Source organism: Callospermophilus lateralis, chromosome 5, assembly GCF_048772815.1.
Source record: "Callospermophilus lateralis isolate mCalLat2 chromosome 5, mCalLat2.hap1, whole genome shotgun sequence".
NCBI classification, from domain to species: Eukaryota; Metazoa; Chordata; class Mammalia; order Rodentia; family Sciuridae; genus Callospermophilus; species Callospermophilus lateralis.
Window position 1 is genome coordinate 3,523,153 of NC_135309.1, and position 68,359 is coordinate 3,591,511.

Below are 68,359 nucleotides of genomic sequence, written 5' to 3' on the forward strand. Positions count from 1 at the left end.
GAACTGGAGGGAACAAGGGCCCAGCCCAGTCCACCAGCTAGGCTCTGAGCAGGGCCATGTCTCCCAGACCCCCAGGCCCCAAGGCAGAGGCATGTCCCCCACATCCCAGGTCCCCAGGGCAGGGCTGTGTTCCTCAGATCCCAGGGCAGGGTTATGTTCCTCAGGTCCCAGGGCAGGGCTGTGTCCTTTGGGTCCCAGGGAAGAGCTGACTCTCAGACTCCCTGGTCATGTGGAAGGTCAGTACTTGTCTGACACTTGCTCCTCGCTCCACTTGGGCAGTTCAAGGAGGGTAAGGACTGTGGGTGGGAGGGCAGGGGCTGTAGCCAGGGCCCTGAACAGAAGGTGGACCATCGACCAACTGAGCGCCACTTGGCTGACTGGAGGCCTGGGGACCCCACTCGATGATGCCTGGCTCTGAGCTTGGGCTGCAGTGTGGCCATGACTATTATCTCAGGTGAAACGCTCTTGAAGGGGAAAAGGCATGTGCATTGTCAGGTTAGGCTCCGGAAGTCTCCAGGGAAGCAAGGAGCGAGGCCAGTTGCTGGATCCCAGTGGCTGGGCCACCCTTGTCAGGACTGAGTTGACCAGACAACCTCTCGGCTATATAGACTGGTAAACTGAGATGATGAGGTGATGAGAAGGCTGGTACAGAGGTTAGGGGGTATCTGTACAGAAACCTGGGGCTGGTGTTACCACAAAACACCCCGTCCTCAGAGGGGCTGTCCCCGGGGCTGTCACACCCCCAGCTCTCTTCCTTCTGGGGCACCCCCGCTCCTCCCAGTCCTAGCAATAGGCTTCTGGATGATTGCCTCTTCCAGGATGCCTGGGGACTTTCCCTAGTTCTTTCCTGTGCCTCCTGTCCCCAGGCATCTCCTGGAGACTGTGAAAACCCCCTTGCAGCCTTAGGTGTAGGGCTCCCTATGTCTTACCCTAGACTTCTCAGCCCACAGGGTCACCCTGCTGGTCATGGCCTCCAGGTGTGTGTAGGTGGCTGGTCCTTGGCACCTTGTGCCAGGCATGGAGATCCAAGTTTTGCTGGCACCTGCTGCCCTGGGGTCCAAGCCCAGCTGGCTTCGAGTGTTCTGGGTGGGGGGCTTGGCCAGGATAGCAGCCTTTAGGCTTGTCCCCAAAGGAAGGAAACTGAGGCCCTAGGACCTCCCACCTCCCAGAAAGTGGGAGTCCAGGGGAGGGTTGGCAGGGGGTGGGCCCCAGGTGGGGCCGGCCACACCCCCTGCAGGACTTCAAAGCCCCTGAGTGTGAGATCTGCAGGGGCTGTGGCAGGGGCCCCTGGTGGGGTGGGGCCCCACAGCCTTTTATATGGTTATTCGTGGGCTGTCTCAACGACCTGTGAACAGGCCCACCAAGCTCATTTCCTCCCTGCCAGGGCGGGGAGGGGGCTATAAACTCCCCAGAGAGGCAGCTTCTGACGCCCCGCCTGGCTCTGAGTGGGGCCAGGGGGCTGGGGCTCCTGGGGGGCATGCTGAACTCTTGGCAGGTGAGGGACTCCAGAGTGGCCTCTGATGGCAGCTGGGCCAGCAACACCGTGGGGGAGAATCCTGCAGGCCACTTTCTCTTCCATGAAAGGGAAACTGAGGCCCTGAGCAGAGCTTGCTCAAGGATTTCTCATTACAACCCCCACATGGGCATTAACTGGGATCTGTCCTGTGGCCCTGTGGGCTGCAGATGCCCAATTCCTTGGCACTCTTCTGGGATCTGCCCCTGTCTACCCCAGGGCCATGGCATTGGGGATGGGAACAGCTGGCCAGGCGTCTCCCTTCTAAAGAGCTGAGACCATCTTCCCAGTGATCTCCCGTGCCCAGCCGGGTCAGGATGCTGCTCAGGGACCTACATCTGAGCATGTGGGCTCTGCTCCTCTGAAAGCTATGTGGGATTCTAGGCATCTCAGTCCCCTGGGAATCTCTGGGCATGTCACCCCTGCATGACTCCAACTTCTCAGGTATCTGTGGCCTGGTGGCCATGCCCACACTTTGCCACCTCCTCTGCCCGCCTGCCCAGCCGCCTCCCGGTTGAGTCTGTCTCTTTCATCTGGGATGCCCCTGGCACTGGGCCCCTGGCAGGTGCCAATTAAGGTGGCTCCTGCTCAGGGCCCCAACTCAGAGAAGCTGCACACCTGACAGACTGGCCTAGACCAAGGCTCCCATCACTGCCCCAGGGACTGACCGTCTTATGGCTATCACCCAGGATGGCTTGACAGGATGAGTGGGCCTGGGATCCCCTGTCCCTCCCATTGATGACTCATTTCCCAGAGGGGAGAATGGTTGCCTGTCCTGCTTTGGCTGGGCTCCGCACCCTTAGTCACAGGCTCTCTTTACAGAGCATCTGCTTGCCACCTGTCTGGCCCTGGTTGACCCCTGCTCTACCTGGGAATTCCTCAGTAGCCCTATCTGGTGGTAGGTCAGGACTACTGCACCCCTGCAGCTCCAGAGAGTGGGCTACCTCCTGGAATGTGCCTGGTGAGGGTGCAGCGAGTCCCAAGGCCTGAGGGAAGGAGTCCATGGGTTGGAGAGTGACATGGGAGCACCTGCTCAGAGGGCGCACAGGGCTGAAGCGGGGACTCAAAAGGCAATAGAAGGGATACTGGTGGTCCAGAGTCTGGGCCTGGGCCCTGCTTCCCCATGGGCATGCCAGGCTCTGGCCAGTCAGCCCTTCAGGGACTGCAAGGCACCAGCACATAATTGTTCCCAAGACCATTCAGCAGCCGTGCCCCCAGCCATCCTCCCCTAAGGTCTGAGAGCTCTAAGGACACTGTGAGGGGACAGTGTGCCTGAGGGTCTGCGTGGCTCTGCGACCTGGCCAGAGTGGGTATGTGTCTGTGCAGGATGTCTCTTGTAGGATCAGAATAAGACCCCAAGACCTTCACCAGTATCCATGCTCAGCAAGTGGTCACCATTCTGTCTTCACCTTGGCTCCCACACATGCCCCTTTTCCCACCCTGACCATGGTACCCACCTTGACTCCCACACATGTCCCATCCTGCCCACACTGTCCCACGATGCCCATCTCTGATCCCACACATGCTTGCCTGTCCCCACCCTGTGTGACGTTGGTGTCCTTGACAAGATGATGTGACCAAGGAGGCCTTGCACATTTAATGTGGTGGGCAGAACTGGCAGAAGTCAGCCGGCCCTGGGATGTTTTGCACATTGGATCTGTACAAGGACTGCACTGGGGGTCAGAGCAATGCGAGGCATAGCCCCCAGGCCATTGGACAAGGGGTAGATGTTGAGGTGAGTGTGTGTGTGGGCGGGGGGCACTGGCCCTGTGTCACTGCATCTCAGGTCACCTTCTTTCCCCTAACCCCTCAGACTCCACAGTGCACTCCTTGGAGGGCCTATGGGCCATATTGGCAGGGTCTGGGCCTTCCTCTGTCCGCTCAAGGGACACTCAGGGGCCTCCTGGGCAGCCCTGCCACAAAGCCAGTAAATGGGTCCTTTGACTCAGAAATGGTACCATAGTACCAGCCTCACAGTGTAGGTGTCATGCTGCCAGCTCCGTGGGGCTCTCTGGAGCAGGTGCATGTGGCAGGTCAACAGCAGCCTTGTCCTCTCTCCTCCAGCCTTCACAGCTTCAGTGCCCAGGGGTCAGCCTCCTCCTGGGGTTACATGTGGTTGGCAGATTGAGAAGTTGTGTTGGAGATGAGCGGGCCTGGTAGGGCCCTGCCCATGACCCAGGCAGCCCCAATTCCCCATGTTGGCCTGAGGACTGTGTTCCTCCTCCCCCAGGCCAGGCAGCCCACCTCTGCTGAGGGTGGGTGTGTGCTGTGCCCACCCTTCTCCAGGGCTGCCTCGGTCCTCCTACCTCCTTACTCCACATAGCTGTGCTCTCCTTTCTCCCTTGCCCTTGTAGGACAGGTGGGTTTCCCAATTCCAGAGCTCATGGGTGAATTACAGCAATCGGACATCAGGCTGAGAAGGACTGCCAAGGCCTTCTCTAGACCCCTGGCCCTGTCTTACCATCAGCTTGCAAATGGCCTGTAGGAATGGCTGTGTTGGACATGAGCTTTTGAGAGTGTGGGACCAGACCTGCTTCCTTCAGCTGCTCCACCTTCTCAGCTTCCCCTGGAAGACCTCAGCAGGACATCAGGGCAGGACCAGAGGTAGGGACAGTGAGAGGGGGCAGACATGAAAGGGCAGAGAGGAGAGCAGAGACCCAGGCAGGGCTTGGACAGGCAGGAGTGTGGTCTTGAGAGGGGCCTCCAGCTTGTTTCTAAGATGCACTTTTATTCTGAGAGAGGTGGGCATGAGCCTGCTCAGCAAGCAGTGGGATGCCTTGCTTGTTCTGGGGACTCTCCCTGCTTGGCTTGGCAGAGGCCCTGGGCTGACTAGAAAGCAGTACAATTCTGGTCCATAGATTCCCACAGATGGGGTCTGAGACATTCCCGGTTGCCAGCCCCACTCTGGGGTCCTGTGAGTCCTGCAGGATCCAACTGACTCCACTCAGAAGCCAACAGCAGACAGGCTGCTATCTCCAAACCTAGAAGACTTGGAACATGCAGGGTGATGCTGGGATGCTGGACACGTGAACGTGGACATATGTGGAGGTGACCTGATCCCTGTCTCCTCTGCAACACTGACTTGCATGAAGTTTGGCCCAAATCCCTTCTCAATGTCTGTTCATCAATGGCTGCCTGGTGCCCTGCTCCCACACAAGGCCTCCTACCACTCCCATCGTCACCCCACTACCCAAGGACTCTGGTCCACACTGATCTAGACTGTGGCACAGCTGCTGGGTCCTCCTCTGCTTGGCTGAGCTGCCTCTGCTCCTTCCTCCTGGAATGCTGGCCCTGGGCCCCCTGAAGAGGCGTGCTGCTGACAGCCTCCTTGTGGCTGGCCATGTGTCCCCTGTCCCAGATCCCTCTCCTGAGCAGCATCTTCCCTTTCCCAGCATGGGCCCAGTCCACCACAAACGGTAAGGGCAGGAGACTGCACGTGTCAAAATATCACCCTGAGTCTCACGTATGTGCAATTAGTAGATGCTCATCCAAAATAACAAGATCAAAGGGAAAAAAACCCAGCACAAGCCACAAAAAAGCATCCTTATTTATTTTATTTTCCCCATTATTTGAAACTTACACACTATCACTAAAATAATTTCTTTCATAGAAAGAAAAGAAAAAAAGGTAACACATCTGTTTGTCAAACTCCAGTGATAGCAGCATCGGAAATGAAATTAAGACCCAGAATGAACAATTCCAGGCCGAGGACGTTCCTGGCACATGGCCTCTTCTAGCCTTCAACTCCCCTTCCTGGCTGTGTTCCCTCCCCTACCTGGAGGGTGGGGACATTTCACAGTGGCAGAAACAAAGGAGAGTTCTCTGTGGACAGCCCCTGGGCACCAGCTGGATGGGTCCAGTGTCCTCTCACTCCCAGCCCAGGCAGAGACTTCAAAAGCTCCTGGATGTTGGCTGGTGGCAGGCAGGTTTGGACACCTTGGCCTCAACAGCAGGGTGGAGGGTTCAGTGCTGGCCATGTGGGGATGGGAGGGAGACTGCCGTGGCTGTGGGTCCTCTGTCTAAGGCAGGGTCTGCACTGATGCCCCCACAGTTTTCACAGAACTCATCTCTGAGTGGCCTTGGGGGCTGGGCACAGCCCAGACCAGAACAGGAACTTCAGTGGCCTGGGAACAGTGGCACATTTCCTGGAAGAGGCCTGGGATTGGAGGCCAGACCAGAGGCAGGCCTCAGTGGGAAGAGGCCCAGGGATTCAGATCCCCCTCCCCAGCCACCCTCTACCAAGTCAGTTCTCCCAGGTCTGAGCTGGGTTCTCAGGGTTGGAGGGCAAGGGGACGCGGGAGACTTTCCTCCAGAGGGGTCCCAGTGGGGAGAGTGGGAGTCCCTAGGTGGAGAGAGAGGTGCACAGGGTTGGAGAAAAGCTCCCAGATTCCAGAAGCATGGAAACGGGGATCCAGTACCGCCCGCGGGTTCTCTGCAGCTCACTTCATCAGGGGATGCGCTTTGCTCAGCCGGCAGGAGAGGAGGGTAGTGGGCCCTCAGGAGCCCCGCCCCACAGGAAAAGCCCCACCCTCAGAGAGGAGCCCCGCCCCATCCAAAGTCCCACCCACGGGAGGCCCCCTCCAGTCAGGAACTCCACTTAAACAGGAAAAAGCCCCTTCTCCAGGGGCCCAGTTCCCGCAGGTCCCTCCCTTCAAGCCGGGCCTGGGACAGCAGCTCCACTCCAGGGAGAAACCGGTTCCGAAGTTCCGCCCCTTTCAGAGCCTGGCTCTACTGGAAGGGGCTCCACCCAGTCAAGCAACCTCTGCTCATTCACCAGCCTCACCTGTCCAAGGAGTAACTCCACCTGCCCCTGTCTAAGCCCTGCCCTGTCAGAGAGGAGCCCACCTCCAGGTGGGGGTCGGGCCCCAGTGGAAGCCCTGTCCCGCGGTCTCTGGAGAGCCGCCTATTTGCAGGTGTGCACGTCGTAGACACGCGCACACTCCTGGCAGCTGACATAGCAGCACCAGTGGAACACGCAATGGCATTTTTCCCTCCGCCGCTCGGTGCGCGCATTGTGGCCACGGCCGCAGCATAGCAGGTCGCAGCCGTCAATGCCATGCGAGCTCACGTTGCATGTGCGGTCGCGCGTGCCAAAGGAGCCGGTCTCCGGGTTGGGCTCACAGAAATTGGGCGAGGCCTCGTAGTAGACCAGGTCACGCTCCGTGGGCACCTTGAAGTAGGTGTAGCGCGGCCGCAGGGTCTCCACCCAGCCTCGCGACTCGCGGTGCTTCTCCACCACCATCTCAGAGGCGCTGTCATACTTGTCCTTGAGAAAGTCACCAATGGTTCGGAAGTCGGGCTGCGACCACCAGCAGGTCTTCACCTCGCAGCTGCCCGACAAACCGTGACACTTGCACTTGAGGTGCATATGACTGGCAATGGCCTGCAGAAGTGCCCATGTGAGTCAGGGTCTGCTCAACCTCCTGCTGCTTCTCTCCCTGCTCTTTGCCTGCAGCCCACCTGCTCCATAAAGCCCCCGGGGCCCTTCGTGCTCCCCCAGTTCCACCACCTTCCCTATAGCATCTAGTGCTCCAGCCCAGAGGTCTGTCCTGCCAGGTCCAAGGCCTCCAAGTCACAGGACCTGAGAGGCTTCCTTTCTGTGTATGTCCTGTGGGTGTGATGGGGGACATTAAAATCATATGTGTCATGGTCTGTGGATGCCAGAAGGAAGGCCTTCATCCAAAGAGGGAGAATTGGAGGGCTGCCCAGAATAGGTGCTTGAGGGCTGGGAGTTCTGAGTAGGAACCCTGGGAGTGATCCCTTATGAACTCAGGGAGGCCTTGGGGGCCTGAGGACATTGGACAGGGCCTGGATGAGGAGTGTGTTTGGTAATAGAAAATGCTTCCCTTCTCTGGGGAAAGGGGGGAGAGGTGGGACTTCAGGAGGACAGTGGGAACACAGCCTCCCTCTCCTTCTTTGGGGAAAGGGGTGTAGGTGAAGGCAAAGGGGCAGCTGGCATTCAGAACTGTCTATGGTGACACTGTTGACTGCGGTAGGACCTGGTCACTCATGACCCTCAAGCTATGGCTAATCTTAATGGAGAAGTGTTGCATGTGCAAACCCAATGCTGGATTCCCAGGACTTAATGAAGAGAAGGATGAAGAGGATCACTTTCATGATTTGGGTATTGACTGCATTCATTCCTAACCTGACATATCGGCTGGGTGGGGCTGCCATGGTTTGGATGTGGTGTTTCCCCCAAGGTTCATGTGCTGGGAGCTCGGTCCTCAGGGTGGTCCCCAGGGTGGTGATGTGGAGAGATAGTAAGACCTTTAAAAGGTGAGGCCTAAGTTGGACAAGAGAAATGACTTCTAATGTGACATGGTGAAGTGGGGGTAACTACGGTGTTGACCACAAAATGACCAGTGGAGAGGATTCTGAACATTCCCAGGACAAAGAAATGATCAACGTTTGAAGTGAGAGAAATGTCAGTGACCTCGATCTGATCTTTACACACTGTATACATATGTATAATGTCACATTGTATCCCAAAATATGTGCAATTATTATATGTCAATTAAAAATAAAAAATACACTTAAATAGAAAGAGGCAAGAAGTTATTAGCTCACTGGGGACACAGCCCCTGTTGTGTCTCTACTAAGGGGCCTGCTCTTTCCCTGCAGCTCACCGGCAGGAATCCCAGGCAGAACAGAGGCCCTCTCCATGTGCCCCAAGAGCCATCACGTTCCTATGGAAGGATGGTACTCCTGTCAGACTCAAGGCTCCCAAAGCAGCAGCCTGTGATGTCCCTCCTTATGGACCCCCTTGGCTGATTCTGCTTCTATAATGTCTTGATGAAGGAAGAAATTGAGAAAGTCCTTGTGGGCCCTGGTTAGTTCTTGTCAGAGGGTTTATAGAAAATCAAGCCTGGCCCTCCCTGCTCCCTGTCTCTCCATGAGATCTCTCCCTCTCACTTGTACTCCCACCATGGTGCCATCTACCATGAGTAACTCAGCCAAGGGGGCTTCTCACCATGAGATGGAAATTTGGTTCTCTGTCTCATCACCCAACCACACTTCTCAACACTCCTCCTCCCCAATCTAATAACTATAGCAGAATTTCAGTAAGATCAACATTTCTGCTGATGGTATTAGCCCCATGTTAAATGTCATACTCCATGAAGCCATGTGGTATATTATTTCTTTTCCCACATGACTTTTTCTCTTTGCTGTTATTAATGTATCTGTCATTGATTCATCCTCCAATTCTTCCTTAATTATCTAAATGCCTTCTTCAGGATGCTCATGCATCTATCAATTCTATAAATTTCATCTTCTTGGAGATATTTTTTTTTGCCAGAAGATGACTTCTGGTAAATTTTGTAAAATATGTATGTCTGAAAACAAATATTTTCTACTGCATATGCTGTTTAATGTATAGTTTAGCTGGGTCTGAAACTCTTGGTTTAAACCATTTTGTCCCTCAGAGTTCTGAAGGTATTACCCTATTTTATTCTAACCTTCATTGTTGTTCTGAGAAGTCTGATCCAATTTTGATTCCTGATCTTTTGCATAAACCCAAACATTCTTCCTGAAAGTTAGTGGGCTTCATTATGTTGTAGGCTCTGAACTTCACATCAGTGCATCTTGTGGGTCTTTCCTCCTTGCTGTTCAGCCACTGACAGTTCTGGGGAAACTTCCTGATTTTTTTTTTTTTTTGGTGTGTGTTTGTCTGTGTGTATGTATGTATGTGTGTGTGTGTGTGTGTGTGTGTGTGTATGTGTGTGTATTTCTTTTTTTTTTTTTTGGCTAAATTGCTCCTCTTTGTATTCATCTTTGTGTCTGTTGGAAAGACCTGCCACATTTTCTGTTCTTGCTTATTTTTCATCTCTTTGGCTATTTTTGGCTCTTTCTGTCTTATGGGAAAGTGTCTTAACTATCTTCCAAAATTTATAGATAGATAGATAGATAGATAGTACCAGGGATTGAACTCAGGGGCACTTGACCACTGAGCCACATCCCAGCCCAATTTTGTATTTTATTTAGAGGCAGGGTCTCACTGGGTTGCTTAGTACCTCACTTTTTGCTGAGGCTGGCTTTGAACTTGCAATCTTCCTGTCTCCACCTCCCAAGTCACTGGGATTACAGACATGTGCTACCATGCCCAGCTAAGATATTTTGAATTTTTAAAATTCACATTTTATATTACAAATAGCTCTTTTTTTCCCTCTGACTTTTATTTAAATTTACATCCTATTCCAATGTCATGGATATGGTGTTTTGTTTCTCTGTAGATACTGACAGTTTTTTGAAGTTCTCTTCTCTCTTACAATACTCTTTCCCTTAAGTTCTGTTCTTGTTCGTGTATTTTACTCTTTACTATTGTTGGTAGCAGAGGCTTTCTTCAGGTGTCTGGTGATCCCTGGCTGTCTGCACACACTGAAAGTGGTACACTGAGTAGCTTGCTGGAAATCCTCATGTGTGTGTGTGGCGGGGATACATCAACTTTGATGCTCACTGAAGTATGATCTGGCTGCCTTATTTTGTTAGGGACTCCCCCCATGAGTATCTTAAGCCTTTTCTTCTGGGTGGGTTGGATTACCCAGAGAGACTCTTCCATCCTCCTGCCTAAAGCTAATGAAAGTCTGCTCCTGTAACTGGGGTTTCAGGAGAGAGATGAAGGTCTGAACTTCACATGTGGACACTATTTTCATGTTGGCAACTCTCCCTCAGTTGTGCTTAGTGTCCCTCAGGCAGAGACCCCTGCTCACCCTTTTTGAAATACACCCCACACTCCTGCCACATAAAGAGGTTGCTCCTGGCTACAAGAAGCTAGGTAGAGGGCTGGGGTTGTGGCTCAGCAGTAGAGCGCTCACCTAGCATGTGTGAGGCCCTGGGTTCAATCCTCAGAACCACATAAAAATAAATAAATAAAGGTATTGGGTCCAGTTACAACTAAAAAACAAATATGTATAAAAAAAGAAGCTGGACAATGGGAGCCAATGGGTATAAAATACTTTTAAAATAGACTTTCATTCCTGGGTCTACCAGACATGGAGTGTTCATGGTCTGGAAGTTTACTCTCTGAAGAGGGCGAGCAGTGAAAATAGCCCTCTGCACAAGAAAATTCAGGCGTCTGTCTTTCTTCCTGAAACCCTGATGCAAACAGCAAGACCCTATTACCTCCAGGCAAAAGGTGGAAGCTTTCAACGTTTTGTTCCTGTCCTTTTCTCTTTTGTTTTTCACATTCTCATGAATATCTGCTTGCCCTTATCCATCCACCACCTGTCCTCCCAACTGTCTTTGTTTCCCTCCCCTTGGTGTCTGGTCGCCTCCTGTGCATGTCCTGGTTGCAGACTCCCCTGCCTGGCTCTCTTTCTCTCTAGATGGCACAGGGGATCATGTAGGCCTCCCTCCTCCCAGTGACCCCACACACAGGTGGCCTCGCCATCCCATAGGCATGCACGGGATGTTTGGAGTGCAGGTGGACAGTGCTGTTCTTCAGGCATTGCTGGACAGGACGTGACAGACCTCCAGTCTGAGCACCACAGGCAGTCCTCCCCCCGCCCGCCGTGCTGCCCGCCAGGCGCTTCGCCCTGCTGAGGAAGCCCCCATTGCCCCAGGACCCTTGATCCCAGGGACGTACCTGGCGACCGGCCTCGTTGTTGTGGCGGTTCATGGCGGAGCGGGCATCCGGCCGGTTCTCCCGGGCATCAGCGAACTCTCGAGACACCATCCCGCCAAACTCGATGTCCTCGCTGCAGCCGCCCCACTTCCAGCCCTCGCCGGGCGCGCCCTGGTGGCGGCTGCTGCAGCCGCAGATGGCTGCAGAGCCCTCTGCACACGAGCGCGTCACCGCGAAGGCCACGCCGGCGGAAGCAATGGCGTGGACGAAAGCCGACTCCCGTGTGGCTGCGGAGAGAGGAGGGACGGGGTCGGCGGGGATGGCAGGAGGCTGGGGGAGGGCGCGCCGCCACCAGCCTGGGAGAGCGGGAGGAGCGCGGGGTTCCGGCGGCCTGGGTGGGACGTCGTGCCCAGACCAGGTCGGGGAAGCGTTTCCCGTTTTCTTCCAGTGGTTTGACATTTCAGGTCTCAGGTTTATCTTTGGTGTGGTTTAGTCTCCTTCCTCTGCAGGTGATCTCTAGTCCCCCAGCACCATCTATTGGAACGACTGTCCTCTCCCCAGTATGCGTTCTTGGCGCCTTGTTGAAAAATCAGTCGGCTGACAATATGTGGGTTTATCCCTCGGGTCTCTGCTCTGCTGCATTGTGTGGGTTTGTTTTCATGCCAATACCATGCTGTCTGGGTTATTATTGCTCTGTAGTATGCGCAGTGAAAGACTGTTCAGTCCTTAAAAAGAGCGAATCCTGTCAATGGCCACATGGATGGAACTGGAGATCATCATGCTAAGCGGCACAGAAAGGCAAGTAGCACATGTTGTCACTCATACGTGGAAGCTGAAACATCTGTTCTCATAGAAGTGGACCAGAGGCTGGGATGCGAGGAAGAAGGGCATTAGGAAGGGGCTGGTCAAAATTGCAGTAAGACAGCAGGAATGGCTGTGTATAATATATTGTTACAACTGCTATATTTCAGTGCGGAGAGGGCTCGGGAGCCGCCACCAGAACCATCCTGCTGTCTTATTGCGCACGCACACACACACCCCACACCAAAAAAAAAAAAAAAAAAAAAGGAAAGATAGGAAGAAAAGAAGGAAGAAAGAACTCATCAGTTTAAACAACACAGTGGTCTGAGTAGTGTGAGCCTGCTTGGTCCTGCGAGGGTGTGAGTCATCCCTTCCTCCAGTGAAACCACCGTGTACACATTACCCATCTATTAGTTACTCAGTAGCTACCGTGGTTATCAGATTGACAGTTGCAATATCACAATGCTGTGTTCAAGTTACCCTTGTTTACCTAATAATGGCCCCAAAGTGCAAGAGCAGTGAAGCTGGCAATTTGGATATGCCAAAGAGAAGGTATTTATTAAGTGCCTCTTGGATGTGAAAAGGAGCAAGTTCTCAATCTGAAGAAAAGGAAAGGAAAGAAAGAGTATGCTGAGGTTACTAAGAAGAAGAAAAAAGAAACACATGGTAACTTTCCTGTAATATCTCAGACTGCAGAAAAACATGAGGTCCACAGCTCATAAAGGAAAACTTACCAATATGTTGAGAGAGACCACATTTGCTTAACTTCTGTATAGTATACTGTTAAAAACTGCTTTATTTCAGCATTAGTTGTTAATATCTTACTGTACCTTATTGAAACATGAAATGTCATCACAGGTTTATAAGTTTATACAGGGAAAAAAAAAGCATGGTTTAGAGAGGGCATGGTACCATCCATGGTTTCAGCATCCACTGGGGGTCTTGCAGTGTATCCCTGTGCATAAGTAGTAACTAATGTAACAGGACCTCAAAATAATCATGGGACTGCAAGAAGGCAGCAAAACAGAAGTTACTTGGGCCTGGGCCTGTGACCCATTTGGACACCAATACCCCGCCTCCCAGTGCAACTCTTGTTCTGCCTATGGCAACCTGCTCTCACTGTCCCCTCTGCCACCCCTCACTCCAGGAACCTGCAAGGCCCAGGTGTAGGGCTGCCTCTTCTGGAACTGTCTCAAGGCCAGTGGCCTGCAGTGCACACTCTGCCTGTGCCAGTTTCACTGCCCCCAGCCTGGGCCCATGGCCATTGAGAGCTACAGGGAACATACGCTGGCCGATATTGGCTCATGGGTAATTTTGGAGCTGCCTAGTGTTCCATGATTCTTCCTACAAACAGGGAAACTGAGGCTGAGGAGGAAAGTGGTGGTATTTTTGTGGAAGGGCAGTTGGGGAGGGCTGGAGTTTGTGAGAAGGTTGTTGGTGTGGGGGGCTGGGATTCAAGGGAGGCAGACAGCCTTCAGACAACCTGGGCTTGGAGATGCAGGAATGAGTGGTACCTCTGTTCCTGAGTGCATGCAGCCTCTGCTGCCAGGTATCCAGTCACTGCCTGCTGGGTGGGGGGGATGTGGGCCCTGTGGTCCATGGAGGTCACTCTCTTTTCCACCTGCCATCTGACATAGGTGTGCTAAGCGCCTGCTGTATGTTAAGCATGGCATTCTGAGTGGGAGAAAGTGCCAGAGCAAGATGAATGAAAATCTGACCTACTGATTAGCAGGGATTATATGAACCTAGCTAAAAAATGCTCTGGGCTTCCAGTGCCACAGGCCTAGGTCTCTGGGGGCTCACGCACCCTTGCGAGGTTTCTTAGTGTCTCTGCTGTGGTCCTGCAGGGACCTTTTCTTATCTATCTCTCCTTGATGCCCTGGGCTGTCAGGAGGAAGAAGAGAGCAGGAGACCTCCCTCAGTGGGACAGGAAGGGGTGTGGAGGGTCTCTTGGGCAGGCTCCTCCTGGGCAGACGTTCCCTCAGGCCCCTTGGGGTTGGAAGGCTGTGGCCTCCTTAATTCCATCAGGATACCCAGGAGCTCTGTCCCAGGGTAGGCAGGCAGGTTGCAGGGCTGCTTCCACACCTTCTGCAGCTCAGTCCTGGGAGGGAAGCCCCGCAGCTTCGTGTGCCCCAAAGCCCAGGCAGGCAGGGCACGGGAGCAGTAAGCAGGCACCCACATACTGCAAGGCTCAGCACATGTTCACGTGTCCATCACCTGAAGCATGCTTTCCCCTAATCTGAGGATTCACAAACCAGAAAGTGTTTTGGGTGGTGGCTTCCTGCCACCTTTCCCCTGGCTGACTGGTCACAGCCTCCCTGGGTCCCTCTGGGTGACCTGGTGACCCTTTCCATGGATTTGCACACACTCCCTGGATGACCCTTTACAGGCCCCAGCTGCTCTTTTACCCTTCCTAGGGCTCTATCAAGAGCCTGGACAGCCCCTGCATCCAGCCAGGAGCCCAGAAAGGAACTCTCTACTCTCCCAAGTGGGCCCTGGGGTCTCCCAGCCTCTTCCACCCTTCTAGGCCCTTCTCTGTGAGTCTGTCTCCCACCTGGACCCCAAAGAGTTTCCTAATTGGGCTTGGCATCCCCAGTTCCATATAACTCCTCTGACACACACACATGTATGTGTACACACACACACACACACACACACCTGCCACACAAGCCAAATTCTTTGTATAAAGCCAAATGACAATGTGGCACTTTCCAAGATCTGCAAGGCTACTCCTTGCGTGACCTTGCTTTTCCATTGATTGCTGCTCCCCATTCTTCCCTGGCTTAGGCTGTGCTTGCCACAGTCCTATCTATTCTATGGGGTAGTAGCCAGGGTCTTGGATGTTGTCTGTAGCTGGTATGGCCCCTGACAGCCTCCAGGTCTCCCAGTTGGGGGGTCCCCCCTACACCAGCCTCCACTGCTCCTCAGCTGGACCTGCACTGCTCCTGTGATGTGTCCCCAGCCTGGACACTTCCTAGGGCAGGGATTGTGTCTTGCTCACCTTTCATTTCCAGTTTGGAGAACAAGGCTACTCAAAGTTTGTGGGGCCAGAGGAAAGGGTAGGAGCCCTGGGGTAGGCAGCGAGCCTACCTTCAGCAGGCCAGCCCCTGCTGCTCTAAGGCACCCAGGCTAATGGCACTGGGTGAGCCATGTCCTCTGGTGGACCCAGGATAGTCCCCCTGCTAGGTGGCCACTTCCTTGCACCTTTCCAAGGTCCTCCTGTTCTCCTTTTCTCATATGAATCCTCAGTTCACAAACAGGCCTGGAGTGGACTTTCCCAGGCCCTAAGGCATTGAGTAAGTAGATGCCAGTATATGCCAGACACCAGCCACTTCCCTCCTGCCTCCATTCTACAGAGACCTCTACTTAATCTATTTCTATTTTTAAAAATTTTATCTTATTTATTTATTTATTTATTTATGGTACAGGGGATTAAACCCAGGGGTGCTCTACTACTAAGCTATACCTCAGCCCTTTTATTTTTTGAGACAGGGTCTTTCTAAGTTGCCCAGGCTGGCCTTGAACTTGTGATCCTCCTGTCCGGGCCTCCAGAGTCTCTGGGATTATAGGCCTGGCTACCACACCTGGCCTTATCCTATCTTTCAAGGACCTGAGATGCTCCCTCCCTGCCCCTCTGGGGTGGGGGTTGGGCATACTTTCTTCTTAACCCTCTGGGACTGGCCTACCCTTCCCTGCAGTCCCTGAGCCTAGGTTAGGAATCCTAAGCAAGTGGCCTGGGGGATTTTGCAACATAGCTTTCCTGGCTGCCCCTCCCAGGGCAGCCCAGAGGGAGCATCTAACTGACCTCCTGGAGAAACACATTCGGCTTCTCCACCTGCCCTCTCTCACTCCAAGTTTTGCGGACCTTCTCCAGGCTGACACTCCAGTTCCTGAATGCTCTGACCCAGACAAGAAAACCCGCTTTGTCGCAGGAGCTGTCTCCCAGCTGGTCCCTGCTCCCTGCCCTTCTCTGTCTTCTGAACAGACCCTGAGAGATAAGGAGAACCAGGGACCAGAGCTCTCTAGGCCTTGCCCCTGCCCTGCCCAGGGTAAGGGCTGGGAGATCCCTGCTTATCAGAACTTAGGCAAATAGCACAGGGCTGGCAGACACACTTGAGGGCAAGGGTGTGCAGGGGAGGGAGGGTGGAGCTCAGGACTAAAGACACAGGAAAGGGACCTCATTTTTGCTTGGCTCTGTCACCAGCAAATTGATCAGTGCTCTCTGCTGAGCCTCAGTTTCCTCTGATGTCAAATGAGGAGGTGAGGTTCCTTCCAGAAAATGTCAGGCTGGCCAAGCTGAGGAAGCCCTGAAACTGTCCTTCAACTGGCTCAGGAAGAAATGAGATGCCAGGGCTCTGCAAACAAGTTCAGACCACCAGGACAGAAATCCCCAGCTGCGAGGCCATCATAGAAGCTGCAGGCCAGAGAAGTGAGAGATGGTGTGTTCTGAAGTCACTAGTCCCCAAGCAGTTCCCCACAACACTGATGGAGAGACCTGTGGCCTGTGGCTGTGTGCTGGAGACCCAGCAGACACCCTAAGCAAGGGATGGCATCAGCATCCCAGCAATGGACAGGCACCATGGGCACTGCTCCACCTTCAAGGGGCACAGTCTGCACCTAACCTAACTGTCAGAAGACCTCCCGTGAACCAAAATCAAGGGCCTTCCTAAAAATACCTGGCCATGTCCTCGGTGGTCCCAGGGTCAGGACAGGGGAGGAGGGGCAGAGGAGCCTGAGCAATGTGGTGACAAAAAGCAATGAAGGACCTGAGATGGGATTTTGGGACAGAAAAGGGAAGTCAGTAGAAAATCAGTGACGTGAGTCAAGCCAGCTTACTTGGTAGACTGGAGTCCTGGCTTCGGTGGATAGTGCGTGGTTGTTCCTATGTCAGCATCCTGGAGCCAGACAAGGGCTCTGGGACTCGCGGTGTGCCTCCCGCCAGGCTTTTACAGATCGAGGACTATGTCAAAGTTGAAAGTCAGAAAACACCCTGAGGCTGCCCAGGAGAATGGCCCCAGGTGACATTCCGAAGCACAGGGACTGCTGATTTCACCCAGGGGTCGAGGGGCAGGCAGTCCTCTAGGGTTGGCAGCCCTCTGAGGTTGTGGCAGAATGCATGGGTGTGTCTGGGAAGGAGTGTGTGTTCCTGGAAAGAGCATCTGTTGCTATTATCAGATTTCCTCAGGGTGTTGCAATAAGCAGGTTGTCAATGAACCAGTCCAGAGTAATCTCCTTCCTGGAGTTGCTGGGGACAAGGCTTCATGAGGTCCCTGAGGAGGGCAAGGCTGCTGCCTTCATCACAGCCAAGTTCTTTGCCACAAATAACACCGTTGTTAGAAATTTCCGTTTCTGTTGGCACAACAGAAGTCTGTGGGTGGGTGTGGGGTGAAGCCATCAGCCATCACTCCAGAGAGCAGGAGACCTTTCCAGTCTGAGGTAAAATGCCTTATTTCAAATGGGCTACTCAAAGACAAAGGAGGAGGGGGAGAGGCTATAGGCTGAGGGACCAGGACACTTAGACTAATGCTGACATTTGGCCAAGTCACCCAGGGCAGAGCCTGGTGAACTTTTCAGGCTATAGAGAGCTTGTTCTGTTCAGACCCAAGATTCTTCCTACACTGTGGTCAGGTGTAGGGAAAGAGAAAAATAAGAGAGATATGTGGTAAATTGTTCCAAAATAGAAGTGAATGACACCTGGGGAAACCATCTTCGTCCAGCACTTGCTGTAGTTTCATTTAGCAAGTTCAAGCAAAGTATCAACTATCTATCCTTCCTTCCTTCTTTCCATTTTTTTAAGTCAACGCATCCACCCATCCACCCTTCATCCACCATTCCCCACCCATCCATCTATATCCATCTATCCTTCACTCCCCATCTATTCAATCCATCCACCATCCATTGATCTATCCATTCATTCACTCATCCATCCATCTGGCTACCATCCATCCAACCAACCAACCATCCAACTAACCAGCCATCTATACGTTCTCCATCAATCACCCATTCATTCTATTCTCCAGCTTCCATCCACCCCCATCCACCCATCATCATCTATTCTATCCATTTTGTCTTCCAGATTCCATTCACCCAACCGCCATCCATTCACCAACCTACCATCCATCTGTCCATTCATTGATCTAGGATCTGAGAGTTCATTATGAGCAAGGTGCAGGGAAGCTCAAATCCAGCCACAGCCTGCACAGACAGAGCCCTCTCTGGGTCCCCCTCTGCCTCAGAATTCTTGAAGCACAGGACCTATCCCGGCTGAAACTGCCAGTGCACAGGAATGGACCTTAGGGAGGTCCTGGCAGATGGTCATAGAGAGCACAGCAGACTAATCCACCAGCATCAGCACTTTACAACACTCCCCCTCACCTGGCCCACACAAGGGTCAGGGTGGGCACGGGCTGCCCCAAATGCACCAAGCCTCTTCCTCAAGCTCTTTCAGTTTCCACCAGGGTCCTGTTCACTCTGAGCTGGGATGGGAGGACTCAGCAATGGAGTCCATCCTGGTAGGGGCCTCCAGGCCACTTTGGACATGGTCCTGGCTGCTCCAATCCTAGGTCACTTGGAAGCAACCAAACCATCCTTCCCATTTCGGTAGGGAGGGCTCGGTGGGCTTCCAGAACTCCCAACGGTGGGCACCCCTTCCCGGCCTAGTACTACAGCTAGTCAGGTTGGCGGGAGGACCAGGCACTGCCAGGCAGACAGGAGCGGGCGGTGTGCCCCAGCGGGTGCGCGCTGGCGGCCGACGCCCCGGCGCCTCTTGTCCAAGCTGCCCACCTTCCCTCCTTCCCGCGGCCCCTCTCCAGGCCGCTGAGGAGCCTGGCGGCCCGGAGGGGGTGTCGCGGTGGCATTTGGTAATCACACGGCGGCACAAAAGGCCCAGGAGCCACCTGAGAGCGGAATGCGCCCGCGCCCCAGCGTGGCCGCGGCCCCTGACACCGCCCGGCGGCCCGCGCGGCCGGACGCCTTGCTGACCCGCTGGGGCTGATGAATCCGGCTTTGTGCCGCACTGTCACGCCGCGTTAGGCCCACAATGGCCTGCGATATTTTATATGAATTTCCCCCTGGCCGGTGATTAGGCGATCCCCGGCCAGTCATAGCAACCTGGAAGTATGCGCTGCCCGCCGGGCCGTCGGCGCGAGGGGAAATCCCTATTCAGTCGCTCTAATTCAACACCCCGAAGGGCGTGTGAATCGCCAACAGCATTTTCACTTTTCTCTTGTGCTTAATCTTGTCGTCGTCGCGGGGACATTGTGCTCAGAGCCGGGCGCGGCGGGGTGTCGGCCGGGGTCCCCCTCCCACTGCGGAGAGTTAATGATATACCGGAGAGGCCCCCGGAGCCAGCCAAGCCCCCACCCCCAATGCGCCGTGAATGGCAACACTTTCGGATGGGAGGGGTCAGGGGTCGCAACCTGGATTTGGGGATGCTGTTTCCCTAAAGAGCTGCCCTTTGGTCCCCGCCTAAGCACGCAGGCTGGGGACGCCGGGCTGGCCGGCAGCCCCTCCCCTTGGCGGCCCTCTGGGTAGGCTGTGGACACACAGGACGGTGCAGGGACCACCCCCTGAGGGGTTCCGGATGTTGGAGACAATCATTAGGAAGGGGCTTTGCCCTGGAGGGAAGGAAAGCTGGGCTGCCCCTCTCTAAAGAGTACAGGGTTTAAGTTTGGGAGACGTGGGGGTTTGTCTCTGGGCTGACCAAGGGCACACACTGAGAACCTGACACCCAAAAACCCCCACCTCTGACACCCTTGGGGCTTGAGGAACACCGGGAGTCTGACCATACCCTATATTGAGTTGGGTCAGCCACCCCTCAACAGGAGGCAGAATGTGTGGGCTGGGGACTGTCCAAGTGGGTGAGGTTCCAGTAAGAACCCTATAGTGAGTAAGGGCTGCCTCTGCCAGCAGAGCACCCCCAGGGGCTGCTGGGGACAGTGGAAGAGAAATGCCCCCAAGGCAGGTTCAGAGAGGCAAGCCCTGACAGGTCCCTCCTACAAAAGGAGCTGCATGGCCCAGGAACCTGGGCTTAGGAGGACTCTGGGATCAACTCATATCAGGGTGGGTGCAGCCCGAGGCCCCAGCATCCAGGGATCCTGGGGCATCAGACCTCATCCTCTTATGGTCCCTGTAATTCTTCTCTGAGGTATAAACGGCCCACTCAGCCAATAGAAAGACGGGCTCCCACCAAAGCCACATGTCACCCCCAACCCTGCTGGGCAGCCACATCCACTGCACTTCCCACTGGCCTCCTCCCAGGAATGTCTGCTGCTCTTCTGACGTCCATCGGTGGGTCCCAGGCCCTGGGGCTGAGCAACCTTCTTTGGACAGCCCTGGCAGGCCTCTGTGCTTACAGCCTCCCCACTGGCTTCACCTCACCAGAGGTCAAGAGAGGGTGTCAGCTGGCTCAGGCCCTCCAGGTGTCCAGGGCCGGCCTTAAGGAACAGATAAGCTGCACCAGTCTCCATGCTCTCAAAATTCCTCAAATGCTTTTCTGCCCAGAGCTAGGTTGGATTGAAGAGGAGAGAACTCTTCAGAACCTGCCCAGCTCTGCTTCTCTGGCTGTCCTAGGCATCGGTGCTTCCCCAAGCTATCTGGTGGGCCTGGCCCACAGTCCCAGGCCAGATGGACCAAGGGCAGATGGGACTAGAAGCAGAAGGTGTACATGGCCCTTCCTTTCTATTCTCACAAACTACTACAGTGCAAACACGCCGCCCACATAACACACATTCACACACATGCATGTGCACTCCACAAGCACAGCATGGCGCATCATACACATGCCCGTACACGCAGACACTCCCCACACAGCACACATGTGCACACACATGTGCACACACGCATACACATACACCTCCACACACAGTGCATGCTCAGATGCACTTTCACACGCATACTTGCGTGAGGTTGGTCCCCCTCACAGATTGGCCGATGTTAAACTATGTTCAACGAGGCCGCCTCAGCAGGGTGACCAGGCATCCCCATGGTGTCTGCCACAAAGCTGGGTGTGACCTTTGACATGATTAGGGTCACCCTGACCCTAATCCAATCAGATTGATTACTGTGAGCCAAATTGAGCCTCTGAGGCTGGCGGGGTTGGGGGATTCCACAATGGCTTCCCTAGCTGGCCTCTCTCTGGGGCACCTGGAGGGGCCCACTAGGAATCCTGCCCTTTAATCCCAGGCATCCTCTTTCCTATTTAAACCAAGCAGTGAGAGTTCCCTGCTCATCCAGTGGAAAAGGGAGGAGGGTGAGACAGTCTGAGAGAAGTACAAGGAGAGGGGAGGGAGCCTGAGAGAAGGAGGGGCAGGAGAGACAGAGGAGGCTGCTAACTGATGGCGGGCGCTCAGACATGTTTGCAGAAGGGACAATGTAGCCTGCTCCCACCCTGAGGCAGGACAGGGTCTGCATTGGTGGGGAGAGGGTGTGGGATGCTGAAGCCAAACAGTCCAGGTGCCAGCACATAGGCCACTATTAGGAAGTGAAGGAATGAATATGAGGGTCAGGGGTTCCTCTAGCCCTCTGGCCAGAAGCCAGCTTGCCTGTCCGCTCCTTAGGGCAGTACCAGACACCTGCAGGGGTTGCTTGGCCTTGGGGAGCCTTCTGAGTTTATTCAGGCCCTTTGAGAACTCTTCAGTGACCTGCAGACCCTTCACCCTCTCCCCAAACAAACTTGGGAGTGAGGTGGGGGCTCAGGAGTCTTAACCCATTCCTGGCCTCCATAGCAACTGTCCTACCCTCCAGGCAGTCCCCACTACCTCCACAGGCCTGAGCCACACCAGGGGGACCTTGTTGGGCTCATATCTGAGGCCCCACCCTCTGTTTGGAGACTTTGCAGCTAAGCCATTGAGGCTGGAGGCCCATATGGCCACAGTGCCTTGGTTTTCTCTCTTGGAAAACAGACTCACATCAGCGTTGGCCTTGTTGGATGGGTGTTAGAACTGAGTGGCTGCCAGGTGTTGAGTCCTGAAATGGTACCTGGAAAGTACCATCTGTGTGTTGAGAGGGAGAGTACTAGGAGATCTGGCCAAGGGTGCTTCCCCTGGGGGAACACTTCCCACTGTACAGCCCCAGGCACAGCCCTGTCTACCCTGGATACACCTTCATAGAGCACCTTCGGAGAGCTGGAGCACACCTCTGTGTTACCCTCAGGGCACCAGCTGTGTACAGGCCCCGGTGTGTGCCTGCAATAGGGAGGACTGTATACATCAGGCCCATGGAGACCCCTGTGGTTCTAGGATATCCCAGAATCTTCCTGGAAAGCCCTCAGCCTTAGGGATTTGTCCCAGAAGTAGGGTGCTATTCATAATGATTGGATCTTGTAAGAATCAGTTACTTCTAATTTCCTGTTTTCCACACAATTTAAGGAAGATCTGATTGATTTGTGTGCTGACAGACTTTTAAACTTTTTGTTAATAGATGGCCTTACAGTTTTTGGCACATATAACTCCAAAAAATTCCAAAGAATTGAATGATGCATTATAATAAAACTCTCTCGTTTCCTCTCTTTATCTGTAAGGACAAGGTTTTCACACCTAGATCCATAAAGCTAAAAAATGGGCTGGGCCCACCGCTGACATGGTACCCAATGGTGAGAAGCTGGATCTTCCCGATTTGGAGGGAAATGCGAGTGTCCCACCTCTACTGCTGTTCAACACGTCCTGGCTAAAAGGAACCTGGACTGGGAGGAAGAGGTAAAACCCTCTTATGTACAAAAAAGATATCTGCAAAAATCCCATCTGTTAGAACAATGAACAACTTCAGCCAGGTTACAGAGCTCCTGTGGCATACTAAAAATATACAATGCTGGGTGTGGTGAATACCTGTGATCCCAGTAACTCCAGAGGCTGAGGCAGGAGGATCGAAAGTCAAGGCCAGCCTGGGAAACCTAGTGAGGCCCTGTCTCAGAATGAAATACAAAGGCCTGAGAGGGTAGCTCTGTGGTGAAACACTTGCCTACCATCTACAAGGCCCTGGGTTCAACGTCCAGGTCTACAAACAAACCACAAACAAAATCCCCCAAACAAACACCACACACCAGGAATGAACAATCTGAACAGAAGATGAAGAAAACAACACATTTATGACAGCATCAAAAATGAATATGGACGTTGGGAGTGGATTTAATCAAGGAAGAATAAGAATGGTACTCTCAAACTGTGCCACATTGGGAGAAATTGAGACCAGTGTAAATGGAAAGATTCTGTGTTCATGGATCAGAAGATTTAATGTTGTTGATATGGCAGTACTCCCCAACTGACCTGCAGATTCCCAGTCTTTTGTGCTAAAACTGGTAAGTTGATTCTTTTTTAAAAAAATATATTCATTTGCTTGTAGATGAACACAAGTATCTTTATTTATTTTTGTGTGGTGCTGAGGATCAAACCCAATGCCTCACACATGTGAGGCAAGCGCTTTACCATTGAGCTACAGGCCCAGCCCCTGATAAGTTGATTCTAACATTCATGCAGAACTGTCAGAGGCCTCAAATAACCAAATAAATCTTGAAAAAAAGGTAAAAGTTGGAGACCTCTCAGTTTTTGACTTCAAAACATGCTACAGAGCTACAGATACCAAAGCAGTACAGCAGTACAGTACAGTGTAGAGTCAGGCAGAAAGACCAGTGGAACAGAAGAGGTGGCCCATAAATAAAGGCAGTTCAGCTTTGACAAGGACGCCCAGACCAACAGGGCTGGCTGTGGAAGTGGGGAGCTGTCCCTGCAGCAAATGAGGCTGGAACAGTTAGACTTTCACATGGAAAGGAAAATCCATGTCTCACACCGTACACACAAGATCAACTCAAAACAGAATCAGAGACTCAAACGCAGCAGTTAAAGCTATAAGACTCTTACAAGAAAACTTGAGGAGAGTACATCTTTGTGACCTTGGATTAGGCAGTGGTGCCCCAAACCAAGCAACCAAAGAAAAAAGAAGATGAATTGGACTTCATCAAAATTGAAAACTTTTATGCTTCAAAGTGAAAAGACAATCCACAGAGTGAGAGGAAATATGTGCAGATCATGTCCTGGATAATGGATTGCACACCAACTATACAAAGGACTTCAGAACTCCAGAGCAAAAAGACAACGCCATCAGAATGTGGTGGAAGGACTGAGCAGACATTTCTCCAAAGAGGACACTCAGATGGCTAATGAACACACGAGAACACACTCCACACCCTTGGGCCTCTGGGGAATCCAAGGGAAAACCCCAGTGAAACACCCCTGCTCACTGAGCAGGGAGCTCAGAGCAGAGCAAAAGCCAGAAACAGCAAGTGCTGGTGAGACGGAGCGGAGGTCAGAGCCCTCATCTCTGGACGAAGGAAGGTGAAAGGACACAGATGCTTTGCAGACATTTAGCTGTTTCTCGAATGCCAGTGGTCCTCAGTGGCCAGTAACACTGCCCTGGCTGTATTCCCCATGGAACTGGAAACATACACCTCAACAAAGAGTGGCATTGTTTACAGTAGGCCAGAAGAGAGAACAACCCAAATGTCCACTGACATCCAAGTGGATAAGCAAAGTGTGGTCTAGCCACACAGGAATACAGCCCAGCCCTGAAGATGAGTCCCAAGGCATGCCAGGGGCTCAGAGAGGGACACGTCTGCAGGCTCCTCCAGCTGACTGAGATGAGGCCACAGGCTGACTTTGGGGTTTGCATTCACCCAGCTGGTCCCAAAGTCAATCTCCAGTCTAGGGCCCTGGTGTGCAAACCTTGTGCCTTTCCAAGGTTGTGGTCCAGTCCAGGCCCTGGTAGCTGTGCTCCCGAGGGTTAGTCTTGGGGACAGACTTGCTGTTTGAGTGGCAGCCCTACAGGAGTTTGTCTACCTGCTCCCTGCAGCCCCTCACTGAAATGGGGTCATAGGGCCATCGACTCTCCTGGCCCAAGGATAGCAGTTACGGAATCATGCAGGTGTCCTCCCCTCTCCTGAGAGACACCCTGACTGGTGTGGCATGCCCCCAGGCTCCCTGGATGGCAGCAGGGCTTCTAGGGAAGGATGGTGTCCCCTCCTCACCCCACTCTGCACACCCTCCTCCACCACCTGGGCTGGCTGCCAGGTGGACAGGCTTCTTGCCTTCTTTCCAAATCCCTGCTGCTTACTCCTTTTCTGGGGAGGGGGAAGCCCTGGGAACTCTACCTGGCTCTCGAGCCACACACCCACCTGACACCAGCACCCTGTCTGGGTCTGCTTGGCAGCATCACACGCGGCACACTTCTCCCTGTCCGGGCCACTGTCCTGCACCATGTACACATGTGCGTAGCACACACCAAGCTACATGTGCTACCTGTATGTGCAGCACACACTACAGTGGGTGTGTGTGCCACATGCATACACATCCTGCACCCACACACACCAAGATACACGTGCTACCTGTATGCACAGTGCACACTGTAGCAGGTGTGTGTGCCACATGCATGCACGTCCTGCACCCACACACACCAAGACACACACACTTGATAACTGTGTATGGCCAATAAACACACATGCACACAGACCATTGTGTGTCAGCACTGCATGCACTACACATACACACATCCCACACTCAAGTGCACATGCCTACACAAGTAACAACCCCATACCCTGACATTGCTGGGGAGCCACATGGCCCTGAGGACCCAACTCCTCCATTTTCAGAATCAAGATGCGATCAAGTCTGTGACACCTGACCAGCAGCTCTGTGAAGTGGCAGGCTGCAGCATTCTCCCCTTCATAGACAGGATGCTGACAGTTCAAGACGTGAGCCACTCTCCTTCAAGGGCACAGGGGCCTCAGGCCCCCAGCTCCAGTCTCTTCCTCTACCTCCAGCCAGACTGCTGTCCTGGATTGCTGCCCCTCATAGGGTGGGGCATGGCCACACCTGGGTGCAGACTCTCCCAGGCAGGCTGCACCAGCCACACACAGGCCTCCTCAGCTGGCTTCCATCAATGCCTGTGGCCCGCAGGGCTGGCTCCTCGACTGGACACCTAACCTCCTGAATCCCAGCTGCTGGGCTATGGCAAGGCCACTTGCTCCTTCCTTGGTTATCAGACATTGTGTGCAAGGTGGGCTTCCCCTGGCCTTGGGCAGGGTGGGCTGCACTGACACTGTACATGGGAAGGCAAATTGAGGCAGGGCTGGTGGACTGAGAAGCCATGTGAGGGGAACAGAAGCACTGGGAGGGGGGGCACTATGTATAACAAAACCTGTTGGCATGAGGACAGGGCCCTGTGGGACCCAAGTGGTGAGCCATAAAGACAGAGTGGGAAGAGTGCTCCTGGCAGCCCTCCCTGGTGTGAGTCAGGAGTAAACTGTGCCTTGAGTTTGAGAAGCAGCCAGGAGGCCCACGGGTGGATGGGTCAGGAAGTGTCTTGGTCCACTTGGGTTGCCTGACAAGGACGCTGGCCCTGGTGGTGTGAAACACAGATGTGCTGCTCCAGTTCTGGAGGCCGAAGCCCAAGGTCACGGCCTGGCAGGTTCCGGCCTGGTGAGGGCTGCTTCTGGCCCACGGCCACCCATCTTACTGTCCTCACATGGTGAGGACAGAGTGGATCCTGGGGCAGGGCTCCCTGGGATCCCTTGATAAGGACACTGATCCCATTGTGAGGCTCCCATCTCATGACCTCATCACCTCCCACAGGCTTTACCTCCTGATACCGTGGCCTGGGGGGCTAGGAGTGCAGGGGCACACACATTCTATGCATTGCCAGGACGGGGCCAAGGAGGCAGGTGGGCAATGTGGCATGGCTGTCAAGGGAGGGACACCAGCTCTCTTGGTCATGGGGCATGGCCAAGGGGTTTCATGGGAGCGCCTGCAGTGACTGGGATCTGGGTGGTGGGAGGGCATGGTGGGAAGTACCAGGCTCTGGATTGAGGCTGAAGGTGTTGCCAAGGGGCTCTGAGCCTTAGAGGCTCATTGGGAGCCCAAGGTTTTTGAGCTGAGCAATGGAAGGCTGGGGCTGTGGGCGCAAGCCCAGGAAGCCAGAGGAGAAGGGCTATGGAGACGGGAAGTGGACCCCAGCTGTGGCCATGCTGTGAGGAACACTGCAGGATGCAGGGTCCCTGGTGGGCCCTTCCCACAGGACCTGGCCCTCTGCCCAAACTCCTCCCTCCTGCTGGTCACCCACTTCATAGACAGGACGCTGACAGTCCAGGACGTGAGCCACTCTCCTTCAAGGACACAGGGGCCTTGAAGGGTGACTCCATGGACAGTGTGTTCCTGGGCCCTGCTCCAGGAGGCGATGGTCCCTTCAGGAGCAGACTACACTGCAAACTTCATGATGCTCCTCCATGGTGACCTCTATGCCATCGAGTGGTGGGGTCTGTGGTCTGTTCCCACCCCAGGATCCAGTAGGAAACTCCAGGAGCTATGGAAAAGCAAGCCCAAACTTTCAGACCCCACAGTCAGACCTCTGGAAATAGCCAAAGGGCACAGTGTCCAGCAAAGGGTGGTGTGGGTGTGGAGGCTGAGCCTGGCACAGGGAGGTCTGGGGACAAGTGGCAGCCAGCATCCCAAAATGAACCTGGTATCTCTCTGAGTCAAGACATTGCTTTGCTGAATTCTGAACTCTGTGGGGGCAGAGCAGCGACTGCACAGGGTTTTCCTTGAAAACATTCAAAAGTGAAGTACAGAAACCTCTGCCACCTGGGGACCCCGTGGGGACCTGTAACCAAGTGGCACACAGCGGTGAAGGCTGAAGGCCTGCGGCCTGGTGGGGGCCAGGCAGGCTGCCACTCTCACCACTTCTCTTCAGCAGGGCTCTGGAGGTCCCAGCCAGAGGAGTTAGGGAAAGAGGTAAGGGAAGAGTAGTTCTGCTTCTCTTCAACCTGTCCCTAGAGGATTACAAGGGGCAAACGGTATGCACACAGACGTGCATACAATACACACACACACACACACACACACACACACACACAAACTTCACAGACAATAATCAAAATTGCAGGATACAGACTCAAAGCACAAAAAACTCTTATAATTTTTAGGGGTACTGGGATTGAACCCAGGGACTCTTTACCACTGAGCTACATCCCCAGCCCTTTCTACTCTTCATTTTGAGGCAGCGTCTTGCTAAGGCCTTGAACTTTGATTTTCCTGTCTGAGTCTCCCAAGTTGCTGAGATTACAGATGTGCACCATGGCACCTGACAAGATGTGTCTCTAAAGATCAGTAATGAACAACCTGGAAAAAGATTCAGGCAGCAATTCCATTCACAACAGCACCAGGAGAACAGAGCACTCAGGAATACATTAACCACAGAGGTGCAAGCCCTGTGTCCTGAAAGCCACAGCATACAAGTAGGCACAGAGAGGGTGCTCCATCCTGCGCTCTTGAGGGAAGACACAGTATGGTTGGCAGGGCAGGACCATCCCAAAGCAGCCCACAGCTTCACTCAATCCCACCAGAAGCTCAACTGACTTTTTGCAGCAATGGAAAAGCTGATCTAAAATTTGTATAGAATTGCAAGGTAGAGTGACCTTGGCCAAATTATATTATCATGTTGTGTGCACGTTTGTATATATAATAACAAACCCATCAACATGTACAACTATAATGCCTCATCATCAACAACAAAGTGGAAAAAAATAGAATTGCAAGGAACTCCAATAGCCACAATGATTTTGGAAGAGAAATCCAAAGTTGGGACACACATTGCCCAAAACATCCTCCAAAGCTACAACAATTAAAATAGTGTAGTATTCACAAAAATATAGACACATAGGCCAATGGAATGGAATTGGCCAACGGATTCTTGACCAGGGTGTCAAGATCATTCAGAGGGAGAGGGACAACCTTTCAACAGAAAGTACTGGAATGACAGGATTCCACAGGCAGAGGAATGTGACCGGATCCCCACTTGATAGCAAATGCATAAAGCTCAAAGTAGCTCACTCACCTGGCCTGAAGGTAAGAGAGAAAGCATAGCTGTGCATCTTTGTGAGTTAGGCTTAGGAAATGCTTGCTTTGATATGACATCTAAATTTATTGGACTTCATCAACAGTAAGCTCTTTTGTGCATCAAAGGCTGATATCACAAAAGTGATACACATGGTAGGAAATATTTGCAAATCATGTATCTGATAAACATTTAGTATCCAGAATATGTAAAAAGCACATGTAACTCAATGATAAGAAGACAAACGATTCAATTAGAAAATGGATCAAGGATTTGAACAGACAATTCTTCAAATACAATATTTAGAAGACCAATGAGCACACTTTACCATTGGCGTGTGCACATAAAACACAGACAGATGCCTCATACATACACCACAATGGCTCACAAGCAAAAATGAGCGTTGCTGAGGATGTGTAAAATCGGCATCCTCAGGCATTGCTGATAGGAATGCACAATGGTTCAGCTACTATGGAAAACATTGGGCAGTTCCTTGAAAAACTAAGTATAGAATTAGCATATGACCCAGCAATCACCACTCCTGATTTTATTCCCCAAAGATTCAAAAAGAAATGCTTGCCCAAGAAATGATGTTCTTAGCAGCACTCTTCACATAGTCAAAAGGTGGAGACAACCCTGGTGTCCACCAACTGGGGAAGGGATAGACAATGTGGTCCATCCTTCCTGGGAGAGTAGAGTATTCATCCACTAAAAGCCACAAAGTGCTGACATGCTCCTACAGACGTCCCTTGAAACGCCATGCTGAGGGAAGAAGCTAGCCCCAGAAGTCACACCGTGAGTGACCATGCTGTAGGCAATGTCCACAATAGGAGAGTCCATAGGTACAGGCAGCAGGCCAGTGGCCAAGGGTCTGGAGGGGAAGAGGGCCTGGAGGGGCCACTCATGGGCATGGGTTTCCTTGAGGGTGATGCAAACATTCTGGAACGAGAGGTTGTGTCACACAACTCTATGAATGTGCTAATGCATATGATTGTATGCTTAGAAGTGATTCCAATCATTTGATTTTCCTCAGTTTTGTTCCAAAGCCACAAAAGCTTGCATTTTGTGTGTCCTCTCTCCCATGGTCCCCCTCTGTGTCTCTCTCTCCACCTTTGCCTCCTGTTTCTTCTCTTTGTTTCCCTCTGTCTCTCTGCCTGGCTGTGTCTGTTTCTGGGTCTCTGTGTCTTTGTCTCCCTACCTGTTTCTCCCTGTCTCTGTCCCCTAGTCCCTTGTCTCAGTCTCTTTGTTTCTCTTTGCCTCTCTCTGTCTTTGTCTGTCTCTCTCTCATCTCCATCCCTGTGCCTCTTTCTCTCTCTCTCTCTCTCTTTGTATCTCTGCCTCTGTCTCTCTGTCTCTGTCTGTCTCTTCCTCTCTCTCCCTATATCTGCCCTGAGATCCAGGCCCCAGGCTGTTAAGAAGCCCCCGTCCAGTAGGCCCTTCATGATGTCCAGCTGGGCTGGCCTCATGACATGGGCAGCTGCACCCCTGGCCAGCAGGCTGCAATGGCACATGGTAATCATTGCTCTAGCCACTACATTATGGGTTAATTTGCTCTTTGGCTGCAGCCAACCAACACCCAGTCTCCCACCGTCCTCTCTTTCCTGGACCAACCCACAGCCCCAGCTCCTCTGGGGTTTTCTCCCTAGAAGCCCTGGCTCCTGAGAGGGAGGGAGGAGGAGGCACACCCAGGGACCCTGCATCTGCGCATCCCAGGCCAGCCTGCCCCTCCCTCACAGGCTTCCCAAGTCCCTGAGAGGACACATGGTGGCAGGGCAGGTACCTTTGTCGAGCACAGGCCCGAAGATGGCCAGGCTGTCATCCACAGTGGTGCAATTCCAGCGGCGGCCACGGAACTGGTGCTGGCACTCCTGGATGCCCAGCTTGACACCCTCAGCCACGCTAGGCATGATCTCCACGTAGTTTCTGCAGAAGCGCAGCTGCTTGGGCACCAGGCCCGGGATGCTGGCACAGAGGATGGGGTGTGTGCTCAGAGAGGAGTACTGGGGCCCGATGGCCAGTGACCTAGCAAGGAGGACAGGTGGTTAGGGCCAGCCGGGAACACAGTGGGGAGGCTGCCCTGCCCTGGGGCACACATAGGCCTTTTGCTTTGGGGGCACATGTGCACTGAGGGGCAGGACACTTCTGCTTTGAAGGAAACTTGATATTAAGGAAAAGCCAGGGCCCTGCCCATCCGTGTACCTGAAACAGCACTGAGCAAACTGATGGATGTGGGAGGGAAAAGAAGGGCCCACACCCCCACCCTTGGGAATGCAGGAATCCCGGGCGCATTAGGACACTGGTGGAAGCCCCCAAAGCCTTTGGAGAATGCAGAGACTAGAATTGCTGGCTACTAAAGAGCCTTGGGATGGACCCCAGAGCAGGTAGCCCCTGGTTTGCCCAGGGGCTTCCTAAATAGGGGCACCTTAGAGCCCAGGAGGAGAAGCTCAGCTTCTGGAGTAGGGGAGTGATCAGGACAAGAATCACATGAAACCCATTCCTGCCCATATTTGGCTATTTACCCCAAAAGATACAAGACATGCACCCTCAATAAGATGTGTTCAAGACACAGCACCCCTCAGTATCCACAGGGTGGGGACTGGCTCCTAGATCTCCCATGGATACCAAGATCTGCAGTTACTCAAGTCCCTTGCATAAAATGGCACATTGTCCCCTATGCCATCTCTAGATTACAATGATGCCTGACACAATGTAGCATGGTGTAGATGGCTGCTAAAGTGTATCATTCAGGGAATAGGACCCCAGGGTTCAGGACACACGGATTTTCTCCCAAATATTTCAATCCTCAGTTAACCCTGCAGATGCAGAGCCTCAGATGCGGGACCAGCCCTATAAAACTGCACCTCAATCTAAAAGAAAGATTTGCCCAGTCCTTTTGGAGAAGGGTGGGGTGGGAAGAACAGAAAGAGACTCCAGTGGGTCCAACTGCCTTTTGCCCACCACCACCCCCTCTGTTGCCTCCAAACCCCACTCATGGTGTCACGGGTCCCCTGTGTGCAGGACATTGTGGGTCACGCTTGCTCTTCACCCCACTATTGTGGGGTCTGCGGGCAGGTGACACCTGCCAAGTTTCCTCACATGTCCCTGCCTGTAGTGCTACTGGGAGGGCTGGCCCTGGAGCACCTGGGGGGCCACCTCTGGTCTCAGAGTCACATGGTCTTTCCCCTCCATGCTCCTGTGATTCTCTCTTAGATCCAGCTCAGAGTACACCTGCCCCACATGGGATGGGAATGGCTCACATTTTCCTCTCTGGGTACAGACCACAGAGATCCCCTAGTGTCCATGCTAGTGCTGCACAAACCACATGGGTGCTCCGAGTGTAGTCTGAGTGGCACTTGGCAGGACAGAAGGACAGCTTTCCTCTTTCTTTCTCCTTGAACCTAAGGCCTCCTGTGTGCTAGGCAAGCTGTATTGCTGAGCTGCCTCCTGCACCAGCCCTTTCCAAGAATTTTTATTTTGAAGCAGGGTCCTGCTAAGTTGCCAGGCTGACCTCTAACTTGCAACCCTCCATCCCGAGCTGGGTTACAGCTGGGATCACAGGCACGTGCCATTATGCCTAGCAGAAGGTCAGCCTTCTGCCTGGGCCCTGGCTCAGGGGCTGAGAAACTGGAATGGGGCCAGGATCAGTGGTCCCTGCCCTCAAGAGTGGGACAGAGGAGGGGCAGGCCAGGTGCCCCAGAGCCCAGAGAGGGGAGGACTGAACCAGGGAGAAGGGTGTGGCTGTATCTCATGCTCCTTTATACTCTTGGCTGACCACACTGAAAACCAGAGGCCCCCAGATGTACCCATATCAGGCCTTCCCACTGGGCACTTGCTTACCTCCTGCAGCAACAAGTCATGAAAAGCTCTAGCCACTCCCTCCATGCCTCAGCCCGCCCTCTGGTCCAGCTTCCACTGGCACCCACCCTGTTCCAAGATACTCCTAGCTGTAAAAACTAAGAAGAATCTCCCCTGGACCTCAGTCATGCTTCCCTTCAAAGCACCCACACCTCCATCACCTGTTGTCCAACTCTCTCCATCCTGGTTTCTACGTCCCCCACTCTGATGACTGCTGAGGCTTCCTCCTCGGCTCCCTCTTGGGTCCCCTCCTGCACATGGCGCTGGGGCTCTGAATTCAGCTGTGCCTTCTCCTTTTGGGGTCCGCCCTCACAGGCAGCCCGAGGTGTTGGGATGACACCCTCAGCCATGAGTGGAAGTTTCAGGGAGAGGGGTCTCTGAGGACCAAGTAGCTGGGGGTTGTATGGGTGTCCAGCACACGGGCAGGCACAGACTGGAGGAGACATCTGGTCTCCCTCTGGCTGGCCCTTCTCACTTCCTGCCAGGCCTCCTGAATGAGAAGGGGGTGCAGAGGGAGCCTCTGTGGAGGTTGAGCATGGTGGGAGCCAGGAGCCCCAGCCCCAGCTGAGGTGCCTCAGGGGCAAGTAAGTGCGGTGAGCTGGGGGACTGACCACTCATGGCTGGGAGCCTTCTGTCTAATTGGGGATGGGCTAGTTACCCTGGTGGACCTCTCCTCCACCAGGACCAGGGTGCTTCACTTCCACCCCTTCTATGGGGTGACATTATACATGTGATGTCACTGGCACACAGGAGGTGCTAGTTAGTGACGTGCATGCCCGAGTAGTGGAGGGCGACGGGGGTTGGCTTGTACACAAAAGCATGAAGAGGGAAGGATGGACCAGAGAGGATGGCAGGTCCAGGGTGCTCCAGGCAGCGTGGAACGTGGGGTGTGGACCTGCAGTGTTTGGGGTTCAGGTTCTGCATCTCTTCTGGATGTTCGACAATCTCCCTGACAGAAAGTTGTGGGGAGAGGTTTGTAGGTTGTGGCTCCATCTGAGAGCTTCTCAGAAATGGCTCAGTCCTGAGGCCCACAGAACCTGTTCTTCTCTTTGGTTACTCAAAGCCACCAGGGAAGGGGTGAGCTACACCTGTCTTGTCCATCCGTCCATCCATCCACAAGAAGGAAACTGTTGTTGGATGTTTTGTTGACTCAGAGACGGAGAACAAGTGGAAAATAAAGGAATCTGTTTAGACAGAAAAAACGAGGACTCATCTCTCTAGCTGTCTTCAAAATAGGAACTGATCCTGGGGCTGTGACCATTTCTGAAGGACAGGTGGCTTCCACGGCTGGATGCTAGAGGTCGCCTCTTACTCCGGGGCTGCCGATGGTGGATGGGGGAAGTGAGCTGATGAATGCCCAGCCCTGGACCCTGCAGCTTCTGCAGACAGGACAGGGCCTGCAGTCTCAGCACCTTTCCCACCTCGCCGGGCAGTCAGGACGGGGTAGGGTGGGGTGCTGCTGGGAGGCAGAGGGGGCTCCCCAGACTCTCCCAGCGCTAGCTCTTCCGGGTGCTGAGTCAGCTCCTCTGCTCCCCTCACTGCCCTGGCAGGCCCCAGCTTGCCACCTTCCCCAACCAGGGTTCCAGCAGCTGCTCTGGCCCCCACCAATCCTCACTGGGTCCCTCTGCTTGTCCTCATGGACTTGGGGAGGTTGGAGGCGAGGCCTCTCTTGTCTTCTCTGAACCCCAAGGCTCTTTGAGTTAGGGTTCCCAGACCCTTTCTCCTTCCTAGAGAGCTGGGCCCAAGAAGGCCCCAGCACTGCAGCGTCCCGGGGTGGGGGCAGCAGCTGAGAGGGCTCTCACTGATGAGGGAGAGGCATAAGGCCCAAGAGGGCTCAACTGGGCCTTAACAACCCCACACAAGATATATTGTCCTATGAAACATCATACAGAAGTACACACTGTGCACACTGTCCCTTCCTTCCCCCAAATCCCCAGGACACAAACTTCTAGTCCAGGGAGAACACAGGTGCTCCTAATGAATCAATAGCTGCAAAGCCACCATCTGTGGCACCCTCTAGGAGGACATGGGGGCTCTGGTCTGGGACAGGGGCCAGGAGAGGGGAAGGCCTGGATGGGCCTCCTTTGGGAGCTGTGGCTAGGATGGTGGCGCTGAGTGGCAGAGGACTTCACAAGCTGAAAAGTGCCCCACCCAGGATGGCACAGAGTGCTCATGTCTTCCAGCCACTCTCAGAACAGTTTCTCAGGATGCACAAAATATGACATCAAACTCACCTGGGCTCTTGGGCCAGTCACACAGACATGGGAGTCTGCATTTGTGGGTTGAGGTGCCCAAGTACTAAGAAGGGAGCAGGTGGAGAGGGAACAGTTTCAAGGAACCAAGTCCAAGCATTTGATGGCTGAGGGTTGTCAAATTCAAGTTCCTGACCTAGCCACTCATCAGTCCTTAGTGAACAACATCAAGAGCACCTGCTACTCATGCAACCCTTGGTCTGGGTGCTGGATATGTCCTCCTCAAGTGCTGGCCCAGAAAGGACGAGTGGAGCACAGGTACAGAAGGAGGAATCAGACGTGTGGAAAGCAGGCTCCTGGTCCCCGGCCGTGACCCTCAGCTCACCCAACACGTGGTTGAGTTCCTACACAATTTTAGAGAATTGATGGCATTTGTGTTCTCCACATCAACTGTTGCCTGAGATGAGAGTGCCTGCCTTCTCCCTGTGACAGTGTGGCCACAGCCACCCCCATTTAGGATGGAAGGCAAGACCCTGCTGCAACTAGTGGCAGGTGAAAATGAGATGTTGTTTTTCTGTCTGTCTTGGGAGGCTGGAGAGGTCCTTCTCAGTGGCCTGGCACCTGGAGACTGCCCTGAGCCTTAATAGAGATGTGATGTGAGATCTGGGGACACAGACCTCCTCCCAGGGCTCTTCTCCACCTCAGCTCTCCTGATGCTCCTCTCAGCTGTCTGCTCTGCACCCAGAGGACCTGGCCTGGATAGTAGATGGCACCTGCCTTATCCTTATCCCCAAACCTCTGCAAGCTTAGAATCTGGCAGGACCCCAAATTCCCCATCCCAGGGCCCAGAACTGTGCAGAGGATGTCCCAGTGGTATTTTGCAGATGAAAATCAATGTCGGGCAATCTGAGTTACTGTGGCCACCCTGAGCTCTCTGAGTCTTCTCTGAAGCCTGGGATGCACCTTGAAATTGCTGGCCCTGAGAAGGGGGCCACACTCCAGGACCATAGACTGACCACTAAGAGCTGAGAGGGACCCTGGACCACAGCCTTCCAGGACTGGGAGAGTAGATCCTACAGGTAGCAACTGCTCCTTGACCACGAGGACGAGGGTAGAGACAGGCTCTTCCCAAGCCCAACAGACTCTTTGATTTTGGCTTCCTGAGACCCTGAGCTTTGGATGCAGACAGGCCTGTGAGCCTCAGGAGCCCCTGTCTTACAGCAGTAGGAGCCTAAGGTTTACCACCTCCCTTCTCCCTCTCATACTGGACTTCCCACCTTCCCTGAGTCCCAGCACCCTCTAAGCTCTTGGGTCCAAAGGGGAAAAGAAATGTGTTGAGGAGGGACACAACTTCACGAGCCCAATGCCGCAAGCTCTGGGGATGCAAGCCCTCCCGGAGGATCCACCTCCCGCCACACCTGTGCCACAGTGCCCTGCTTTGCACAGGGCCTTGCTGTGCTAAATTGGTTCCTCCAACCCCCAGCTGTCTCCCCCTTCCTATCTCCCATGTGACCACTGGACAGAGCTCATGGATGATGATGACACCCTCTCTCCCGTGTATGGCTCCCTCCAACACACAACCTGCAGGACAATTGGAGAGCCTTCAGGAGCTTGTGCATGCTGTTGGGTTGGGATGGCAAAACAGGGTTTCCAGCATGTTGGACCCAAGGTCCTCCCTTCCCAATACCCTATGGTGATCCTAAAACGTACTAAGCCCGGTCCATGCAAAATAACATTTACGATGAGTCTGATCTCAATGGCATGGCTCAATAGCTCCCACATCCAGCCACCACAGGCTAAGGACATAGGATGTCACAGGATGCCCACCTCCCGTCCTGCTCCATTTGCATATTAGGATAGTCCTTGAGGGGGTCAAGGGTGGTGGCCCCTTGTCAAGTCTTGCGCCCCCCCCCCCAGGGCTGGTCTACTCTGTCCTGTCCTTTGAGACTCTTGGCACCTCAGCTGAACTGGGGGGAGGTCCCTGGTTTAGAGCAGGGTCCTCTCAGGTGGTCCCAAGACAGCAGAGCTGATGGTTTAAGACAAGCTGGATTCTGAGGCTACTTGTGGCTCAGATGTTCCAAGATGTCAAAGGCTGGTGGGCAGACTGGAATTTTCAAAGACTTGAGTTCAATGCAAAATGTGTTTGCCCTCCACAGCCCTGAGTATAAGTTCACAGGGATCCCAAGGTCCCTGCCACCTGCTCTCCTGCTTCCCTCCAGCCCATCTCCATAGAAGCAACTGGGAGGGTCCGGATGTCTAGACCTTCAACTTGCCTTCTGGAGGACACAAGGATGCTACAGAGAGCCAGGTGTACCATTGATACACAAGCAATGGGGACACCCCAGAGTAGGCTGGCACAGGATGCAAAGCTGCCAGGTGTGGGCAGGGACACAGCCAGTGGACCCTGAGTCTGGCAGTCGGTCCCAAGAGACATCTACAGGCCAGCAGCCAAGCTAGAGGTCTCACCCCTCCAGCATGGATCCACCCCTGCCTGGAGCCTCAGGTGCCCACCCAACTCCCACCGGGTTCCTGCAGGCTTTTCACTACCTCTCACAAAGGGGCTTCAGAGGACGAAGACCAGCGTCCAGACCGAGAGGAGGCCTTTATTCAAGGTCACTCACTTGAAGGGCCATGGAGTCTGGGCTCAGATCACACTCTCGGCCTGCCCAGGTGAGCACTGGGAGTGGGACCCTGTAATCAGTAACTTCCACTCACGCCCTGCATCCCGCCTGTCTGTCCATCCAGGTCACAGGGAGGTCCATCCCTGCCTCGGGGATAGTGGCAATAGCAGAGAACTGGAGGGCCCTGCCCAGCCCCAGGGGGAGAAGCCGAGAGGCTGGCCCGCCCTCGCTGCACCCATTTCCCTGCACCTGGCCTTGGTGATTCACCCTGTGAGGAATTCACTCCAGTTCCCCTCTCACAGCCAACCAAGTCTCAGAAGGTATGCACAGCCCCTGTTCAGCTGCCCCCTGGCCAAGCAGAAAGGCTCTCAACTGTCCCACTATGACAAGGCGATGTCCCCCAGACCCCCAAACTTGGTGTCCATGTGGAACACACCGCTGTGCCTTCCTCTGGAATCACAGCCTTCAGAGACCATGCCCCGGCCAGAAAGGGCCAATGGCTAGGCTTGGGCAAGTGGGTCATGGCCTGAGCACCGGCAAGTGGAGGCCACCCCATGGTCACTATCAAGGAGGAAGACATTGTTCAACAATGACAGGAGACCTTAGAAAGCAGAATGGGCCTCTCCTTCCGTGGGAAGCACGTCTGAGAGTGAAATGAGCATGACTGGAGAAGCCTGCGTGGGACGTGTGTCCTGCCTCACTCTCTCACGCTGGTGGCTTTTTGTTTTTCAGTCCTACTGGTTTTTAAGGGGAGACCATTGCCTTCAACTCTGAGCTTGCAGAATGCTGTGCTGGAAAGCGGACCCTGTGCCTCGCTCACAGCTTCAGCTGTGGCCGCAGTCACACGAGCCACGCCCGCCATCCGCCAGCACTAATGGTTTTCCCTCCTCCCCTCGCTCCTTTTGAAAGGCCGGGCACCTGGCCAGGGGTACAGCAGAGATGCTGGCTGTGACATGCTGGAGGAAGGAGGCCAGCCCAGGACTTCAAGGCAGGCAGCCGGCCAGCCCAGCCTGGGACAGTGCTGGCCTCTTTGGGCCGAGGGCCTCCAGCTTCTGTTGGGTCTCAAGTGTGTCTTAGTGTTCATGTGTCACGTCTCTGGTGGCACTTAGCTCAGGGCAGGCCCTGTGATGCTGGACTTGCAGGCCTCCTCATACCCTGTGGATGTGGGGTTCTGGTAGCCCATGGGGTCCTGCTCCAGAGTCACTGCTGCTCCCCAGCAAGTCTTCCCGGGGCTGGCAGGCTTTCAGGTTTCTTTTTGTAGTACAGTTTGGCAAGGTCGGAGCACCTGTGCATCAAGGACATAACTCTGTGCTTGCATGTCCCAGGGAGGGGGTCCAGGTGCAAGCAGGGGACCTGCCAGTCATTCTTCATGTAGGCTGCTGGCAAGGAGAAGGGCTTGGTAGTAGGGCTGAGGCCAGTGGTATTGCACTGGGCCTGGATGTGGGCTCCGGCTGGGCCCCAGCATTCGCTGGCTCACTGTGACAGCCTTGCCCGGCCTGGGCCTCACCTTTCCTCTCTGTCAGACAAGGTGATCGGGTCTTGACCTACCCAAGGCTCCAGGAGAGAGGTTGAGGAGGGGCTGGACTTGTGTCCACTCCCAGGTCCGCATTGCTCCTTTGACCTTACTGGGGATAGACCCATCCCAAGACAGCTCTTCAGGGGTCACCCCTAGTAGGAGAGCTGTGTGCCCTGGCCCTGCTGGTGCCTTCCTGGTGCCTCTGACCCTCACCCAACTTCTCCCACATCTGCATCTGGGGTAGAAGGCACCTCTCCTGTCTTATTCTTCACTGGCACAGAGTTTGATCTAGGCAGGGAGGATACAGCGGCTCTGCCCAGCCCTGAGCAACAAGGAGAATTCGTGTGTGTGTGTGTGGGGGGGTCTCTGCTGCAGAGGACCTGGCTGGGCTGCGTGTATGAAGGCCTCCGGAGCACTGGTCCTGTTTTGAAGGGTCTTCTGACCTCAGGGCCTTTGCGGGCAGGATAAGATCTCCATCCTCAGATCTATGACCTCAAGTGTGGGGCTGTTCACCCTCTCAGTGGATGGATGACCCAAGTAGTCTGTCCTCGCCAGCAGGGGCTGCCCGGGAGCCACCTGGACTTTTTTTATCCATGGGAGGCACTTCTTAGTGGCCAGAGACTTTCTGAGCTGGGGGGTTCCCAGTCCCCTGGGGTCGGGGCCACTGCCTCCCTCCCCAGGCTGCACAGCCCTGCCTGGGGCCCTCACAGTCAGCGCCTAGTCCTGCCCCACCGGGCCTGCGGATTACTGACACATACCTTGACGAGTCCCAGCAGGCGGGGAGGCTCCCGTGCCGGCGGCCATGCGTTTGCCAGCCTCCCTGGGCGGCGGCAGCACGTTTTGCTGGGGAAGGAATGTGGAAGCTCCAATGTGTGAGACACCTCCAGGGTGTCACCTGGGGAACCTGGGAGGGAGACCGAGGCACAGGCAGAGGCCGGGCCCCTGAGCCTCAGGGCTGGGATCTCGTCAACCAGTGGGACGGGCAGGTGGTGAAAACATTAAATTGTGTCCTCCTGTCCGCCCAAACTCAAGTGCAGTGCCTGTTTTCCACAGGAAAGACCCTTTGCCCATCTGTCCACCTGTTCTTCATTCAACATGACCTTCCTGATGGTGGCAGAGGGGAAAGGTAGGACCAGAGGAGAGGAGAACAGTGCCTCCTGCTCACTGAGCACCCCGCACCCACATCCAGCCCCAATGGTGCAGGTGATGTTTGGACCATTCTCAAGGGAAGGACACATCCCGTGTGAGCAGGCGTCAGGTCATGTGGCAAGTCCATGCCTCAGTCCTGCTCCTCAGCCCAGCGCCCTCAACACCTGTCCTCTGGCTGTGGATTTAAGGGTCGTGCATCTACTGGGAGGACTGTGGTAGTGGCTGTAGCATGTGGTTCTGTCCCCAGTGGTGTCACAGGATCGCCGCTGTGTCTACGGCCGGCTCCCGGCTCCCTGCTTCCTGTCCTCAGCCTCTGGTTCTGCAGATCGCCATCTAACATCAACCCAAGCAGCCTTTCCCCACTCTGAGCCCAAACCAGCCTTCTTGTCCACCACCTGCACCCTTGGGTCCCAGCTCCTCTCCTGGAGCCACACAGTGGCTTTCAGAGATGCCAAGCCAGCCTTTTTCTGAAACCTCTCAGCAGTGTTGTCCCCAGCCTTTTAACTTCTCTCAACAGGGGCAAATGTAAACCTCCAAGGACAGGGGCAGGGGCAGCAGTGTGTGTGGAAGACCCTCCCTTCTGGAGGTGGTCCAGACAGGCCAGCAGGTGTGGAGGTGCTCTGCAGACACCAGTCACTCTGGTAAAGGGCATGGAACACTGCAGCATGTGACACAGCTGTGACAGCACCGGGAACTCTTCTTCCAATTTCTGTTTCTATTTCTTCCTAACAACTGACCAGCTGTGCACAGACAGGCTCTGGTGGGCGAACCATACCTCGAGAAGTGCCGGCCATGTTTCTGGATACAGGTAACAAATCTGAGCTCTGCTTCCTCCTTCCTGAGTCACACCATGAGAAGGGAGGCAGAGCTGCCAGGGGGCTGGAATTTTCCATCTGCCTAGGCTGGAGGTTTGTCCAAGAGACTCTGGAAGAAGTGTCCACCAGGCCATTGGTGGTCCCCTGAGATTGCATTCAATGTGACTGTACTACCCATCCATCACCTCATCCATCCAGCTGATTACAAAGGGGCTAGAAGGCTTATGCAAATAAGCATCATTTGAACAGGGTAAAAAGGCACAAGGTCTGAAGAAACGGAGCAGCAGCCTGGGAGATGCAGCCCTAGGCAGGCTCCCAGGCACCGCAGCCCAGGAGGGACAAGTGAGCTGAGGCAGGAGCTCTGTGCTCAGGAAGGGGCTTGCCATGAACTAGTGTGTGGGTTCTGGTCCTGGTCCTGTGTGCCACAATGATTCTGGCCACAGATTCTCCTCCAGAAGCCATTTCTGATTGTGCCCCTTGTAAAAAGTTTGATTTTTGTCGGTTCTAGAAAGAAATCCTCACCGCAGTTCCCTGAGATTCCTAGCACAGGCCTAGGATTCATCTAGCCTGTTGGTTTCTCTTGCTTTTTAAGTTCTGTATGCTGAGTACTGATCTGGCCAGCTAGAGGTGCAGAAAGGGGCCCAAAAGACAGAGAGATGGGATGGGGGAGGCTATCCTCCTGGGCAGGCTCAAAAGAGCAGGCCAGCTCTGGGGGGGGGGGGCGGTGGCGAGACACCTTGCTCAGCCTTTCCTGTGTCCCTGTTGTCACCAGTACCTGCCCAGCTGGCCTCTTGATTCTCCTCATCTGCTCTGCACTGCTGGCCACATGCTTCTCATCACAGGAGCTTGTGAATCTCATCTGGAAACTTCTCTCTATTCCACCCCTCCCTAGGGTCCCAATCATTCTCTGTACATTCTCCATCACCAACCCTGATTCCACTGGGATGCTTGGTCCCACAAGCAGTGGGACCACTGATGACCATGCACCTCCAGGTGGAGCTAAGCTGGGAGGAAGGGCTGCGTGCTCCACCCCAGGTCATCTGTGTTGGTGGGGCCAGCATGTGGGGGTTGGGGTCAAAGAGGAGGCAAGAGGCCACAGAGGGCTGACACTGAGCGGAGGGATTCAGGTATGGTCCTACACTCATGAAGTGTTACTGTCACTGTGATATGGGCATCAGGCTCTGAGGGCACCAGGGAGTCCTTCAGAGGGGGAGTTGTCTAAATCTGAGCCACCAAGGAGCAGGGAGAAGGCTGGACACTGGCCTCATACTGCTCTATAGCATGGCCTCTGTGCTTAGGAGCTCATGTCCAGCAGGCACAGAGGGGCAAAGCAGCAAGAGAGGGGCCAAGCAGCAAGAGAGGGGCCCTGCTGGGAGAGAGGGGCCAGGGCATGGGCTCACCCTGCTTTGCAGGCAGTGGGCAGTGGCCAAATCAGATGGGAAATCCAAGTGACAGTAAGGGCATAGGGCCCAAGGGAGGGACAGTGGGTGAGAACTGTGAAGGGAGGTCAGAGGTGGCTGGGCAGGAGTGCAGCCTGGTGAGGGAAGCACAGGAACTTGGAAGAGGGCCAGTAGCTGCTGAGGTTGGGGAGGAGAGGCTGGCCTCCAAGGGCTTGCTGGGGACATGATGAGATGCCATCAGCCCAGACATGGGAAGGAGGAGGAGCTCACAGTACATCTCAGATCAATCAGTACCTATGGATACTGTCCTCCATGTCCTCTTAGCCGCGTCACCTGACCGCTGATATGTGGGCTCTTCTGATGAATTATACTTCCATGAAAAGAGAACTGAATAGGCGAGTGGAGGGAGCAAGAGACATACCTCCCTGCAGTGTGTGTTCCTGTAGGGCTATGCCTTGGTCTGGTCCCTTCACCTGGCTCCCCTCTGTCACTTGAAGATCCCAGGATGGACCTTCTTGGAGTTCCACCCAGCTCTGGACTGCTCTGGTCTTGCTTAGAATGGCTAGTTTCTCTGGGCTCACTCCTACTCTGCCTTGGGACTCCAGAGCACCACATGGAGGGTTGAAGGCACAGCCCCACTGAGCAGGTCTGGGGGTGGGCAGCCCTTCACATTCCCACAGGGCTGCCTGCAGCAATGGCTGCAGTGACACCTCCCCGCTCCCCTCCCCCAAGAGTCACACCAGCATCAAAACCTAATTGCTCCTGATGTGAGCTGCTTCCTGGCTGGGCTTATCCAGGTGAGGAGGTCCCAGTCATGCACATTCTATGTGTGGTGCTGGGACAGGGAGGAGATCGGTGGGGCTAGCTGCTTTGTTTTAGGGAGGGAAGGTGAAACTAAATAGCCAATCAGGGAGGCTGAGGGTGAAGGTGAGAAGTCATAAAGAAAGTCCTCTAAGCACCTTCTCTGCTTGCTCACCACCAGCTCACCCAACAATGGCTAAGATGGCCCTTCCTCTCCCTAGGAAATGATCCGCCTGGCCCAGAGTGGGAACAGGAAAGACCAAACATTGGAAGCTTGGGCAGGTAGAGGGTGCAGATGAAAGAGAAGCTTCCTGAAGCAGCTGCACCTGACTGCACCCGCCTGGCCGTGGTCACTGAGGCACTGACTTTTGGAGCCTTCCTCTTTGTGTGCTCTTGCCCAGCTGCGGGTGGGGCGGGGATGGATAAGGAGGCAGGAGGAGGACTCTATCTTGTCACCCTCCACAAGGGGGGCGGGGAACCTCTTCTCAGGAAGCAGAATTGCTAAGTGTGAGAATCCCACTGAGAACAAAGTGGGAGTGTGGGCCGGTGGAAAGGTGGCCCTCCCACCCACCCCTATCATAGGGGACGGACTTCCATGCCACCCCCTGCCTCCTGGGGCAAAAGGGCTGCCCAAGTCTCTTGATGGGGGGGTGGGGAAGGCTGCATCCCTCCTGGCTCACCTGAAGAATGCCAGGGTGCGACTGAGTGTATCTGAGAGTCCATCTGGGATGGAATTCATACAGCCCAGGTGAGAAGGGTTATGAATCTGTATTGGGGTGGGTGGGCAAGGCTAGGGACCCTCAGGACGGTCGGCCGGGGCAAGGATTCCAGGTCGCAGGGCAGCCCAGAGGCTGGCGACGAAGCCCATCTCCATGGGAGGAGAGCGGGGGCGAAGCGCTTCCTCTTGCGCGCAGGAATGCGGCGGCGGCGGGTTCTAATTAGAAGCCTGGCGCAGGAGCGGGCAGCCCGCGGGGCTCTCCTGGACGCGCTGCCCCTGGCTCCCCACAGCCGGCGGGACGCGCGTCAGTGTCCCTGCGCCCAGGGGCGCGCGCCGCCTCAGCCGGCGCCCGGGGAGGCCACCCAGCGCCTCAGGTGCCACGCCGCGACTCGGGGACGCGGGGCATGCGGGGATGTCTGAAGCGGATGTCGTGTCCGCTGCCCTGCAGCCTGGCGCAGGAGCGGGCAGCCCGCCGGGCTTCAGCAACCCTAGCTGCCCACCCACCCTCCCCGCACTGCTGCGCCTGGCCCCGCGTCCCCACCTCAGGCTCCCTGGCTCCTCTCTTGAACCATCTCGAAGAGAAAAATTATTATCGGATTAGATGTACTTCGGCTCGCTCGGTCTCCCCGCTTCCCTTCGGTGTAATTATTATAATTCTAGGCAAGCCGTCGGAGAGTTGTTCCTGGGTGGGAGGGGAGAGCGTGCATGTTTGCGGGGAGGCTTCTGTCCAACTAGGTCCCCATCAGCGGCGCTTTCCAGCCCCTTGGCGCCCGCATTCCTCCCACTTGTGTTCCTCACATCAGGGCATCTGCAAGCGTCCCCGCGTCGGAGCTGGGATGACCCTTGCACGATGGTGGGGTGCTCTGAGGAATTACCCGTGGGGAAGAGTCGCCCTTATTCTCCCTCCCTTCAGGGTAGATGCAGCGGAGACTGGAGACAGGAGAACGCAGACCTTGCTTTTGGTTTATCTGTACTTCCACCCCCAAGTTGAGGAGGGTCTCGCAAGTAGCGTGCCTTGTGTGGAATGGATCAGACAGCACGCTGCTCTCCGATGCGAGTACTGGAGCCTCCCCCTCGCTCTCAAATCCATTGCTTTATCCCTCTCTCCAGCAGCCCTTCCTTGCTAGACATATGCAGGCAGCGGGCAGCGGGCTCACAGAGAGTGTCCCTGGGGACCCCCACATCTGCAACGGCCGGGCGGCGCGCAAGGCTCAGAGCTGGCTCCTGTGCGCCCGCCGCCCGCTCCGCGCCACTCCCCGCCGGGTCCGGGCTGTCTTTACGTAACTGCACAGCTCCGAGCTGTTCAGTCTTGTCTCTCTGACTTTGTTTTAAAGTGTGTGTGTGTGTGTGTGTGTGTGTGTGTGTGTGTGTGAGAGAGAGAGAGAGAGAGAGAGAGAGAGAGAGAGAGAGAGAGAGAGAGACCCTAAAAGAGTCTCTGGAGAAGCGCTGTTTCCCGCTTGCCCTCTTCCCTCGCCCCTCGCCTAGGCTAGTGCTATCTAAACTGACCCTCTTTCCACCTCTGTCCGATGCCCGACGCCGATCCATGCTGGGGACAGCTGGAACCTTCTCCGTTCCCTCTACCCAGATGGGGCGGTAATTGCCTCCAGAACCTCGCTACCCGCTGCCTGAACAGGTCCCAGTGGAGACGAGGAAGACAACCCGCTCCGCGCGCGGAGCGTCTTCAGGGGCCATGCCCGAAGGGACGGCTGCTCTGGGGCGGCACCCGGGCCGGGGAGAACGCGAGGAGCTCACTCACCACCAGATCGGGTAGCTGCCCAGCGCCTGCTCCAGGCTGCAGAGCATTAAGAAGTATCCGAGTGGAGCCATTGCCAGGCTGAGGACCTGAGGGCCAGGAGTCCGCCCCGAGAGCGCGGGCGCCGGGGCGGGCCGGGCCCGGGGAGCAGGAGAAGCTGCGGCGGCACTCGACCCTCCTGTGGTCGCGGGGTGCGCGGGGTGCACGGGTGTGCACGGGTGTGCACCGGTGCGCGGGCTCCGAGGGCGGCGCTGCGCCAGGTGGGCAGGCGGCCGGGCGGCGGGCCGAGGCCCGGGGCGGCGCGGGGCGGCGGGGGCGGGGCAGCGCCGCAGGGGGCGCCCGCCGGGGCTGGGGCTGGGGCGGGGCGGGCAGGGGGCGGGCGGGGCCCTAGGAGTTAGAGCCTTGTGGTGCTGGCCCCTCCTGCGGCCGTAGGTGCGTGGGGTGCTGGGGTGAGTGGGAGCGCTTGGGGTACTGGGGTGCTGAGGGTGTATGCGGGGTACAGGAGTGTCCGAATGAGTAGCACAAGGTGTTCAGATGTGCGCGGGGCACTAGGGGTGCTAAGGGTGTGCAGTTGCACGCAGGAGTGGAGAGTGTTGGGGTATCCAGGTGGACGTGGGGTGTTGGAGTGTACGTAAGCTGGCTTCGAGGACCAAAGCTGCTCCCGCCGGGATCCGGTGCGGTGTAGTCCCTAGGCGCCCCCAGGGAGCACCTGTACCGCGCCCCTCGGGATTCCTGGGCTGCTTCCTGGGTTTCCAGCCAGGTGCGCCTTTTGCTTAGGGTGGGACACACAGTCCCCTATTCGTTCCTACTCTGCCTCACCCTCGCCTTCACAGTGGTCGGGCTGCTCCCTCAACCACCACCTTGCCCAGGGAAATGTTTGTCAGGGGCGGATCCCTTGGTTTGAGCCTAGCAGCTGTACCTGCAGCCTCATCCCCTAAGCAGTGACCACGGGAGTTGGGGGGTTGCTGGGTGACCAAGGATCAGCCCAGCATCTGCAGGTCACCCTTAGGAAGTTGGGCTCTGTTTGGGGGGGTCAGCGGTTGAGGCTTCCACTTTCTCCCACAGAGCAGCCTCTGGGATAGAGTGGGGTGAGGTACAGTCTGTTGCTCCCTGGGACCATCCTGCCTGCTCAGGGCTGTAACCTCTCCAGCAGAGGGACTTCTTGACAATTTAGGTAGTTTTGCTGATGGAAAGGGAACGTGAAGTGCCCTAGGTTACACACAGACCCGACTGCTCCTCAGTGCCAGGTTTGTTTGCATGCTCAGAGTAGCCCAGGAAGGGCCTGGGGAGTTTGGTGATTTGGGAAGGGGAATATCCACGTCTTGATGTGTCCTCGGCTTCCCCTGGGGCACCTGAAAGCATGACGGTTAAGTGGGGCCTCTCTACCAGCACTGGTCCTCATCATAGCAACCTTGTGACTCAACTTGGCAGAATTCTTATCAGCATTTTGAACTGAGAGAGAGAAGCTCAAGGGTTTGCCATCAAGGGCAGAACCGCAGCCAGAGAGGACAGTTTCTGGCTCCTTAGTGTTGTGTTTGCTCCCTAGAACCCTGGGCCTTGAGCCTTTCCTCACTGTGTTGCTTGCAGAATGTTGTATGGGGGTCCCCAGAAGGTTGTGGCCTGGCACATGATTGGTTCTCAGGGCAGGAGTGGGCTTGGTAGTCTCTCTAGATTTAGCACAGGATGGAGAACCAAGGCAGGTCCCACCTCAAAGGGTGCCACTCCCCCCGTTCTCTACCTTGGTTTCCTACCTGCATGGGAGCCAGCGGGTTTGAAAATGCCATGGTCCTACGGATTTTGGCCCCAGGGGTCACTTGGTGACCATCAAGAGCCCCTTCCTGAATTCAAAGTGAGAGCTATCTCTTAACAAAAGTTCCTTTTCCTCCATACCACTGTTGAGATCCAGTTCAGTCTAAGCATGCCCGGCCCATCCACCCCCCTCCTCTGAGTCACTGCATGCCCCCCACCCTCACAGGGAAGAATTCCAGAATGAGGCAGGGAGGGGAGCTGGCTCTCCATACTCTGGACTTTCCCTCTCTCTTAGCGAAAATCCCACCCAATTATCGCATTACTGGGGGAACCTGGCTGTGGGGTGGGGTGGGGGCCTGAGCCCAGGCAGGAAGACTCCCACTGTCTCTGCCTCCCCAGTGCTGGGGCCTGGGGATTAGAGCCCTGGTGGGGCACCACAGCTGCTGTGGCTCTTCACACACAAAGGAGAGTGGCCATGCCCACCAGCAGGAGGCATAGCAGTGACCCTGTGTGCAGGCAGGTGGCACTGCCTTCTCAGACCTCCCCCCACCCCGCCTCTGGCCTTCCAAAGCCCTCTGCGCACCTTCTCTTAGCTTCCATCTCCTCCCCAGCGGCCAGCTCTGTGCCTGTGGGTAGAGGCACCAAGAGCTGGTAGCCCCCCCCCAACCCCGCTCAGCACTGGTCAGTAAGAGGGGTTGCTGAGAGCCAGGTAAGATCTCGTCCTCCTCAGCCAGGCTCCCTGCTTCTGAGTGTTTGCTGCAGGCTTGGATCATCTTGGGATGAACGAGCCAGGACAGGTGGAGGAGGTGCTGGGCGGGGGCTTCCAGCCTGCTCCTTTCTTTCTTGCACAGGGCACTGTGCTGGGAGGGGCTTTTCGTTCCCCTCATTTTCTGTGAGCACTGGCCCCTGGGCAGCCTGACTTTAGGTACCCTCCAACCTGAGCAGTCTTATTAGGCAGCACCACGGTGCAGCTGTGGAGGGCGGGTATCCTCCCTGGGAGCGCCCTCTGCTGTTCCTTGCCTGTCAGGCAGGGTCAGTATCCTCAGGGACCATGCACTTAGGGGTGGCATGGCACCTGTGCCCTGGTCACAGGGCAGCTGCTGGTGAGTTTGGGGTAGATGCTGGAAGACAAGCAGGACCTGGCTGCCCTGTCAGCCACCTGCAAATGGAGGGACCACTTCTGACTACAGGGAGGGGCGAGACCCAGAAGCCAGCAGGGAGTGGGTAGTGGTGACTGGAGAGAAGGCATTTGAGAAGCCCTCTTAAAGGGGTGGCTTTGGAGTTGAACCTTGAGAGATCTGCCAAGGCTCTGTGAAACAGGAGACCCCGCCATTGAAGCTGAATGCTGGGACTCCGGGGGCTGGGGCGGGAGGAGGCGCTTCTTCCCACCCCCAGAGCTCTGGGGGCTGGGCAGAGACACAACGCTGGGGAGGGAAGTGCCTCTTATGAGCTGTTAGCTTTGTGACAGTAAATTCCCCATCAACGCTGAGGTCGGAATCCTTGTTCCCAGCGGGGCAAGCTGCAGATACAAATGGCTTCATCTTTTGCCTGGGAGCTCCAAGGACGAGGGACCCAGGGGAAGAGGCAGCCAGCAGTGGTGGTGGATCCAGGTATGAGAAGGAGCAGCCCCACCCCGCCCATGGCCTGTTGGGTGCTCAGGTGCTCCCAGCACTGCCCTGAACAGCCTGTAGGGTGCCTCTGCCTTCCTTCTCTGTGACAGTGCCCTTTGAGCTCAAAGGCAGGGACGGCAGCTTCTGTGCTCAGACTACAAGAAGTACCTAATGACTCTATGTATAAACAACCTAGTCATCGCTATTTGGAAAAGAATCCACACAAGATAAAAAAGAAATGCACACTGTTATGTTGTGTGGTGCTGAGTGGAACCTGGGGCTCCTGCAGGCAGGTGCCAGCCAAGGAGCTGTTCCCTGGCCGGTGAATGCTACCTTAGCCTCTATCTCAAACAACCGCAGTTACCTGCCCACCAGAAGTGAGAAGCAGCACCCTCATGTTGCAGCAGCGCTCCCCCAGCCCAGCCAGCTTCACACAGGGGTGGCTTTGAGAGGAACACAGCCAGTGGAACTGATTGGAGTTTGCAGGTGTCCGGCTTGCAGATGATGGTACTGCTGGGCCTCCCTGGGCAACCGAAACTATCCCACAGTGTGCTGGAATCTTCTGTGGCGCAGGCTGCCTGGTGCGCGCTTTGGCAGTCCCACTCCAAGCGAGAAGCCTGGCTGCTCATAGAACTGACCCAGAGAGAGGACTGAACCCACATCTCCTGGAGCAGGTCTCCTGCCCCTGCTGCCCCCGGTCCAGTCTCTATGATCCCCATGTCCCTGCTGCTTCCTGCGCAGCTGCATGGCTCTTTCTGTGTGCACCCTCCCTCCTCTCACCCCTTCCCACCAGCTCAGGACCCTGCATGACTTGTCACTTCCAGGTCCATCTCTGGCAATCGCTGATATGGGTACATACTGGTAGGGCCTTCGCCAGCAAGGCTTCAAGCTCAGGATGGTCCATCTGTGTTTGGAGGTCGCCAGGCCCTCAGTACCGGCTGTTGTATGGTTATGTCCTAGCTGTTCTGCTCCTAGAATCTCGGCTCAGACTGGGCTCCCACTTGCAGTCTGGCTGCCATCCAGATGGGCACAGCCAGTTGGCCACTCTGCTTACACTGTTGAGCATACCAGCCATCAGGACCCCTCTGCCACCTGTTGCTCAGCTTGCAGCACCTCACCTGCTGGTATGCCCCCATGGGCCCCTCCCACCTACCCATAGGGCTGTGCCTGGTCCTTACTTCCTCAGTCTACAGTTGCGTTTATAGTACCCCCTCGTTATCTGATGTTTCTCTTCCTGCAGTTTCAGTTATCCTCGGCCAATCACAGTTCAAAACTATTAAATGGAAAATCCTAGAAATAAACAATTTATGAATTTCAAATTGTGCCATTTTGTGCATCCTGATGAAATCTTTCACTGTCTCCCTTTGTCCCACGTGAGACATGAATCACCTGTGTGCAGTGTTTCCATGCTGGATACCTCGATTGTCTGTTAGTCACCTCCACTGTGAGGCCAACAGTCGCAGTGTCAGTGAGGTGTTCAAGCCCAGTTATTTCACTTTGTAGTGGCTCCCAAGAGGCATGATTCTGGCAATTTAGCTAGGCCAAAGAGGAGCCAAAGTGCTCCTTTCACTGAAAAGATGAAAATTCTTGAATTAATTAGGAAAGATAAAATCAGATGCTGGGGTGGCTAAGATCTATGGGAATGAATAACTTGTGCTTAGTTGCAAAGAAGGAAGAGTTCTTTTCATTATTAGTAATTTTTCTTTATCACATTTGCTGAGTTTATGAGCTGGACTTCATCGCAGGTGTATGACTGGGGGAAACAACCCGTGCAGGAGGTGGTCCAGTCCGCGGCTTCAGGCGGCATGGAGTCTGGGACATGTTCCCTGAGGATGAGGCGCCGGTCAGCTTTCCCCCATGGTGACATGCATTTAAAGGAGGGGGAAAGGGAAGGGAAAGAGAGAGGAAGGAAGGGGAGAAGGGTGCTGGGACCAGGGACCTGCAACCTCCAACCAGGTCCCCTCCTGCACTTGCCAGCACCTCCCTGTAATGCCAACAGCTACAAACCATCAACGGATCACTCCACGGTGAGGTCGGAACCCTCATGATCCCACCACTTCCCAGGAGCCCACCTCTGCACAAGCCGCAGTGGGGACCAGCCTTCAATGCGCATACCTTGGGGGACATTCCAGGTCCACACCCTGACAGGGGCTACTGTGCATTCTCCAGGTCTCTCCTCAGGTCTCTCTTCAAAGTGCCTTGTGGAAACCCCACCTGGCCTTCTATCATTTTAGACCCTGTCTCAGCCTGTGGCTCAGAACACACATCACAGGCTGAGGAAGTTGCCAGGGGCTTATTCAGCTCATGTTTATTTGGGATGGTGTTTGGAGATCCAAGGAGGAGCGTCTACCTCTGGTGGGTGCCTTCTTGCTATCAGAGACCCAAGATGGTGCAGAAGGTTACACAACAAGATAATGTGTGTGGCTGTGTTGTCCCCTCTGATCTATCTCCCAGAGCCACCAGGCCTCCTCCTGGGGTGCCACTCTGATGATCTTGTCTGATCCTCTGGCCTCCCAAGGCTCTGCTTCTGAACACCACTGTCATTCAGTTTTCACCCTCTGAATACCTCCCAGAGGGGGCTGAACTTTAGCCCAGGAGCCTTGGGGGACATGCAGTCCACGTCTGAGATACAGCAGAGCCTGCGAAGCAGCCAGGACCCTTGGGCAACCCTCTCCTTGTTCAGGGTGAGTGGCACAGAATGAGGGGAGGAGGGCTGACCTTGGCCTCCACCTGCCCCCAGGTCCTTCCTGCTGGCTCTGAGATTCCTCTGTGCCTGGTCTGCACCTTGGATGCCATCCAGGGTCTGCCAACAAAGCCCTGACATGTGGATGCCCCTTCGGACCAGGAGGCTGTGTGTCTCAGGTGGGCAGCCCTCGGTGCCACTGGAGGTCATGCCTGCTCCTCTCTTGTGGTCACGCTCAGCTGCCTGGCCGCCCAGCCTGGCTCCACGGTGCTCAGTGCTTCCTCCAGGGCTCATCCCACAGGAGAAGCCTGCTCTCCTTCTGATTGCATGCAGGCTTAGCTGGAACCTGTTCTTCCTGGAGATGGGGACTGTGGAAGGAAAAGATGGAAAGCTGAGTCACGGCTCCCACAGAGCTGAGAGAGCAGAGCGGTGGGCTCTTGGGACCTTGTGATTCTCTAAGTCGTGGACGGAGAGTCTTAGGACTGCAAGAAACGGGTTAGGGGTTGAAATGCACACATGTGTCACGGAGTTCTGGAGCAGTAGCCGAGGTCAGTGCCATGAGAACTTCCAATCAGTGGTGTGGTGTGGTGCTCTGGTTCCCCGGGTCAGTGTAAATGGGGTCCTTTGCTAGGCTGTCCTTGCAAAAAGGCTAAGTTTTGCACTGACCACGACTGGCTAGGGTCATGTGTTCTGAGTAGCCGCCTGCTACTGGGCCAACACTGCCACCCTGTGGAGATGCTGGGAGTGAAGTGGCTTGGAAGGGACTCTATGTCCCTGTATCTGGAGGCAGTGTCCCTTTTGGGTACAATTGAGGACAGATTTGGTGACATCTCCTCCCCAGCCCTCAGCTTTGCTGTGGCCCGAGTGGGGTTTCACATGAGATGGGACAACTCATCTCCTGATAACGGTGGTGACCGCCACAACTGCTTGCTGGATCCTGGGTTTCTTGTGACCCAGTGTAGGTCCCACCTGGGTGGTGGTACCACTACCCTTGAAGCATAAACTGGAGCTGGTACTGCACTCCTGAGCACGTATCCAAAGGAAACCAAATCAGCACATCACAGAGACACCAGAACTTCACAATTACTGCAGCACCTGGGTGTTCATCTAACAATGAGGATAGAGGAAATTGGTGCATAGTGTCAACAGAATGTCGCTCAGCCATGACAAAGGATGTCATCATGAAAACCTGGTTGGACAGGGAGCACATCATGGGTACTGTCAGCTTTCATCACTGCGACAAACACCTGAGTCGACATCAAGGAAGAAAAGTTTATGTGGGCTCCCAGATTCAGAAGTTTCTGTCCATGGTTGGCACAGCAGTTTGGGGCCCAAGGTGAGGTAGAACATCGTGGTAGGAGTGTGTGGCAGAGGAGGATGCTCACTGCATGGCTGCCAGGAAGCAGAACAAGAGCTCCCCAAACTCACTGAGCTCTGAATCCATACATGGTGGACCCACCTGGAGGTAGAGCCCTCATGACCCTGTTCCCTCCCGGAGCCCTGCTCTGAGTACTGCCACACTGGATACCAGCCTTCAGCACGGGAGGCTCTGGGGGACGCTCCAGGTGTGAACCACATGCGTTAAACCATGTGAGCCTGACCTGGAAAGGCAGATGTGGGACGTGCTCTCCCACACAGCAGCCAGGGGGCGCTGAGCCCAGCCAGAGTGGGAGGGAATAGAGTGCCACCAGAGGCCGGCAGGGCTGGGCTGGGCACTGGAGGTGGCAATGGCAGGTCCAGGAGCACAGCCAGCAGGTAGATGATCTTGCATTCCAGGGGCTGCGGCTCAAGACCACCCCGAACAGGAGAGGGGAGCTCAGAGGTTCCAGGGAGTGTCGGACAGGGAGGCGCTGCTCTGCCTGCTTGACCCCTGCACTGGGCAGGCCTGGGTTGAAATACCGCACCACAGCCACAGTCAGCACAGTCACTATGTGTTAATTAAAAGAAAAAGAGCACGGCTCAGGGTGACTGAGAGCGAGATGGTGGGGCTGCTGTCCAAGCATGGGCAGGGTGGCTCCAAGGCCACCCTCTGATCCAGGATCAGGATTCTTGGGCTCTCTCAGCACCGGATACCCTCTCCTCTACTCTGGACCCCCTGGCCTCACTCTTGGTGCCTCCCATTGCCCTGAACTGCCCCACCTAGTGCAGGCTCAACTCTAGGAACGTTTTGGGGTCCCCTGGGCCTGGGATAAATGCTCCTGTGTCAGTAGATTTTGTGGGAATGTGGCCCTAGGGAACAGCAGAATGGGGAGCTATGGCAAGGAGAAGGGGACCCAGGGACTGTACATTGGCCACCATCTTGCCTGGCCAAGGGGGACAGGGACATCACTCCTTCGGCCTCTTTCCAGTCCTGTGGACCAGCCATTCGCTAGCCAGGGGAGATGAGGTCTTGTGTGCAGGGCCAAGTCCCCATCCGTCCACCCCTGTCACCCTGGTTCCCAGGAGAGGGAATGCTTTGTTTCCTACAAGTCCATGAGCTCTCCCAGTACCCCGCCTCCCTGCACACCCCCTACTACGGTAGCCCCTGCTATCCTGCTTACTGAGGGAAACCGAGGCCCCCAGCTTCTGCTGAAGCAACCTGCAGACAAGCCACCACCTCCCCAGCCTCAGAGGGTGACAAGTTCCCATTTGTTACCTGCCAGTCTGGCGGGTACAGAAGGTTTGGAAAGTCCTGCTCTCCCTGGGGCTCTCTGGTACCTGCTAAGAGCCTTCCTTGTCTCTCCTGAATCTTCTATCCAACTCTTGTGCCAGCAACTTCCCCTTGGTGCCAAAGTCCTTGGGCTGTTTTAAATGGTGGTGTTTCTTTCCATCTCTGTGTCTTGTTACTAATTCAGGTGGTCCCCAACAGCAGAGGCTCGACTTGGACTCCATGATGTATTTGTCAGGGTGAGACATCAACTTGTGGTGGGTTTGTTGGGAGGCAACCCCATTACAATTGAGAAGCAGCTGTACTGACTTTGGTATATCCATCTTCTATCCTCCACCCTTCCTGAGCCCACTCATTCACTCCAGTGGGTTGTTCTTTTTCATAGATTAGGTAGGATCTTTGCACAAAAATATGTGTCACCTGTAATCAAAGACAGGTTTTCCCTTCCTTCCAGATCTGGAGAACTTTCTTTTTCATGTCTTATTGCACTGGTTAGGAACTCAAGAACAATGTGCAGTAAAATCTGTGAAGGTTGGATATCTTTGGCCTTGGATGAAGCTTGGTGGTACATGCTTGCCCAGCATATTTGGAGTGGGTTCCATGCCCAGGAGAGAGAGAGAGAAAGAGAAGAGAAGAGAAGAGAAGAGAGAGAGAGAGAGAGAGAGAGAGAGAGAGAGAGAGAGAGAGAGAGAGAGAACAAAAAAGAATGGCCATTGCTTTGTTCTTGACATTAGGGCACCAAGCGTGCAGTGTGTCATGAAGACATCAAGCCCTTTATCAGGCTGAGGAAGGTCCCTGCTATTCCTAGCTTGCTGAGAGTTTGTAACCAAATGTCAGAAATTGTCAAATGACTTTTCTGCATCTATTGAGACAATTTCATGGCTTTTGTTTTTAGTTTATTTATTTACTGTATCTATAGTCTCTCTATCACTCACCAACACACCACCTATGGTTCTATCACCTACTTAATCTGTCATCTGTTTTTCCATCTGCCACGTATCTATCCTATCTGGACTTTTATCTATCTACTCAAAATCTTTTTGCATATCTATCTAATCATCCATCTATCATCCATCTGCCATTGATCATATCTATCTGATTTACTATATCCCTCCCTGTAGCAGAATCCAAGTTTGATGAGGGCAAACCTCTTGCCTAGCTTCCTGTGTGCCCAGTACCTAGAACAGGTCACAGCCCTTAGTATTTAAGAAACATCTGTCACTAAAATGCACAAGTCTGTCTACATCAGCACCGCCCCATAGGCACTTCTATGGAGGCAGGAGTGCGGAAGCCACCGCTGATGGCTACAGGTGGCTCCTGTGATTGGGACCTCGGTGCTAGGTTCTAGTTCATCTTAGTCAATGTGTGGGCAACGACTCCCCTTGGTTTCTGCCATGGACGGCCTGGCCTCTAGTGCTCTGCCTCTAGACTGTCCCATCTGCACAGTCTGGGAAGCGCCATGCTGAGGGTGTTGGCCAGAGGGGCCCCTATGAGCCCCCTGCCCTTCCCAGGGTGTGCCTCCAGTTTCAACCTTCCTCCTTTGCCCAGTTGCTCTACCAGAACCTCAGTGCCACACCGTCTCCGCCTGGCCCACCTCTCACCACCAAGTCTGGGGTCAGCCGGGGTGTCCATACAGGGTTTTTGTGGGGGAAGCACCTTCTAGTTCTTGTTTACTGAGGGATGTTTGATTTTGTCCAGTGATTTTTCTTCTTCAGTTGAAATGATCAGTTCTCCATTCTTCATCTTGCTAACATGGTCTTAGGTTGATTGCTTTGAGTAAGAATAAATCCCACCTGAACAGGTGTAAATCCTTTTAATTGTTGCAGAATTCATTATGTTATTATTTAACATTTTTTTTTCAGTACAAGAGATTGAATCAGGGGCACTGAGCTACATCCCCCAGCCATTTTAATTTTGAGACAGGTCTTGCTAATTTTGCCTAGGCTGGCCTCAAACCTGTGGTCCTCCAGCCTCAGCCTCCCAGTTGGTGGTGGGACGACAGGTGTGGCCACCTCCCGTTTTTTGCACCAGTTTCCACAGGGATGTTGGTCTGTGGTTTTCCCTGTGGTGTCTTTGTTCAGCCCCTGGTGTTGGGGTAATGCTGGCCTCGTGGAATGAGCTGGGGGGTGTTCTCTCCCCTAGGTCTCCTGAAGGTCTGAGGGTGTGCTGCTGGCTCTCTTCAGAGTGTGTGGCAGTGCCCTCTGGTGAAGCCCTCCTGCCCTGGCTTCTTTGTGGGCAGGTTTGTGATGACTGACTCAGCCTCCTGCTGGCTATGCCCCTCACCCCTCGGGAGTCAGTGTCAGCGCTGGGTTTGTTTCTGGAAGCTTCTGTCTTGGCTGAGTTGTGCAGTTTCTGGGGAGAACCACTGGGGGTGCTCAACTGCAGGCGAGATGAGCTGGGTTCAAAGGCGCTGGCTGCGGCAATAAAGTGAGAAAATAGCGAAGAAACCATGCAAAACATGAACGTGGGGGGCTGGGATTGTGGCTCAGCGGTAGAGCACTCGCCTAGCATGGGCGGGACCCAGGTTTGATCCTTAGACCACATAAAAAATAAAGACATTGTGTTGTGTCCATCTACCCCTAAAATAAATAAATAAATAAATAAATAAATATAAAGAAAGTTGTGAGCATTAAAACAAACAAACAAACAAACGAAAACATGAACGTGGGTTTCAAGGGTGGGACTGCTTAGTGACCTCAAGGGTCAGCTCCATGTTGGATAGCACTAGACAGAGCAAGAGAGCAAGAGTGCACCTGGAATGCCCCGCCCTCCCCCCATTTATTGGAGAAAAGACATTCAATAGAATATTCCATCCAAAGAGGCAAGGGGTAGGGTTTTGAGGGTGGAGTCCTGTGGTCAGCAGATTGATTGACTTCTTGGCAGGCCCCGCCCATCTCAGGTGCTGTGTAGGATCACAGGCAGAGCTAGAGGAGAGGCGACTTGTGTCCACAGCCCAATCAGCACACAATGCCAGACCTGTCCCCTCGTAGCTCAAAGGTGCACAGCTCACACACACAGCCCACGGATGATTTGTGATGCTCAGCCTGGCAGTTCTGCAGTGTGTCACCTGCCAAGCCCACTCCGGTCCCAGGGACCCGGGTCCTCTTTCTGGCTGCAGCTCATCACTTTCCCTGTCCTCTGCTCTACCCGACTGTCGCCTTTCCTCTTCCAGGCTCCCTGTCTCTGGTCAGATCTTCACTTTGCACCCTGTGGCCAGCTTGGGGTCCCTTGCACTTCTTTCCCCGCACCCCAGGCTGCGCGGGCAGCGTGACTGGGCCCTCTGCCTTGCTTTGTGCTGGTGTCTGGAGCTGGGAGTTCTTTGCTGGTTTTCACTGGGCCGCTGCCTTTCCATGTGTTTTGCTTCTGGTTTTGTATGCTTCAAGGTTTTTCCTGATTTCCCTCGTGATTTCTTCTTTGATCATTGGTTACCTGAGGGTGTTGATTAATTTCCATATATTTGTAAATTTCCCCATTTTCCTTCTATCATTGATTTATACTTCCATTGCACTATGATCAGAAAAGTTGCTTTGTATGATTTAAATCTGTTCAGATTGACCCAGAACTGTTCCGCGGTTGAAGGATGATCCATGCTGGCCTGGTTCCTGTTCTGTGTGCCCCGGCCCTGGGGGTGCTGCGGCTCTGTGCGGGACGGGGTGAGGCCACTCTGCTTAGGCTGTGTTCCAGATTCTCTGCTTCCTTCCCGCTCTCCTCTCTGCATTTTCCATCATCTTACAGTGGAGCACTGAAGTCTCCAGCTGTTACTGTAGAACTGTTTATCCTTCAATACCGTCAACGTCTGTTTCACGCATGTCGGGGCTCCACTGTTAGATGCATGTATTTTGCAATTGTTGCATTTCCTTACTGCTTAAGACTTTTATCAACATAGATTATTTTTGTCTGGCTCTTGTAAAGTCTATTCAGAGTCTGCAGCTCTTTTGGTTACTGTTTAGATGGACTACCATTTTACATTCTTTGATTTTCAACCTTTCTGCATCCTTCTAGCCAATGTGTGCCTTATAGACAGTACACAGGTGGATGCTGCTGCTTTTTTTTTTTTTTTTTTCAATTAAATTAAGTTCACCAATCCCTACCTTTTCTTTCTGGTGCCAGGGATTGAACCCAGGGCGCTTAATCACTGAGCCACATCCCCAGTCCTTTTTTATATTTTATTTAGAGACAGGGTCTCGCTGAGTTCCTTAGTACCTTGCTAATCTTCTGAGGCTGGCTTTGAACTCTCGTTCCTCCTGCCCCAGCCTCCTGAGTTGTCTTTTAAGAAGACAGTTTCTGCACTTACAATGGATGTGATTAGTGATGGAAAGGATTTACTTCTGCCATCTGTCTATTGTTTTCTGTATCCTCTGTGATTATTATTCCTTAACTACTGTATTTTTTTTTGTATTTAGCTCATTTTTTTATAGTGTATAATTTTTGGTCTGATCTTTCCTTTTTTGTGTATTTTTTTTCTTTTTTGGGGAGTGGTTGGATGGGGTGCAGGGGATCAACCCGGGTCTGTGCATGCTTGGCAAGTGCTCTAGGCTGAGCTGTCCCCAGCCCTGTCCTAGGTTTTCCTCTCAGTGGTTCCCTTGGGGCATTGGCTGGCAGCGAGCCCAGCTCATGTGGAGGCTAGATCAGTCCAGGAGGGAGCCAGGCTCTGCCCAGGCTCTCCACACAGCTTCCGGTCCTTGTGGAGTTCTTGCTTCTTTCTGGGTGCTTGAGCCTAGGCTCTTCTGAGAACCCGACTTCCTAAGGATGCTCGCCAGCTCCTGTCCCCGGGCCTACTGTGCTCTATGGGTCTCCACTACTACCTGGTGCCTGCGGCTCATCTGCTCTGTGGTTACAAAGCCTGCTGCTTGTCCAGCTTGTGTTCTGGCCAGTGAGCACCTGTGTCTGTCCTCAGTGCCCCAGATGGGTCAGGATCAATGGGCACAGTTGTGTGCAGATGAGGGTGCTGCTGGGTTGGTGGGGCCAAGCCCCTGCTGGCTACGTGGGGTCCCTCCTTTGGCTGCTGTGCCAGGGTAGGGGCAGCAGCAGGCAGGCTGACTTCCCACGCCAGGTGCTCTTTCCCCACCTCGGCCTCCCTGGCTGCTGCAAACCTGCCACGGTCTGACCGCATTTGCCTGATTCTGAGGTTTCTGTGAGATACCAGGACTGCTGGCTCCTCTGTTTCCCTCTCAGGTTGGTCTTTCCTGTGTTTTTTCCTCTGGCAGTTTATTGGCCTTGAATATGTGGGTTTATATTTGTCATAAAATTTGGAAAAATTCAGCCATTCTTCCCCTTTAAACCGTCCCTGCTCCTCTCCTGTGGGGACACCAGCTCCTTATGTGTGAACTTTTGCATGGCTCTCGGTGGCTCTCTGTGGTCTCTGAACTCTCTGTGGTATCTGTGGCTCTCTGGGCTGTCTGCAGTCTCCGTGGCTCTCTGTGGTCTCTGTGGCTCTCTGAGCTCTCGGTGGCTCTCTAGGGTCTCTGTGGTCTCAATGGCTCTCTGGGGTCTCTATGGTCTCTGTAGTCTCTGTAGCTCTCTGGGGTCTCTGTGGTTCTCTGGGGTCTCTGTGGTCTCGGTGGCTCTCTGCACTCTTGGTGGCTCTCTATGGTCTCTGTGGCTCTCTGAGCTTTCTGTGGCTCTCTGGGGTCTCTGTGGTCTCGGTGACTCTCTGCACTCTCCAAGGTTCTCTGTGGTCTCTGTGGCTCTCTGAGCTCTCTGTGGCTCTCTGCACTGTTTGTGGCTCTCTGTGGTCAGTGTGGCTCTCCGTGGCCTGTGTGGCTCTCTGCACTCTGGGTGGCTCTCTGTGCTCTCAGGGGCTCTCTGGCTCCCTGTGGTTCCTGAGGCTCCCTCCTACTCTCACTCTTCTCAATGCATTGTCTGGAGAGTTCCCAGTGATTGCTCTGCCCTCCAATCACTGGTTCTTTCTTCTTCAGTGTCTTAATTTACAGTTGATCCCATCCAGGGATCTTCTTTATCTCTATGATTTCCAATTGAGCCTTTAAAGGTATTTCCTAAGTCTCTCTTCAATGAGCTCTCGCTTTCCTCTGCTCTCTGGAGCCCATGGGGAATATTAAGAAAGTCAAGCTGATTAAGTCCACTGCCTCTGTGTTTCTGGGCCGGGACTTTGAAACTGTGGTGTCTTGCATTCCTGTTCATATTTGATTGGATGTCAGATATTGGGCTTTTTATTTTGTGGGTGTTGAATTTTGTTGTCTGTTTACAAGGCTTCAAGCCCTGATCTGGCCATACACTGATCCTTTCAAAGGCTGCTTTTCACTGCTGTCCCACAGGAGTGGTGGCACACATAAAAATTTAGTGGCTGACAACTCTGTGCCCTGGGGACCTGTCCCCAGACTCCCAGTGTGGTGAGATTCCACCTGGGTATTGGTGGCTGGTCCCAGGCCCTCTGTGCCCTGGGTGCCCTTCCCCAAACTCCCTGTGTGGTGGACTCCCACCTGGGTGTTGGTGGCTGGTCCCAGATCCTCTGTACCCTGGGGGCTCTTCCCTAGACTTCCTGTGTGGTGGGCTCCCACCTGGGTGTTGGTGGCCCGTCCCAGGACCTCTGTGCCCTGGGTGCCCTCCCCCAGATTCCCTGTAAGGTGGGGTCCCTCCTGGGTGTTGGTAGCTGGTCCCAGGCCATGAGCTCCTTGGGCCTTCCTCCTGTCCCCTCCCAGTGTTTCTTACGAGGGGACACAGGGAGGTCCTTGCCGATCCCCAGAGTGCTCTCCCCGTCCTCTCCGCGGGCAGCTTGGCCTCAGAGGAGTTGGCTCCGGTTGTCATAACAACATGCACAGCAGGGTAAAGGAGAGTCCGTGGTCCTTTTCAGGGTCCCCAGGTGCAGGTGTTGGGGGCAGTCCTCCCAGGCCTCTCCTTTTTGCCTGCGGTCTTGCTGTGTCCCTCCCGTGGCCCGCCTCTGTGTGTGTCCCTGGCATCTCCATGTGTCCATATCTGGTCTTGTTAGGACAGCAGTCCTATTCGATTAGGACCCGTCCTATTCTCCTGAGGTGCCTTGGTCACCTCTTCAGAGGCCTCATCTCCAAATGCAGCTCCATGCCGAGTCCTGGGGTAGAGCCCAGCATGTGAGTCAGGGAACAACAGGACCCAAAGCAACCCCTTGTGCCCCAGAAATGCCTGACTCCCTCCGTGGCTGGAGGAGCCTGGGCCCACTCACCCTCCCTTCTCTGGGCTGGCCATCCTGGCTTTCCTTCGCACAGGTCCAGTCTAGTTTCTTGGATTGTGGGGAAGGAGGTGAGTCTGGTCCTGTCATTTTGTCTTGGCTGGATGTGGTCTCCCCAGTGTGGACGTTTGTCCCTGATTCCTGCCCCATCTTGCCCCAGCCCTGGCCAGCCCTGGCACTTCCCTTGACGTGGCCCAGAGAGCCCTCCTGTTCTTAGGTTGTAGCTGTCCCTGCCAACCAGCCACTCACGTCCCCTGATTTGTCTATGCACATGGGCTTCCCCTGTCCCTCCGCCCTCATGGGCCTTCTTTATTTTTATAAATTCATCTTGACGAGCTCTTGGGAGGAAGAAGGGAGTCACGTGTGGGATCCCCAGCAACTTTAGCTGAATGCGTCCGCCAGCCTCACAGCAGCGAGCTTTGCTTGGACACAATGTTGGAAAGCAGGTGTCCTCCGGGAACGCTCTGGCGATGGCCTGGTCTGGCGTGCTCTTCGCATCTGTTACTTTTCTTTTCTTCTTTTTTTAAATTGTTTTTAAAGTTGGTGATAGACCTTTATTTTATTCATTTATATGTGGTGCTGAGAATCAAACCCAGTGCCCCACCCGTGCCAGGCAAGTGCACCACGACTGAGCCCCAGCCCCAGGCCCAGCGCACCTTTTGCTTCTCTAGCATAAGCACTTAGAGCCTCGGGGAACACTTCGGGGTACGTGGCCTAAGAGATAGCGCCATCTTACTCTTCCTGTGCTTACAAAGAGCTTTCTTGCCCAGCAGTCAACTCAACAATTCTAGATTTTAGCTCCCTTAATGCACCCGAGAACTGTGTGCAGCATAGGCTGGGAGCCTGCACTAAGGAGTCAGGAGGGCACTCGCTCTCTCCAGAAGAGCTCAACGGGCACATTCGTGCTGAGTGTCCAAAGGTTTTTACTTGGCACATAATAGTGGCAGGTACTTTCTGGGTGCAGTGTGACGCGTCAACGCATGTGTGCAGTGTGCACTGATGGAATCAGGGAGGTTTGCACATGTGTCCCTTCTCTGTGCTGGGAGCACATGAATCCTGCTTTCCTCAACAGGCTACAGTCACCCCGCTGTGCCACAGGCTGGGCTTGTGCCTGCCTAACTGCCTTCAAGCCTGGCAAGGGCACCTCTAACCCCTTCCCAGCCTCTGCTCACCTCTCTTCCTCCCTGTTGCCGTTGTTGTTTTAGACAGTCTCACCTTGTTGCCCTCGGCCTCCCACCTGCTGGGCTTGGGCTGGCCTCCCTGTTCCACTCTCCACCTCCCCAAGCTCATCACTCGAGCTGAGCGCATCTGCCTCCTTCTGCTCCTCAAATTGGGCCAAGGGCTGGATCCAAGTCCCTGGGAGAAGGTTCAGGTCTGGCTGGTGGGTTGGGGTCCTATCTAGCCCGGGAGGTGTCCCCCAGGACCTTGTTTCTCAGAGCCCGGGACTCTGCCCTGCACATGCTGGCAGCTCTGCTATGGTACGTGGATGCCAGCACCCCCGCACTGAGGCTGTCCTGTGGTCACTGCCCAGGCTCTCAGCTGGGGCTGGACGGGAGATGTGAATGCAGAGATGTGTGAACACTGATTGTGAGATGGCCTCACACTGCTTAGGGCTCACTATGCATCTCTAGTGATCTGCAGTCTATGTGGCTGTGGCTCTGGAGGCTGGCAGCCCAGGAGCTCGGCGCTGGCACCTGAAGATGGCATGTTGGAGACTGCAGTGTGCAGCTCCTCTTATGGGACTCTGTCACCTCACCCTGAGCCTGAGCTCGATGTGCTCAGAGGGCGCAGCCCGCAAGTCTTGGTCACCTCCCGCAGGACCCTATAGATACCTGAACACATGACCTTGGGGATTAAGCTCCCAACACGCAGATTCCCAGGGACACTCCCGAACCACGAAGAAGTCTGTGTGTGGATAGATGGGACCAAGGTGGACGTGAGGTGGCTGTGAAGTCCCTTGGGGTGGATCTGGAGCCCAAGTGTTCTCTTACGCCTTCCAGCCTCTGCCATGATGAGGGGCCTGGGAAGGAGAGGTGACTGTCCTTGGCCCTGTGTGGCACATACCCTGGCCAGCCAGGGGCAAGGAGCCCTGGCAGGAGTCTCAGAGCCTCACCACTACCTCCTGGCGTGGACGCTAGGGGCACCACACCTTTCCTGCCCTGGCCGTGGTGTAGGTAGTGTCCCGCCAAGGTCCCGGCTGAAGTTGGCCCCAGAGAGCTGTGGGACCTTTAGATGGCAGGGCTGGGGGGAGGTCCTGAGGTCACTGTGGATGTGCCCTTGAAGGTTTCAGAGGCCCAGCCCTCTCCTGTCTCTCCTTTACTCCCGGCTCATGATATGAGCAGCTTTGCTCTTTCTGCCTCACCCTCCTGCCAAGACGTTGTGCCTTTGCCAGAGTCCCAGAGCCACCTGATCTTCACCTGGAAACTCCAAAACTGTGAGCCAAATACACCTTTCTCTTTGTGGGCTCGTGACCTCAGGCATTTCACTGTAGTATGGGAAGCTGGCTGGCACAAAGGGCTCTGATATGCACAGAGGTGCAGGGTTTCCTCTATCCACACAGGAGGCAAAACCCACCTGGGCTCCCAACACATGCGATTCAAGTTCAGCAAGCTGATGTAATCCAACAGAGGGGTTAGAGAGGTGGAGAGGCTGCTTACAGTCCCTTGGCTCAAGCCCTTGGCCTTCTCTTCCCCAGGCCTTCGAGGATGAGCCTGCCAAACTCTGTGGGGAGCTGTAAGGCCAGGCCAGTCCTTCCCAGAGACATGCTGGTGACCTTAGCCAGGAGTTCGGCATCCATGCCAGCTGCCCTGGATTGGCAAACCTGTGGATATGGGCTGCCTCTGGGACCTGGAGGGGCAGGGACTCAGGGCAGGGAGACCTGGGGCAGGAATCTGAGCTCTGGAGGTCCACCAGGGGGCCTGCAGTCCAGGGGCATCAGGGCAGAAAGGTCCTCTTGGTTAGATGCTGGTCAAAGCTCCTTTGGGACAGAGGAGGGGCACACAGAGGTGCATCTCTTGGGTCTGTGACCAGCGAGGGCAGGAAGGGCTGAAAACCCTGTGGGAAAGCCAGCAGCAGGCCCTGCACTCCCAGCCTGGTGCCTAGCCCCTACACCCGGCCCTGCCAGGAAAGGCCCTTCTTCCAGGCCCTGAGGATGTTCTGAGCACAGGTGTGGTGTCCTCCAGAGGAAGCTTCTGCCCTCTGCTGCCCTGTGGTTCCCACGCTTCCAGGGTGCCCCTGAGAACAGCACCAGTTGTCAGTAGTGGGTAGACATAGGGAGGAAAAGAAGCTAGTTTAAAAACTGTCTGGGAAGAAAATAAAAATAACAACCTTTTTCAAATCAGGCATTAATGTCCAATTACAGGGTGGAATCTTTCTGCTTCAATAGTCTAAAGCCTATTGGGTCTAAGATCCCAATTCAAGAAACTAGAAACATAGGAGAGGGAAACAGAGAGAGAAAGCAAGGAGAGGGAAGGAAATAAGAAGAGCAGAAATAGGTGAAAATAGGAAAATGATGGAGAAAAGTAATAAAAGAAAACCTGATGCTTCCAAAATTCAATATGTGCAAACCTCTAGCAAGACCAGAAAGGGTGAAAAAGAGAAAAGACACAAGCTTCCAATGTCAGATGAAATAGGGAATATCTCTAAATTCCTTGAAGCCTCAAAATAAAAATGAGATAGGAATACAAGCACCCTCACACTTGAAGATTCAAAGACTTGGAAGAAATGAACCAGTCCTCACAAACCACAGACCATGAAAACTCACCCAAGATGTGAGCAGTCCCATCTCTTAAAAAAAAAAAAAAAAGCTGATGTAAGTAAAAAGCTCTCAAGAAAGAAATATCCATGCTCAAACAGTTTCACTGGAGACTTCTAACAACCAAAGAAGAAATAACACCAATTTAATACATGGACTCAAATAGCAAAGATGCCAATTTAATACAATTTCTTCTAGAAAATAGAAGAGATGAGAATAGATTCCAACACATTCCATGAAACTGTTATTACCCAGATACCCAAAACAAAGACAACACAAATACAATACAAATACAAAATGACAAAACTATAGACTAACATCCCATAGGAAATTAGAAGCAAGAAATGCTAAACAAAATATTAGCAAATTGAATCCAACAGTAGATAAAAAGATTTACTTACAACAGCTGAGTAGGACTCACTTTGGTTAGGCAAGGATGGGCCCACATTTGAAAATCAATCAATGTCATCTATCATATCAACAGGCTAAGCAAGAAAGAGATATGGTAATATCAATTGATGCATAAATAGCATTTGGGAAAACCCATTCATGACAAAAATGCTCAGCAGACTATCAAAATAAGGGAATTTTCTCTAATGATAAGTACATCTGTGACCCCTAGTGTCATACTTAATGGTGAAAAGAGGCACTTTCCCCAAAAGATCAGTAGGAAGACAAAGATATCAGCTCCTGCCCACTCTGGAACCTCAACCTAGCACTGGGACTTCTAGCTAGTTAATAAGGCAAGAAAAGAGAATAGAAGGCACACAGAGAGGAAGAAATGCACACAGAGATAAGGAAGAAATAAAACTGTTCCTACTGCAGATGACTTGATTATGTGTAGGAAAATCCCAATGGATCTCCCAAAGAAACTAAAACTAGTGAGTGAGTTCCACAGGATAGCAGGTACAAGGTTAACATACATGCCAGGTGTGGGATGTGCACCTGCAGGCCCAGCTGCTTGGAGGCTGAGGTGGGACAACAATTTGTGAATAGGAGTTTGAGGCCAGCCTGGGCAACACAGCAAGAGTCTAAAAAAAAAAAAGAAAAAGAAAAAAAAAAGAAAGGAAAGAAAAGAAAATTCAATAACATTTCTAGTTTTAAGTTTCTCATCAAATATGTATAGGATCTGTATGTTGAAATTACAAATGATACTGAAATAAGTCAAAGAAATCCTAAACTGATAGGTATACCATGTTCATGGACTCAAGTAGCAAAGATGCCAATTCTCTCCAAATTGATCTATAGGTTAATGGAATTCCTATCAAAATCTCAGCAAGTTTTTTCTATATAGGTACAGACAAACTTATTCTAAAATGTATATGGGAAGGCATGATCCTAAACTACCCAAAATAATCTGGAACAAAGAATAATTAAGCAGGAGAAATCAGGCTTACCATAAGGCTATAGAAAACAAGATAGTATGCTGTTGACTAGGGATAGACCCACATATGGATGGAACATGACACAGACCCCAGAAAAAGCCCCACTCAGTTATGCACACCTGGTTTTTAAAAATGAAAATACAAACCCAATTTGATGGACAAAAGACAGCCTTTTTGACAAAGGGCTCAGGAGCAACTTGACATCCACATGATGGATGTCAAGAATAGATCTCAACTCACATCTCACACCTTCCAAAAAATCAACTCAAAACTGACCACAGACTTAAATTTAAACTGAGACTTATATAAAAGTAGGAGACAACTTCAGAATTCATGGCTAGGTCAAGAGTTCTGTCTTGACACCAAAAGCATGATCCATAAAAGGAAATACTGGTAAACTGGAATTAAATTAGTAAGTTTTGCTCTACAGAAGTCCAGGCAAAGAGAAAGACATGTGAAGATGAGTTATGTGTTGAGAGAACATTTTTGCAAACTGTATTTGCAAGGGAACTTTATCTCCAATATAGAAATAACTTTCAAAACTCAACCTTGCAGAAAATCCAATTACAAGTAAAGAGGAGATATAGATTGCAAATAAAAATCATTATGGTCAATGCCACTAGCCATTAGGGAAATACAAATTGAAACCCCAGTGCACCCACAGAATGGCAAAGGGCAACAATGACCCCAGCTGCTGCAAGAATGCAGAGAAACCCTTTGCTCCCAGGGACACAGCCACTCTGCAAGACAGCTTGCAGATCCTCTCAAAAACAAAGTTGTTAGTGCCCTCTGATTCAGCTGTTACTGTCCTGGGCATTTATCCCAAAGGAAGGAAACTACGTTCACATAAAACCTGTATGTCAGCGTTTACAGCCAATTTATATGTAATAGCTTAAACCTGGAAACAATCCTGGTGGGCCTCAATGGTGCCCAGTTAGGCAGACAGTGAGAATCTAGAGTGGATGCTATGGTTTAAAAGTGTCCCTGAAGATATTGTGTTGGACACCAGATCCCCAGGCATATGTTAATGGTAGTTGGAGTTGGAACCTTGGGAGGTGACTGGCTCTTCAGGGCTGTGCCTTAGTGAACTGAAGAGCTCACGCATGAATTAATGGATTGACAGGGTCTGGTGGGATGGTGGCTTTGTGACACAATGAAGCTCTCTTTAGCACACTTGCTCTGCCTTGCCATGTAATGTCCTGTGCCACCTCTGGCCTCTGCAGAGTCCCCACCAGCAAGAAGGCCTCATCAGATGCAGCCCCCAATCTTGGACCTCCCAGCCTCCACAACTGTAAGAAATAAATGTCTTTTATTTACAAATTACCTAGTCCTAGGTTCTCAATTATAGTGACAGAAAACAGACTCAGGGAGTGGAATATTGTTGTCTCCTTATCTGTAGTTCTGTATCCTCAGGCTCAACCAACTGAGGATCCAAAGCATTAGAAAAATTGCATCCATATGACACATGTACAGCCTCGTTGCCTTATTGTTATGCCCTAAACAATGCACTACAGCAATCATTTACAGTGCTTTAGGTATTTAAGTCATCTAGAGACTATTTAAAGGATAACACTGAGTATTGCATATAATCCTTAATATTATACCCTGGTATATAGATTATTTTTTTAATGTTTATTTTTTTAGTTGTAGTTGGACACAATACCTTTACTTTATTTGTTTATTTTTATGTGGTGCTGAAGATCTAATCCAGTGCCTTGAACGTGCTGGGTGAGCGCTCTACCATAGAGTCACAACCCCAGTCCTCGAATATAGATTATGTGAGAGGCTGTGGAGG

At 53.7% G+C, this 68,359-nt stretch overlaps 1 protein-coding gene across 1 annotated transcript; it reads right to left on the minus strand.

The window, feature by feature from the left end:
• Positions 1-6,416: 6,416 nt before the first annotated feature.
• On the minus strand, positions 6,417-45,648 carry Wnt3a (Wnt family member 3A). Its single transcript, XM_076855599.2, has 4 exons — positions 45,578-45,648; positions 30,535-30,776; positions 11,100-11,365; positions 6,417-6,896 (listed from the first exon to the last, which is right to left on the minus strand). Exons 1-4 carry the CDS (start codon positions 45,646-45,648, stop codon positions 6,417-6,419), a joined length of 1,059 nt encoding a protein of 352 aa, XP_076711714.1.
• Between the last annotated feature and the right edge of the window lie 22,711 nt (positions 45,649-68,359).

Coding starts and splice junctions, on each gene's coding strand:
- Wnt3a (XM_076855599.2), bottom strand. CDS start 45,648: ATGGCTCCACTCGGATACTTCTTAATGCTCTGCAGCCTGGAGCAGGCG. Junction 11,366..30,534: donor CGGGCCTGTGCTCGACAAAG/GTACCTGCCCTG, acceptor CTCTCTCCGCAG/CCACACGGGAGTCGGCTTTC. Junction 6,897..11,099: donor ACAACGAGGCCGGTCGCCAG/GTACGTCCCTGG, acceptor GCACTTCTGCAG/GCCATTGCCAGTCATATGCA.